Source organism: Hordeum vulgare, chromosome 5H, assembly GCF_904849725.1.
Source record: "Hordeum vulgare subsp. vulgare chromosome 5H, MorexV3_pseudomolecules_assembly, whole genome shotgun sequence".
NCBI classification, from domain to species: domain Eukaryota; kingdom Viridiplantae; phylum Streptophyta; class Magnoliopsida; order Poales; family Poaceae; genus Hordeum; species Hordeum vulgare.
The window spans coordinates 209,849,538-209,921,626 of NC_058522.1; the positions used below are offsets into that span (position 1 = coordinate 209,849,538).

At 45.1% G+C, this 72,089-nt stretch overlaps 2 protein-coding genes and 1 long non-coding RNA gene across 3 annotated transcripts; 2 read left to right on the forward strand and 1 right to left on the reverse strand.

The window, feature by feature from the left end:
* Window positions 1–18,287: 18,287 nt before the first annotated feature.
* LOC123397629 lies at window positions 18,288–18,882 on the reverse strand. The gene is made up of 3 exons (XR_006609988.1): window positions 18,739–18,882; window positions 18,590–18,645; window positions 18,288–18,497 (listed from the first exon to the last, which is right to left on the reverse strand). It is a non-coding gene; the product is annotated as an uncharacterized LOC123397629 (long non-coding RNA).
* Window positions 18,883–25,713: 6,831 nt separating this feature from the next.
* LOC123398532 lies at window positions 25,714–28,301 on the forward strand. Its single transcript, XM_045092995.1, has 3 exons — window positions 25,714–26,006; window positions 26,083–26,465; window positions 26,554–28,301. Exons 1-3 carry the CDS (start codon window positions 25,963–25,965, stop codon window positions 26,598–26,600), a joined length of 474 nt encoding a protein of 157 aa, XP_044948930.1. The 5' UTR covers window positions 25,714–25,962; the 3' UTR covers window positions 26,601–28,301.
* Window positions 28,302–33,865: 5,564 nt separating this feature from the next.
* On the forward strand, window positions 33,866–37,162 carry LOC123399762. The gene is made up of 2 exons (XM_045094146.1): window positions 33,866–34,158; window positions 34,253–37,162. The coding sequence occupies exon 2, from the start codon at window positions 36,278–36,280 to the stop codon at window positions 36,746–36,748; it is 471 nt and encodes a 156-aa protein (XP_044950081.1). The 5' UTR covers window positions 33,866–34,158; window positions 34,253–36,277; the 3' UTR covers window positions 36,749–37,162.
* Window positions 37,163–72,089: the final 34,927 nt, after the last annotated feature.

Genomic DNA, 72,089 nt, shown 5'->3' on the forward strand with positions numbered 1-72,089 from the left:
AGTCAAGAATTTGGCCAAAATCATTTGCTTCAAGTGCAAAGTTAAAGGGCACCATGTTAGATCTTGCCCTCTGAAGACGAAGTCTCAAAGTCACAAGCAACAAGGGAAGCGGCCACAAACTCAATCACATATTCAACTACAAGTTGAAGGAAGGCCTCTTCCCAATAAGACACAAGCCAACACTCCCCGAGGTGAGAAATCAACTGGGAAGAAAGCAAAGGGTAGATGTTGCGACTTATGTCGTGAGAAGGGTCACGTCGCTTCGTCTTGCACGAGAGGTAACTTATCCAACCCAATCACTATTGATGATATCTATTCCCTTGGGAAGGATAAGGGTGGCAATGTGTTTGCCAAGTTTGTTGGTACTCAAAATGGTGTCAAGAAAAGAACCATTTGGGTTGCCAAGCCTATTGTGATTAACCTCTTAGGACCCAACGTAGTTGGGGACCAACAAGCTCAAACTTGATCAATAGGTGACCTTGGAGGACATTAGAGACTTGGATACATAATGAAGAATTAAGGGGTCTTCATCATTCATATTATCTCAAGCCAAGTCATTTGGATTATCGAGTTTCTATCTTATATCCAATGTGCCTCCTTACGGTAACTTATACTTAAACTGTTTACATTGTTAGGTGCTTGCCCCCTTTTGCATGTTGTGGTTTTGTACCTTGCATGCGTTTGTATATGTTGTGTTTCCAACTTGCCTATCTTGAGTAATCAAGTATGTGTATGTTGGTTTGCACATCATGTACATGTGAGTTTTGTATTGAGCCTATTTGCATCTTGTCTATATTTTTGTTGGCTCTTGTGAGAGATTAATGGATTATCCCATTGTGGGGGAGTGATGTGCTTTGCACACCTCTCAATCCTATAAACGTGTATACATGGGGAATACCACTTAGTTTTGATATTTCAAGATTATCTAGTTTCTATGTGGTATGTCTTACTCATGAGAAATTCAAATTCTATATGGTCCATTAATTATCTCTTGTTGGTTTCAATTTGCCACTTGTTAATATTGTTGGTTATCACATTATGGGGGAGTAATATGCTATGTGCATATTACGAACCTAGAAAATGTGTACATTTGAGGTGTTGCCACTTAGTGTTGATATTGTAAATTATCCTGTTCCTAGGTGGCATGTTATCTCTACAAGTGTCATTTGCTTGCGTTTTATGGGTAAAGATGATCTTGGATATATTTGTGATCTACCAATGAGTATCATTTCAAAAATACTTCTTGTCGTTGACAATTGGTATTCCCATCATGTGATTGGAATTAATAATCATCTTTACATTGGATTTTGTGTTTTGTTTGTCTTTCTTGCCTCTTATGAATCTATTTTTAACATGTCTAGTGTGGTTATAGATATAGAGAAAATGATGATCCCATCGTGTGTGTTGTGTATTCAAATGCAAATTCTATATAATGCACGTCCCTTGGGGGAGCTATCCTATTCTCTTCAAAACACTCTCTTTATTCACCCATCATAAAATCATTTGATCCCCATCAAGTGTGTGTTGATGGGAGGCAAGTCTTGCTCTTTATGATGCTTTGTGCCATCATGAAAATTTGTAGAGGGCTTTGTTTGTTGGAACCTAGCTCTCTCTTGGAAACTAGATACCTCGTGTTTGTTTTCCTTCAATTGGTTTCTTGTTGCCTTTTAATTGGCATGTGTCAATGGATATCTCATTCCTTGAGGTATCTTTTAATTGATATCCTTCAAGTGATAGTTCTTTTTGTTTTAGGATCTTATTATCACTTGATACCTTGTCTTTTGGTGACCTATCAACTTTGTGTTGAGTTGATTCTTAAGAGTCTTGAGCATGCGTATCATATCTACTATATACAACTTCTTCTGCTTGCTTTCCTTCTTTGACCCAATATATAGGGGAAATTCCACTTTGTCATAAATTGGCTAAAGTGTGCATGAATTTCAAATTCATATCTATATGCACATATGTATGTGGAGTTTGTCCTATGTATTGCTGGTTTTCTAACTCTTTGGTCCCAATGAGTTTGGGCACCATTTTGTTTGTTTTGTTGTTCCAAGAACAACTGGAGATGCATTGGATGCTCGGCTCACCTATAAGGAAGATGTTGAGACCATGTGATTATTGGAGCCAAGTTAGGATGATCAAAGAACAACCATCTACTACATCAATCCAATGTTGTCTCGGTAACAAGTATCCACATCATGCATTCTTTTCTTGCAAAGGACCCAACCTGTCTTTTCTTTTCCAGGTTGCATCGTGGCATGAATCTCTTGATTCGGTCTTGTAGTACTTGTTTGCTTTCTCAATGCATCCGAACGATGATGTCTTACTACTAGTTGGGATGTCTTTGATGTTCGTATGTTGGAAGTTCATATTATACAATAAGAAAATATTAGGCCATGTGCTATGCTTCCAAGCAAAAGATTTCATTGATATATTTATGACTTCCTTTGGATATCTAGTTTGCTCCTTCTTGTAACCATTTTGTGTGTATATCCTTCTTGGTGGACAAATATCATCATGATTGTCTTCCACTTAGAATCTTTTACACATGAGAGAAGTTACATCTCTAATTGATATCCTCTTTGCTTTCACGTCCATCGTTGCATTTCCTCTTTTAAAGTTTTTTTTGATGGCTTCGTGAAAGGATTTGTTTTGCTGAAGTCCCATCTTCCTCCAGCAAAACCAAAGCAGCCTGAGCCCAGCTATTCTGTTAAGCTCACTGAGGAAGATGAAGAAGAATAGTTTCCTGCTGAGGAAATGCCTCAAGATAGTCGAGCTGATGAACCTATGATTGAGGAAATACGTCAAGGCACTCTAGTTGATGAATCTGCTCCAGCTGAGGAAACTACCAGGACTGATAATGCACGAGCTCCTGAAGAGAAAATACCTTCACCTCAATCCTCAACGGTGAAGAAAATGATTCCGTTTGCATCAGACGTTGTTAGAGCATATATCTCGATATGTGGTTTTGGTAATTGATGACAATTCCTATGGACTAATGATTGCCTTAAGTTATATTTATAGGATTTGTCCATAGGAGCTTCCTGAAGTCCATCTGTTGGGTTCAAGGAGTTTATATGTTGACCAAGACGTTATTCAAGTTATTATCCAAAGAATGGTCGTAGAAACACTAGGTTGATCAAGATCTCAGACAAAGAGTAAATCAAGATGATCAACACACAAGGAGTTTATATGTTGACCAAGATGTTATTCAAGTTATTATCCAAAGAATGGTCGTAGAAACACTAGGTTGATCAAGATCTCAGACAAAGAGTAAATCAAGATGATCAACACACAAAGCGTATAAGATGTACCGAGAGGGATCAAGTGATCCCATGGTAAGGTAAGCATTGTCCATTACGTGTTTGTGTACTAACCCATGGTCTTTGTGAGACTCCTATGTGGGGGTTAGGTGTGTTTCCATTGGGCTTGCGTCAAAAGGAAGATCTCATACAACCCCTGAAGGATGACGTCAAGTGGTGATCGTCATCAAGATTGTGGTGTGCAAGTTCAAGTGGATCAGCACGAATATATCATTGAAACTATTGTCAATGATCATGTGCTAACAAGGACAAGATCAAGATAATCATTCCTGAGCACTACATGCTTGATTCTTGTGGATGTTCACATGGTGGATAGGACAAGATCAAGATAAGCATTCTTCAGCAAAAGATTTCATTGATATATTTATGCTTCCAAGCAAAAGATTTCATTGATATATTTATGACTTCCTTTGGATATCTAGTTTGCTCCTTCTTGTAACCATTTTGTGTGTATATCCTTCTTTGTGGACAAATATCATCATGATTGTCTTCCACTTAGAATCTTTTACACATGAGAGAAGTTACATCTCTAATTGATATCCTCTTTTCTTTCACGTCCATCGTTGAATTTCCTCTTTAAAGTTTTTTTTGATGGCTTCGTGAAAGGATTTGTTTTGTGTGCGCATCTTATTTCTACATCTTGATGCACTCTTTGGCGGTGAAGATTATTTTTTCCTCATGCTTGTCTTGATGAGGGTTTTGCCATTTTCAATTAGTATCCCTCCTCTTTACAAGGTTCTTACTTCCTATCTTCACAATGGGTTGTCACAAGCGTTGGTTCTTATTTTGTTTATTAGTAAGCTTGTGAACCCACTTTCTAGTATGTGTGTGTGGGAATGATATGTCTTGCACTTTGTATCTCATTTCATCAAGACTATGTTGATGAGAAATGCTCATCCCTATCTTAGTCTTCTCAAGCGCTTTGCCATGACTCATACACATTACTTTGTTTGAGCCTATTCTTAAGTTGCTTCTATTACATGTTGCTCAAACATTTGTTTTGTGCAATTGATATGCTTATTGTCTCATCTATCCTCATGCACTCGTTGTGTGTTTGATAAATTCTGGGGGAGCAACGATCCTATTTTGTGCACCTGTGTCAAATACAATAATATCATATTAGTGCACAAATCATGGGGAGCTTCTCTAGTTTTTGATAAAGCACTATGTTGCCTTTACCATAATATCCTTTATTCATGTGGTTCGAAGGACCATCTGGAATCCTTTGATTGCCTGCCTCTATCTTTGTATGTCTTTGTGGCATACGATTCTTTTTGCAATTTTTGGGTCCTTAATATAGTTTGTTTTCCTCCAACTACTTATCATTGTATTTGTATATTTTTCTACACTCATTTGCTGAGAAGTACACACTTTTTGGAGGACCACCTACTATATTTGCCTTCTAAACTATTCGTCCATTTTGGCAATCGATGCCAATGGGGGAGAAGATTAGAGAGTTTACTTTGGATATGTTTACAGGGTTTTGCTTTTATTGCGTAAGCATTTACATCTTTCTCACATGCATTATTACCTTGTATGTGTGCGCTTGGTTATGCTTATTTCCTTATATAAACTCTCTTGAAGTGGTTGTCTTCAATTACCAAAATGGGGGAGATTGTTACATCATATATCTCCATATGTGGTTTTGGTAATTGATGACAATTCCTATGGACTAATGGTTTCCTTAAGTTATATTTATAGGATTTGTCCATAGGAGCTTCCTGAAGTCCATCTGTTGGGTTCAAGGAGTTTATATGTTGACCAAGACGTTATTCAAGTTATTATCCAAAAAACGGTCGTAGAAACACTAGGTTGATCAAGATCTCAGACAAAGAGTAAATCAAGATGATCAACACACAAGGAGTTTATATGTTGACCAAGATGTTATTCAAGTTATTATCCAAATAATGGTCGTAGAAACACTAGGTCGATCAAGATCTCAGACAAAGAGTAAATCAAGATGATCAACACACAAAGCGTATAAGATGTACCGAGAGGGATCAAGTGATCCCATGGTAAGGTAAGCATTGTCCATTACGTGTTTGTGTACTAACCCATGGTCTTTGTGAGACTCCTATGTGGGGGTTAGGTGTGTTTCCATTGGGCTTGCGTCAAAAGGAAGATCTCATACAACCCATGAAGGATGACGTCAAGTGGTGATCGTCATCAAGATTGTGGTGTGCAAGTTCAAGTGGATCAGCACGAATATATCATTGAAACTATTGTCAATGATCATGTGCTAACAAGGACAAGATCAAGATAAGCATTCCTGAGCACTACATGCTTGATTCTTGTGGATGTTCACATGGTGGATAGGACAAGATCAAGATAAGCATTCTTCAGCACTACATGCTTGATTCTTGTGGATGTTCACACATGGTGGACAAATGAAGATAAATACATAAGCTAGGCTTTCCGCATTGTGTATGGGAAAGCTACTTGAAGACTTCATCATGTCTTGCTTTGAACTTGAGCCAAGAAGGAACAACAACATCAAGCTCAGGTGAAAGGGCTAACTCAAAGGTATCAGTTCCTTTGACGTTAGTTGTGCGGAGTGATGATCAGCGAATAAAAGTATACACTCAAGTATGGATCATCAGTACTCCTTTATGATTCTTGAGTCCTTAGGGATCCCGCACTATTAAGAGGGGATCACAGGTTTTGCGATGAACTTGCTCAGACTACATCATCACTTTCTGCTCAGACCACATCTCCACTGTTTTGTTGTTATCTGAAAACAGAACCAGTGCCTCGGACATCCGGCTTTCTACGGACGTCCGAGGACCGGACGACTGACTAGTTCGGAAATCCGGAATCCTATACCAGAGAAATCATAGCCATATAACTCGGATGTCCGGCTACCTCCGGACGTCCGAGGTCCGGATGTCCGGCCAAGTCCCGGAAATCCGGAAGCCTGCACCAGTAGAAGTTGAGTTCTATATCTCGGAAATCCGGCTCCCTCCGGACGACCGAGCGCCGGACGTCTGACACCCGTCAGAAATCCGGAACCTACCACCAGTAGAAGTTGAGCTGTATAACTCGGATTTCCGGTCCTCTCCGGACGTCCGTATGCTGATAAATTCAAATATGTTCAGGCACATCTACAGGCCTCGGATGACCGACCCCTATCGGACGTCCGGCCGCTGATGAATTCAGAAGAATTCCAGTCATGCCTAAAGGTCTCGGACGTCCGACCCTGGTCGGACCTCCGGTCCCTCGCGGTCGCCCGGACTTCCGACAACTGTCGGACGTCCGGAACCTGTGTGACTTAAAGTGTCCGCAACGGCTCTTTTTCTCTCCACTCTATAAATACCCCCCTCCCACTTCGTGAGAGGGTTGCCTAACACAGCATTATCCTCATAAGAACACACTTCCACCTCACACACATTTGCTCACTCCAAATCTTAGATCCCAAGAGCATTTGTGAGCCCCTTTGAGAGTTGTTCCAATCAAAAGATAGATCTTCTCCCTCTCCTTCTCTCAACCCAAGCTATTTGTGATTTGAGCATTCCCCTGATCTTGTTACTCTTGGAGGTTGGAGACTCCTAGGCGGTAGGAGTTCTTCGGAGAGGAATCAATCCGTGTGATTTCCCCCGGAAAGTTTGTGAGGGTTTGGAAGCCACCTCAAAGGCTTACCACTAGTGGTTGAGAAACGCCTTCGTGGTGTTATCTCAAAGGGAGAATAGGGTGAGCCTTCGTGGCGTTGGTGTGCCTTCGTGGTAACATCCACCTCTCTAATGGTGACTAGCTTCCCTCCAAGGAAGTGAACATCGGGATACATCTTCGTCTCAGTGACCTTGGTTATCCTTAACCCTAACTCCTTACTTGTGGTTTACTTGTGTTATTTGAGCATACATGCATTGCATATTGCTTGTGCTCATTATATTGTGTTGTCCATTTCTTGTACAAGATTAATCTTTCAAGCATACCCTCTATATCCACACGTTCATACTTGCAGCCCTTGATATATCATGTTGATATAGTGTGATCTAGTATCTTGTGTTGTTCACCTACTTGTCGTGTGATATAGGTCAAGTAAGTTTGTGTAACTTACTTGTGCTTGTTAGTAACTGTATTGTGTCCATCTTGGTAGATCGTGTTGTTGATACACGTTGCAGTGCCTAGTGCATTTAGGATTTGTGCTTGACAAGTACCCTCTTAGTTTATTTCCGCATTAGGTTCAAGCCAAATCTAAAGAACCTTTTAAATAGCCTATTCACCCCCCCCTCTAGGCGTCATCGAGGTCTCAGACGTGAAGAAAACCAAGGCTGCTAAAAAAGAAGCGAAGAAAAGAAAAGCTTCTTTATCCCCACAATCATCAGAGGCCAAGCGCCTCAAAACACTTGATGAAACTGCTCCGCTGGATGATGTGCCTCTAAAGGTAGCTCCATCATATACTTTGATTCCCTTCGGAATTGACTATGTCATTGCAGAAGAAGATGAGGGAATTCCGATTGATGAGGAAATGAAACATGCCGATTCTGAAGAAACCATGGATGAGGAAATACAAATTGATGATATTCCTGAGTCCTTCATTCCTCACAAGACGCCTGATGAACCTGCTCAAGGATCAACTACAATAGCTGAAGATTTTGCCTCCTCCACCAAGCAAATTCCTCAAGCTGAGGAACATCCTCAACTCGAGGAAAATCCTCAACCTGAGGAAAATCCTCACCCCGAGGAAAATCCTCAACCAGAGGGAAACCCTCAACCTGAAGAAAATCCTCAACCTGAAGAACATGCTGAAGAAAATGCTCGTGCACCCAATACTGAAACTGCTATTGTTGTGGTCAACACTGAAACAACAATGATAGTATCTCCTCAACAAAAGCAGCATAATCTTGAGCCAATGCAAAATCAGCCTTTTTCAAAGAGGCCAAAGTTTCAGAAGGAAGCATTCTATGAAGAATGGATGTATTTCATCAGTAACAATCCATATGACAAGCTTCGCATCAGGAACAGGAAGTTTTGGACAAGGACTCAACTCTACAACTATGCCTTTGTGCTCTGTGGAAGAAACGAAATATTTCAGCACATGCATATTCCTCATGTTGAGTTGGAAGAGATTCCTTGCTTCGCCCCAGTCCTCAATGTTCTTCATGAAGCCGGACTGCTACCTCTCTACACTGATATCTGTGATTGGAATAGTGATATCATTCTTCACTTTTATGCAACTTTGCACATCTCTGGAGACCCGAAGGATATCAACACTTGGGTGCTGTACTGGATGACAGAGCACACACATTACAAAGTCCGAGCTACTGAGTTACTACGAGTGCTTCCGGTTTCAATCCCCTCAGAACAAGCTGTGATGATGTATGATGAACGGGAGTTGCCCAACAAACTGATGGAAGTCCTCATGAAGCCTTTGGCCAAGGGTCAACCACCAAGAATGACTTTTCTGGTTCAAGACTTGAAGTATGAACCTAGGACTATCTACAGGATTCTGTGCAGTGTCAACGCTCCAATCAAGGGCCATGATGATGAAGAAGATGTTGTAGGCATCATGAAGAATATCCTCTTCAACATCATTCATGCCATCCCAATAAACCTTCACGACTTCTTCCTGAGGACTCTGGCTGACAATGCTGTGTCACCCTTCGACATGAAGATTTACGCTCCATGGATCATGAGATTCATCAGACACAGGTCATGCATCAACTATCGTGCTGATTTCAACAATCACATTGCATATATGCCTCCTATCAGGGTCAACAAGAAGACTTTTGAGCCTGTTGAAGGAAAAGGAAAATCTGTCATTGATGAAGGAAGTCGGCCCCTTGATGGCCATTTTCATGAACCAGATGCATATTCTTCATGGGGTGACACTGAAACTCAGGAGCCGCCCAGCCCTGTTGCCCCAAGGGTGATGACTAACCGAGAACTAGTCCTCAGTCTTCATCAGAAGGTCGATCAAAATCACAAATGGGTAAAACGACAATTCATTCCCATTGTGAAAACCATCAACGAGACCCAGAATGCAGTGAAGAAAAATCACTACTATCTTCATGAGGTTTTTGACCGCACCTGGGCCACTCTGGCTCATCTGAAGACTCAACAAGAACTTGATGAATTGGAGTTTACTCAGGACTTCGACTGGTCGTGGCCTCCCAAGAAGAAATTCAAGCCAATTCCAGTTCCAGACCTTGAGGACAACTCTTCTTCTTGATTCCGCACTGCAGAATCTGATGTAGAACAAGAAGACACTGCCACTCGCCCAAGGAGGAAGCCCGTCGCCAAGAATCCTCAGCGTCTTCTTCATCAGCCAAGAAGTGAAAGTCTTCAAGGGGCGTTAGTCCTCAGTTTTGTCCCTTTTCGTCACTTGATGACAAAGGGGGAGAAATCTGAGAGTTAGTCTTCCGGCGGGATATATTTTGGGGCTTATGAACTTTATTAAGTTACAAACTCTTGGTTCTTCTGAAGTATTTTATGTAATGAGTTGTAACTTAAGCCCGATGGTACTCTGACGCTTTTTGAACATTTTTCTTCTCATGCTTATTCCTCAAAATATTAATGCACACATGCTGAAATTCGTCAGATACCATTTCTCATCATGCATTCTCAAATTCTTCATATTATATGTCATATGTATGCATGATTTACAAGACCTAGGGGGAGATCTCCATGATATAAATCATCAATGTGCATTTGCTGTGAAAAGCAAAACCCTCAAGATATATGCACATCTTAAGGGGGAGTCTCTCGGTATCTTGATTTCAAATTCCTCAAAATGAGTATTTACACTTCATATTTCTATCCCCGTTGAAAACTTAACCTAATTGTCATCAACCACCAAAAAGGGGGAGATTGTAAGTGCATCTAGTGCACCTTAGTGATTTTGGTGGTTTGAAGACTTATAGGTTAAGTATATAATGTGTTCATGAGTGTACACATGATCTATAAGTCACTGAGGAGTTTGAAATATACGATGAATATCGACCCCCAAAAATGTATATCTTCGGCTGAAGAAATTGGTCTTCTGCTGAAGACTTTGATCGCGAAGAAATTGCGATGAAATTGATATTCCTCATGAAGATATTGAAGATGAGGAATTTGGTGTGCCCTTAAGAAAAACGATCCGAAGACTTTGAAGCATGAAGATTTATTCTTTCTGTTTCATTTTCTTTACTCTTGAGTCATAGGAACATCGTACTATTAAAGGGGGTCGAGGTAACACTTCGGAATGAATTTCTCCATGACACTACTAGGGAAAGGGCTATAGATGATATAGACACTAAAGGCGCACCACACAAGTAGTGCGCCACTACTATATAGCAGTGGCGCACCATGTGCAGGTGTGCCATTAGTGTGATGGACACTAATGGCGCCTCACACACTCGGTGCACCACTATGGCACTATTTTTTTGCAAAACTACTAATGGCGCACCACGAGCTGGTGCGCCATTAGTAACCCTGGTTACTAATGGCGCATTTGTAGGTGGTGCGCCACTACTATAATTTTTTTTGCAAAACTACTAATGGCGCACCACCAGCTGGTGCGCCATTAGTAACCAGGGTTACTAATGGCGCATTTGTAGATGGTGCGCCACTACTATTTTTTTTTGCAAAACTACTAATGGCGCACCACCAGCTGGTGCGCCATTAGTAACCAGGGTTACTAAAGGCGCATATATAGGTGGTGCGCCATTAGTAACCTGGGACCAGCTAGATATTTTGGACAACCACCTACCACACTCACTTTCCCCACTTTCATTCTCTCCACCTCCTCCTCCAAGCTTGTCTCGGGTGCCTCCTCCTCCGCACCTCATTTGCGTCATATATTCACCCAAATTAAGTGGTTAAATTACCTTTTTTTTGATAGGTAAGTAAGGGGAAAGCTTTTATGTTGTAGATCTACTTTTTTCTCCCTCCAACAACGTGCACATGCGCTTTTTATGGCCTAGCTAGATCTACGTATGTTTGTGGTGTTGCATATATGTTTGTGTTTGCAGGTACCGGTATTTGAAATGCGATAGTTGCCAATATTTTGCCGAAATGTTGATTCATTTCCGTTTCGGCGAGAATTTGGCACTATGCATTCTTTTTTGTCCTATTTTTAGGCAAAGTCATGCCAATTTTGTTTTTGGTTCTAAAATATTGTTTTGCTCTACCCCGCATGCGACGATGGTCCGCACGATGACCGAAGTCATCGTGAATAGGTTTTTGAGCTCCGCGAAGGCCGAGATGCTTCAAAAGAACGAGACGAAGATAAGATGTCCGTGTCGAAGATGCAAGCTGAAGAGCCTTATGGACCCGAATTCCGTAAAGGTGCGGGACCACATGCTCTTGCGTGGTTTCATGGATGGCTATCGGTGGCAAGGTGATGAAGATGATTATGAAGTCGTCCATGGGGGGCGGGCAAGAAATGAGGAAGGGCATGAGCAAGACAACCGCGGCGAGGGCGGGCGAGAAGACGAAGAATCTCGAGGACACAGTCATCATGTAGAAGATGCCGGACATGATGATGAGGAAGATGCCGGAGCAGACGAAGGGCATGATCATGAAGATGAAGATGCCGGAGCAGACGATGATGGACCATCGATGGCCTGGGTGCAGGACCCTCATATTCAAGAGCTGCTTCTCAAGCAGATGGGTAACACAAGAGCTGCCGCCCGAGAGAAAGCCAAGCTGGATCAGCTGGAGATAGACGCGGTTACTCCATTGTATGAAGGATGCAGGCCCGAGGATACCCGTCTGAAAGTAACGCTCATGGCTCTGGAGATGAAGGTAAAACACAAAATGACCGACGCATGCTTCGACGAGAACATGTCATTCTGGCACGAACGTCTTCCCAAGGGTAACAAGTGCCCGACCAGTTTCGAGGAGGCAAAGAAAATCGTGTGTCCTCTGGATTTACCGCACGTGAAATACCATGTGTGCATGAACAATTGCATCATTTATCGGGACGAGCATGCGGAGTCTACCATATGTCCGATGTGCGGCGTTAGTCGATACAAGAAGAGGAAGAAAGCTCCTCGAAAAGTGGTGTGGTACTTTCCGATCACTCCTCGTCTGCAACGGTATTTCGCGGACCCTAAGGTAGCAAAGCTCCTGCGTTGGCACGTGGATAGGGAGGAGAAAAAGCGAGAAGATGACGGAAATGATCCGGTGATAAATAAAAAAGACAAGATGTTGAGTCACCCTAAGGATGCGAGCCAGTGGCAAGCGTTGAACTTCGAATACCCAGAATTTGGGGACGATCCAAGGAACATCGTGCTGGGCGCGAGCACCGATGTAGTCAATCCATTTGGCAGCCAGAGAAGCACACATAGCACCTGGCCTGTGTTTGTGTGGATGTACAACCTTCCCCCCTGGTTGTGCATGAAGAGGAAGTACATTCACATGAGTATGCTAATTGAAGGGCCGAAACAACCAGGGAACGACATCAATTTGTATCTGGGGCTGCTGAAAGAGGAGCTAGACACGCTGTGGAAAACGCCAGCCAATACGTGGGACGCCGTAGAGAAAGAATATTTCCCTATGAGAGCCGCACTGCTCACGACTGTGCACGACTATCTCGGTTACGGATATGTCGCGGGGCAGGTGGTCCACGGATTTTCTGGATGCGTCAGGTGCATGGATGACACAATGTATCGCCAACTAGATAGAGATCCCGGGTCTTCGAAAACCGTGTTCATGGGACATCGAAGGTGGCTTCACGATGATGACTCATGGAGAAAACACAAGGATCTGTTCGATGGTGAAACCGAACCCCGAAGACGCCCCCTTATGAGGAGCGGCGAGGAAATAGACGAGCTGTTGAAAAATTGGAAAGAGTGCCCAACGCCGGGAAAGGCGCCAGAGCCGGGAAAGAAGCGAAAGGCGCCAGAGCCGCTGGTGAAGGTATGGAAAACAAGGTTTGTTTTCTGGGACTTGCCGTACTGGAAGATCCTCCGTGTGCCTGACAGCCTTGATGTCATGCATATCACGAAGAACGTGTGCGAGAGTCTGCTTGCTACCTTGCTCAACATGCCAGAGAGGACCAACGATGGGCCGAAAGCAAGGGCAGACCTGAAATCAATGGGAATCAGGGAGGAGCTTCACGCTAATAATGATGATGATGAGGCGAAGCAAGACACGGAAAGTCGTCGCAAAGCCAAAAAGGCCAAGAAGACCAGAAATGACTTCCCTCCCGCGTGCTTCACTCTAAGTCAGGAGGAGATCGATCAGTTTTTCACCTGCCTTGTAGGAGTAAAACTTCCTTACGGTTACGCGGGGAAGATAAGGAGATACCTAGACTCAGCGAAGCAGAAGTTCAGCGGGATGAAGTCTCACGACTGTCACGTGCTGATGACGCAGATACTTCCAGTTGCAATCCATGGGATCATGGACGCGCACGTCCGTGAAACGCTATTTGGCCTATGCAAATTTTTCGACGTCATCTCTCTGAAGTCGGTTGGCGTGAGGCAACTCAGAAGGCTACAGGAAGAGATCGTGGTGATACTATGCGAGCTTGAGATGTACTTCCCCCCCGCATTCTTCAACGTTATGGTGCATCTGCTGGTCCATTTCGTGGAGGATATCATCCAACTCGTGCCGACGTTCCTGCACAGCATGATGCCGTTCGAAAGGATGAATGGTGTCATATAAGGATACGTTCGCAACATGTCACGTCCAGAGGGAAGCATAGCCAGGGGCTTTCTGACCGAAGAGTGCATCTCCTATTGCATGAATTATCTAGGCATCGAGAATCCCGTTGGTCTGCCCGTCAACACGCACCTCGGCAGGCTCGCTGGATGGGGTCACCGTGAGGGTCGCCGCGAAATGCATGTCGACTTCGAGGGTCGACTCGCCGACTTTGAAAGAGCAAACCTAGTCGCGCTACAACACATAGACGTGGTCGATCCTTGGGTGGTAGAGCACAAAACCTTTATTGAGAAGACGTACAATGACCGAGGCCAACAGAGGACGGACGGAGATATAATGAAAGAGCACAACTCATGTTTCACGCGTTAGTTCAGGCAGAAGCTTCTGTCGTACCCTTTACATGAGGATTCTTCCGCGGAAGAACAACTCATATTCGCCTTGTCACAGGGCGCCGAGCACAACCTGATGACGTATGAGGCATACAATATCAACGGCTACACATTCTACACCGAGGGAAAGGACATGAAGAGCGATGGTTATCAGAACCTTGGGGTAACGATGGAATCCTACACTGCTAACGAGAAGGACATATACTACGGAAGGATCGAGGAGATCTGGGAGCTGAGCTACGCTGGAGAGAAGGTCCCGATGTTCCATGTCAGATGGGCCAAGAGCGTCATAAAAGAAGACCGGTATTTCACCACCATGGTTATACCCGAAGCCAAATCCAAGACCGCGGGCGCAAACGTCACCGCGAAAAATGAGCCATGGGTACTGGCTTCCCAAGTGGACCAATGCTTCTTCATTACCGACCCGCTAAAGCCCAGTCGTGTTGTCGTGAGGAGAGGCAAAAGGAAGATCATCGGAATGGATGGAGTCGCCAATGAGCAAGACTTCGACAAGTACGGCGACCCGAAGATGGAACATGACGACGACGATGTAGTACCAGCATACGCCACAAGAAGAAGCAGGACCACCCTACCTAAAGGACGTCCGTTCAAGAGAAGAACTCCATTTACGAAAAATAAGGGCAAGAAGATTGTGAACAGATAGCTAGCTAAGATCGATTGTATTTAAATTGTAGCCTTCATTTCTCGATTGTATTTCGACATTTTCAAATTTGATGATATTTTTTCATATTCAATATGAAAAAATATTGAATATTCATGAGGACACTCGATCACGATCCCCCTCCATCTCGATCGCTATCCCCCTCGCCAGATCCCCCTCGCCGCCGAGCACCCCCAGCACCCTCCCTCGCTCCACCACCGCCGACGACCCCCCGCACCCTCGCCCGCTCCACCACCGCCGAGCACCCATCGCACCCTCCCCCGCTCCACCGCTGCCGACGACCCCCCGCACCCTCCTCGGCCCGCTCCATCGCCGCCGCCGACCCCCCGCACCCTCCCCCGCTCCACCGCCACCGACGACCCCCCGCACCCTCCCCCGCTCCACCGCCGCCGCGGACCCCCCGCACCCTACCCGGCCAACTCCACCACCGCTGATGACCCCCCGCACCCTCCCCCGCTCCACCAACGCCGACGACCCCCGCACCCTCCCCCGCTCCACCGCCTCCGACGACCCCCCGCACCCCCCCACTCCATCGCCGCCGCCGACCCCCCGCACCGTCCCCCGCTCCACCACCGCCGACGACCCCCCGCACCCTCCCCTGTCTCCTCGCTCGGTTCCCCCAAACGGAATCGGCTGAACGCACCACTCACCCCCTCCCCCCCCCCCCCGAGCGCCATTGCTATCCAATTTATTTTTTACTAATGGCGCACCTCTCTGGGTGCGCCATTGCTATCCAAAAAAAAGATTACTAATGGCCCACCTCTATGGGATGCGCCATTGCTATATAATTTTTTTACTAATGGCGCACTCCATGGGGATGCACCATTGCTATAAAAAACATTCTAATGGCGCACCGCTCGGGGTGCGCCATTCCTAACCCCTCTGCCCTCGCCTCTCCTTTGCCCTCGCCCTCGTCCACGGAGACCACGCCCACCCCCTCCCCACCCTCGTCCACGGAGACGCCGCCGCCGCCGTCGCCCTCCCCCTCCCCCACCCTCGTCCACGGAGACGCCGCGCACCCCTCCCCCATCCTCGCGCTCCTCTGCCCTCGCCCTCGTCCACGGAGAGGCCGCGCACCCCCTCCCCCACCCTCGCGCTCCCCCACCCTCGTCCACGGAGACGCCTCTCCTCTGCCCTCGCCCTCGTCCACAGAGATGCCGCTCCTCCTCGTCGCCGCCTACGCCGCCGCCTCCGCGCTCGACGCCTTCCACGTCCCCTCCGTCGAGGCCCAAGCCCACGTACGTATGTCGTCCACCCCTCCCCTCTCCGGGCCTCTCTCTAGAGCGGTCTTCTGCAGTTGAGCCCTCTGAACCGCGAGCGCTCGCCTGAATCCGTCACGCGATTCGCTGAGGTGGTGTCGCCAGTAGTAACGCGGGAATCTCGTGATCCTGTGAGGAGCTCAGTACTAGGGTTCGGGAATCGGCGACGCCGGTGGGGGTGAGCTTTTGGGGATCTGGCCGGTTCTCTGTCCGTGAATTCGCCGATCTGCCCGGATGCATCTTGGCAGGGCAGGTTCATTGTACCAGGATATTCGTTTACCTAGTGTTCTATACGAGTACAAGTGTTTAGGCTCTTACGAATTGTATGAAAGTTGGGTTCAGATCCATGGCTTGTTCCTTGCGGTAACCGGAAAGTCTGTTGCTTTATCAGACATGATTTTCTCATTGTTGTGGAACGCACACCTTCAAGCCCCCTGCTTGTTCCTGTTATATACATGTAGTAAATCCTGATTATTGATTCTCTTGTGCTCCCGTAGGTAACGAAGATAAATCGATTCCACAAACAGATCAATGGGAACGACAAGGTTTGTGCTTTTACGCCGCCCTGTTTCAAAACGAACGGAGGGAGTACTTCTATTGTAGCACCACTGACAAATTTCTAAAAACAAATGTGACAGGTGACCTTGACCTTCAGTCTATCTGCAAATTTGGAATTACTTTTTACGTGGAACACAAAGCAGGTGATATTTTCATTCTAGTAGGATGTGCAATGCTAAACTATTCTCTAAATGTGTAGATGCCCAGTAAACACAGCCCATATATATTGTGGCCTCACAAATAATATAACAAGTCTGTATCACAAGTAATATTTCTCAACTGTTATATACAAAAACTGAGTCAATATTCAATGAAGACTTACCTTGGTTTGCCAATTTCTACTGCAGTATCTTCATCAGAAAAAAACATGTAATATTTCTTATGAGGCTTTACGGTGTTAAGTTCAATGCCGATTGCTTGCGGAAAGCATCACAAGGAGCAACCTTTTCATCTACTCCTTGGTGTACTGTACCAAAAGCTGTCATTTTCTCGATCCTTTTTTCTTTTCAATTTTGTCAGCCCGTAGAATGCTGCCAAAATGTACAATATATCACAAAAAATTGCACACTTCGTACATGCAGGCAGGGCCGGCCCTGGGCAGGGGCAAGAAGTGCGATGCCCTAGGGCCCAGCCTGCTAGGGGGCCCTAAACCTCTGCATGTCTATTACACAGCTGAACCAAAAGGGCAATTAACTACTTGCTTATTAGTACATTATAGTATGTGTTTTCATGAAAAAAAGCTACTGCTTCATCTAGTAGTACTAGTAGGTTATGTGAATTGCGAAAGGCACTAATCCAGTTTTGATTCAACCGACCCATCTCATAAAACACCAGCCACCGTCGTTTCTTCTTCCTTTGTCTTCTCGTTCCCCGTTTCGCTCCTACTCCTAAAGCAAGAAGCATGTCTAGCAAATTAATGGATATTGCTGTTGTAGCTGATTTCTTTCATCAACTTTCAGTTTCTCCATCTTACTCCCCTATGTATATGCATATAAGTATTCCAATCTAGCGGATGATAGTAGTTAGAGGCAACGCTTCACCAGCTCAGCCGCTTTGCAAGTTGCAACATGATAGTTTCTCAGTTCAAAGGCTTAAAAATTTCTTGTAATTTCGGAGTCTTTTTCCACTTGATCTTTGTACTTTTTTGTTTCCTAGTGATTCTGTGGCCGATCTCCTATTTTTTGTGCAGGTTGCTCATTTGAGGATACAAGGACCTTATCTGCCTAGCAAGATCCGATATGCTTGGAATTGTATAGCTGGATTTAATCTATTTTTCCTTCGACAAATTCAGGTATTTGCACCCATTTCTTGTTAAAATGTCACCTAAAAACATTTGTCTGGTTTTGAGAAAAGAAGAAAGAAAATGCTAGTAGATATTTTAGATCTGATATATTTTATTTGATAATGAAACAAAAAGATGCTTTTAAGAAAGAAAAAGAAACATTGTGCTTTGCATAGATGTAAAAAAATTTACTACTGGGCCCACTTTTTAAGTTCGCCCCGGGCCTCTATAAAGTCAGGAACGGCCCTGCATGCAGGTGTAATGTTTGAAAATACAAGAATTTGTTTTAAAACTCTTGGCAGCACAAAATCCATTCCTACATGCATAGTACATTGTTAACTATGAGTTAAGTAACTTGCCCGTGTCTTATAGTTCCATATATGAACGTGGTAATCTCCTTGAGTCATCATTATCCTGTGATGTCAGTGAAGAAATTTCTTACAAATACTGTCATATGCGAGTAACAAGCTCATACTGTGAAATTTCTTCGGAAAATATGCACTCACCATGGCTCTGTTGGATGTACATCTAAGGTCCATGGTAGCCTTACTTTTGACATGATCTGATCACAAACACCCAACAGTCCTTGGTTAAAAATATATCAAAATCGTGCATAGGTTGATACATATGAAAATTGGGCAAAGGTTGAACACACCTCTGAGGCTATAGAAACAACATCCAGCTCCACCTCATGCACAATTCGACCTGTCTTAGGTTTGAACATGTCATAAGTGACATCTGTGGCATCTAAACCCTCCACCACGACGATGGTCTGTTTGTGGATAAGATATGTAGGAATTAATTTCTTAGCTTTGACTGAAATTGATGGTCCTCTACTTGCACATGTAGAGAAAGTTTGCTTCTGATGTCTGATGCTCGCTTCATGCTTCTTGTACTTTCCAAGTGCAGGTTTACATATAAATTTTAGTGCCTTGTGTCATATACTCCTGTATGGACATTTTGCCAGTAGTTTGTGAATATTGTAACTAAAAAATGTATTCTACAACCATATGGTCTGTGTCCTTTTCATCCATACGAAAGTAGAGGCACATTGTGGTGCTAGTTTGCTGGGTTTTGTCTCCGACCATCGTGTCGTGATGATTTTGCACGTACCCCGAGAGGCCCTTGAGTTTTCCGGAATGTCGATTAACTTTCGCTCCGGCAAATTCGGGTACTCCATATGTCCTATTGTCAGCAAAGGTCATGCTGAAATTTTCCGTGAATTTTAGCATGACTTTGCTAAAAATAGGACATATGGGGTACTTGCGACTAATGCATGGCCCGGGGTATCTTAGTACTTAATTAAGTAGGATCAACTGCCCCTTTATTCTTGCTGCATTAAACCATAGGTGGCAATAGAGCCAAGTGATTAGGCCCAACTTAGAATTCTCCTTCCCTTTTCTTGATAGGGTATATTGTTAGAAGATACCCATATATATCAGTCAACGTAGGGTGCCTCGGCATTGATAAACCCTAAATGATGAAAACTTAACTTAGCATTTAGGGTGCGTGAGCGTCGACAAACCCTAAATTATAAAACCTTGGCTTTTAGGGTGCCTCGGTGTCGATAAAAAACCTAAATGATGAAAGCTTAGGCTTTTAGGGTGCCTCGGCGTCGACAAACCCTAAATGATAAAAACTTAGCTTTTAGGATGCCTCAGTGTCGACAAACCCTAAATGATGAGACCATGATCTTGTTCCTTGACAATTCACCCACAATACGATGTTCCCCTGCGTCAAGAAGCCGCCTGGCGGTCAGAAGGATGCCTATTACGCCCTCCATCACATGCGGGCGATCATACGGGACATTAATCACCTTCGGCTACCAAATAATCTCAAAGATTGGGCCGCACGCTTGTCGACAATCCAGGATGCGGACATCAGACAAGAATTCTTTAGCATCCAGTCAGAGTTTGCGGAAATCATCCATCAAGATGTCCTTCGTACCTCGGGGTAGTTCTACCTCAGATTTTAATTGTCCAATACAGAGATAGAAACAACGCTACAAATGTAGGCTGACAACGACCGCGATTTTATGACCATTACGAAAGACGACGGCTTCATCCACGTTCCGTGAATTGCTACTAATTCATGTTGTAATATTAAACTTTAATGAACTTGTATGTCCCTTTGGTTTGGACAGTCGTTCAACTTATATGTAATCGATGCTATTTATTAGTAGGACCATGAATCGTGCTGTTATAGTTGTAATATTAAACTTTAATGAACTTGTATGTCTCTGTGAATTGCTACTAACGTTTTGTTTGGCTAGTGCATAGAGATTCCGTCGTATGTCGTGTACAAGGGTAAGGTTCCCGGAGTCTACAACGACTGGGAGGAGTGTCGGAGACAGGTTCACCGTTTCAGCGGTAACAGTTACAAAGGGTACACCACAAGGGCGGATGCGGAAGTTAGATACGCGCTCTATCTAGCGGGAGAGAGGAGGGAGCGTTGGAGGAACCGGTTGAAGACCAGTTTCATTGCGATTATGCTCATCGTGATGACCGCAACTCTCTTCTATGTGATGGTAGTTTAGATGATCTATATCGACTTGTAATGTGAAGACAAACTCGCTACTCGCGGTATCGAGACTTGTAATGTTCTAACTTTGTTCGGTATTTTAAATTCGGAGACTAATACGATGAATTGTATTCGGAGACTAATCTTCTATTGTATTCAATAAATCTGTTGTTTATATGTTGTGCTCTCTATATTCTGTGCAATAATATGTTTTGTAATCTGTGCAAATATCAGAAAAAAATAATACCTAATATTCATACTAGTGACGCACCACTCAGTACTTTAGTGGCGCACTGCAAAAGCACACTAGTGGCATATCGTCAACTAGTGCGCCATTAGTAAGCCAGAGCACATGGGTAAATATGGCCCCTGGGAGGCATACTAATGACGCACCATGAGCTATACTAATGGAGCACTTCCTGGTGCGCCATTACTATACGAGATACTAATGACGCACCATGAGCTATACTAATGGTGCACTCCCTGGTGCGCCATTAGTATACCAGATACTAATGGCGCAGCATGAGCTATACTAATGGCGCACTGCCTGGTGCGCCATTAGTAAAAAATTCTATTGGCATGATGCTAGTGGCGCACCTATAGTGCGCCATTAGTAGCCAAAACAGGTGCGCCACTAGCATGCCTTTTCCTAGTAGTGTGATGCTCAACTCAAGCCTAATCCTACCAAAAGCCTCAAGTGAGGAATATGAGAGACATGAGGACTCTCAAAGTTGAGGGTCCCGACCATTGCCGCAATTCACCCCACATCACCGATCTTAACCACACCAACGGTCATAATATTTAAGGGCATTAATGTCAAATCATGTCGGGATGCCCCCATGCTATAAATAGCAGCCCCACAACCATTAGCTGGTTGGTTGCTCCGAGAGAAACTGACACTTGTCATTTAGAGCAACCCAAATTCCTCAGAGTCTTTGAGAGTAAATCATTAGTGAGGACATACCCCAAACACCAAACCACAAACCCAAAACCAAGTGATTGAGCATCACTGAAGAATTTGTTCCTGTGTGGAACTGAAGCCTTTTACCTTCGAGGATTGTGCATCTTCCAGACGGTTAGGCGTCATGGTCTAGAGCAATCCAGCAGTCAATTGTGGATCGCCGGGTGACCAAGTTTGTGAGGGTTTGGAAGTCTGCCCTAAAGACTTACCACGAGTGTTGGGTGAGGACTGTGTCTCCTTTGCTCAAGGAGAATACGGTAGGGACTGTGTGTCTCGGGACCGTTAGTCTTTTGGTTTCAATATCAAGCCGCTCCAAACCAGATGTACAACTATCACAACAGTCGGAACTGTGTCATCAACCACTGTCTTCACTGTGATACGGGTTCTATTTCTTCAACTCTTTCAATTCCTCAATATTGTATGGTGAAGATTTTCATTGTGTGTGTTTGAAGAATCTGCTGAAGACTTTCTCTGAATTTACTCAACCTCAAATTCTTCACGCAAGTTAATCATCACATGCTTACTCTATGCCTGCGTACTGTGCAAACTGTTTTTCATATTCCTCACCTTGAAAACTGATGTAGTGATACTTTGCACCCCTGATCCGTTGCTGTTCTGCTGCAAGTTATTCATCAGTGAAGAATTTCCTCAAAAGGAATTTCCTTAGTGATGAAATTCTAAAAATCTCCTATTCACCCCTCTCTAGTCGATATAACGCACTTTCACTATGACCATGAGGTCATGCAACTCCCGGACACCGGAGGAATACCTTGTGGGTTATCAAACGTCGCAACGTAGCTGAGTGACTATAAAGGTGCTCTACATGTATCTCCAAAGGTGTCTGTTGGGTTGGCATGGATCAAGACTGGGATTTGTCACTCCGTGTGACGGAGAGGTATCTCGGGGCCCAGTCGGTAATACAACATCACAAGAAGCCTTGCAAGCAATGTGACTAAAGAGTTAGTTATAGGATCTTGTATTACAGAACGAGTAAAGAGACTTGTCGGTAACGATATTGAACTAGGTATAGAGATACCGACGATCGAATCTCGGACAAGTAACATACCGAAGGACAAAGGGAATAGTATACGGGATTGACTGAATCCTTGACATAGAGGTTCAACCGATAGAGATCTTCGTAGAATATGTAGGATATAATATGGACATCCAGGTCCCGCGATTGAATATTGACCGGGTAGTGTCTCAGGTCATGTATGCATAGTTCTCGAACCCGCAGGGTCTGCACACTTAAGGTTCGGTGACATTTCGGTATAGTTGAATTATAGGTGTTGGTGATCAAAGGTTGTTCGAAGTCCCGGAAGAGATCACGGACATCACGAGGGTTTCCGGAATGGTCCGGAATTGAAGATTGATATATAGGATGGTTTCATATGGTCTTCGAAAAGATTTTGGGCATTACCGACAATGTACCGGGAGTGACACATGGGTTCCGGGTTTTCACCGGGAGGGTCCCACCCACCCGGGAGTGAGCCCAATAGTCCAAGGGTGGCGCACCAGCCCTTACTGGGCTGGTGAGGCCAGCCCAAGTGGGCTATGGCACTAGGAGAAGAAAACCAAAAAGAAAAGAAAAAAAGGAGGGAGGTGGGAAGGAAGAGGAGGACTCCTCCTTCTCCAAACCGAATTGGAGTTGGAGTACCCCTCTCCTCTCTCGGCCGGCGCCCTTGGGGCTCTCTTGAGCCCCAAGTCTAGCCCCTGCCCTCCTCCTATACATACTAGGGGTTTTAGGATTTTTGAGACACAACTTTGCGACGTGCAACTCAAACCTATACCTCATAGTTCTTCCTCTAGATCGGTTTTCTCCGGAGCTCGAGCGGATCCCTGCAGGAATAGATCATCACCATCACCGGCGCGCCGTCACGCTGCCGGTGAACTCACCTACTTCCCCATCTCTCTTGCTGGATCAAGAAGACGGCGATCGTCATCGAGCTGTACGTGTGTTGAACGCGGAGGTGCCGTCCGTTCGGGGCTTGATCGGGACGGATCGTGAAACGGTTCGTGGGACGGTTCATGAGACGGTTCGTACGACGGATCGTGGAGACGTACCACTACATCAACCGCGTTTATTAATGCTTTCGCTTAGCGATCTACAAGGGTATGTGGATCCAATCTCCCTCTCGTAGATGAACATCACCATGATAGGTCTTCGTGTGCGTAGGATAATTTTTGTATTCCATGCAACGTTCCCCAACATCGACACCTCGCTGATATTGACAATCAGCCTGATAAGGTGGAGCGGCGGAGATGTGGAGGAGTCCTGCCGGGCGATGGCTGTCGTGTCTTCCCCTACCCCCGATTAGGTGGCTTGCCGGGGCTTGGTATTGTTGCATGTGGTTGAGCTGTCTTCTAGTAGAGTGCTGCCAGGCGAGGAAGCCGCTGTCGTTAGTGGACAAATCAGGGTACTAGGGACCTGTTCTCTAGTACAGCGACAGTAGCCCCGGGCTGGGCCAGATTGGAGTCCGCGACGCTTATTGGGCTAGGTCGAGAAGCAGTGAACAGATACATGGCGGATTGTTGCTGCGGTTGTGATGATGGTTTCTTCAATCTTTTCCCACGACGTGCGTTGAATGCGGGTCGTGGGAGTGGTGGAGCTTACCGGCTTCCACAGTGCGCGTCTCGGGAAGGTGCGGTTGCATCAGGTGGTGAGAGGCGGCCTGTGCGAATTTTGCCTTTATAAACAGGGGGATTTGCGGGTTCACTGCTCATCCACTGCCATTGCTTGTTCCACCGCTTCCCCTGTTTTTCTCCCCGAGCGACGCAGAGGCCCCGAGCTAGTCCACTGTCTTTGTCGTCATCCACCTCCGAGCCTGCAATGGCGCCCAAGCGGGCGTTGTTCGCCGCCGCCTGTCGTCTGGCAAAGAAGGCCGAGAGGTCAGCCGAGGCGGAGGCGTTGGCGGAGGTGGGGAGGAAGAACGTTGTCTTCTTCCCCTCGGTGCTGTCGGGGAACGACCTCATCGAGCGGTACAAGATTATGTGGGGAAAGGAGACCAAGGCGCACCCGGTGTCGCAGGTGATCCTAGGTGAGTGCCCGCCCAAAACAGGGAAGTACCCGTTCTTCACAGCATACTTCTATTGTGGGCTGATTATATCCTTTTCCGCCTTCTTCACGGATTTGATGCTCACCTACAACATTAGGTTGTTAGATTTCATGCCAAATGGGATGACCACACTGTTGGTCTTCGCGCATTTCTGCGAAAAATTCGTGTGGGTAGTTCCCAATGTCTCCCTCTTGCGCCATTTCTTCATTCCTCGCATAGAGGGCGATGCTCGCTCTGGTAGCATCACGTGGATCTCTGTGCCCCCCATAGGAGGCGTAACCTCCCGGCAACCTGCATAAGAAGTGGGAAGAGTGGCGGGCAGAGTGGTGTTACATCCTGGACAAGGAGCCCCCAGTCTTCTGCCAGACGTGGAAGTCCAGGCCCGTCCATGCTGACAATTGGACCGACCTCGCCAAAGACGACAATAATTTGGAGATTACTATCACGCATATCGCCCGACTGAGGACGGCCGGGCTCACCATAGAGATGGTGGGCGAGGATTTTCTCGCTAGGCGTATCGCCTCCCTCCAGGATCGGGGGCGCTCCATCTGATAGTATGACAGCCCTATCGATGTCATGCGGCTGCGCCCAAGGCTTGACAACAATTTGATGATGGTGTAGCTCACCTTCCTGAAGCACCAACTCTTCCGTCCCGACGGGAAGTTCAAGCTCCCAACAGCCGTCGTCCCACTCTGCAACAACTTTGCCAAGGACTCGATCTTGGCGATGATGCCGACGGGCAACACTCATGGGGTCGATCCCGCATGGAAGCCGCCGGCACCGAAGCGGGTGCATGAGTGGTGCGGCAATTTGACGGAGGTGCGTATCAGGGACGAGGGGGATCTGGTCCATGACACCACCGAGGAAGAGGTTGAGTTCATCGCCCGGAGAGTGGCAGAGGCACGGCTTGTCGCGGGCGGTAGCAGTTCCGGCGCCGTCGTGCGTAGGGATGATGATGAGGGCTCCGTCGACGAAGAGGTTGAGGGCGAAGAAGCACTGGTGTCCGACTTGCCGGAGGAACCTGCCGGGGTCGACGAGGCTGGGGGAGATGTGGAACCGGGAGCCGAGGAGTCCCAAATTCACGCAGCCCCATGAAAAGGCCTCACGTTCTTCGCACGGCAGCCACCGGGGAACCGGTCCGGCCTTCCCCTCCACCGGAGGTTGAGGAGGAGGAAGAAGATCCCATCGCCGACATCGCCCGCCCGCGGCGAACGAGTCGGACCATTGCGACGCGCGTGACGGGCGCTTTTGCGCATGTGTCGAGGCCTTGTACCTCTGTCATGCCAGCATCGCGATCCAGGACAGCCACACCATATCCCTCTCCTTGTGCTCGCGAAGGGGGATGTGGGATTTGTCCGCTCTCCGCTCGTCGGAGGAGGAAGACGAGTAAGCGTCCATCCTAGGACTTCATTTCCATTCTTGTGACATTCTTGATGAACTTTGTTGCCACTATTTTTGCAAGGATGAGGACACCTTGGCACAACGGATGGCCAAGAGAGCGAACCTGTGCCCATCGTGGGGGGTACGACGACCTCCGCGCCGGAGCGGGAGGTCATAGACCTCAACCCTTCGGTCAGTCCGAGCGCGAGGCTACGCCTCCGCACCCGACGACGAATGTGGACGCGGATGCTGACGACGCCACCTCCATTTCGCTGCACGCGGGGTCGGAGCACTCGGAGGCAGCCCACGAACGCTCGACTCTAGAGGGGAGCTCCCCGGCAAGGGCCTCTATCGATGAGCCTGTCCGCATCGAGGACACGCCGAAAGGTGATGCTTCCGGTACTCACGCGACGCCAACAGATGTTGGCGGAGGAGAGGGCGCCCCTCCTCAACAAAAGCCCATGGGTAAGTCCCTTATTGTTGAAATCTTGATCTTGTATCCTTCTTTTTGTCTTCTTGAACTTCTTCGAGTTGAATTTTCTTGGTGTTGTAGATCTGGCTCCGCCTGATGGCGCAGACGTAGATGCTAACGTGGAGTAAAGCACCAAGGAGGCCGTCGCAGAAGCAAGCCGAATTGAGCGGAGGAAGAAGCTGCCCATAAAGCTGCCAAACAGGCCGACAAGAGGCCTATCGAGGAGCTGTCCGTGGAGGTGGTAACAGACTGCGAGAGCACTTCAGTTCCAGGAGCGCCAGGAGCCGGCATGCTCGTTTCGACGGGGGCGACTAACGGGGCTGCCGTCGGCCTGTCTTCATCAGAAGAGCCACCTCCGTGCTGGTACCTCAGGGTTGGCGAATTGCAGTTTGTCAGTTTCCTCGGCAGCGCAATTCTCGAGGCTTTCTCCAAAGGGATGCCGTGAATGGCGTTGTTGCCACTGCCGGAGGGGGAGTGTTAGCCGACCCCTTGGATAGGAAAGACGAGGCTAAGGAGCATGCCATCTTGTCTTCCATGAGTAAGGGCTCCAAGCAGTTGTGGGCGCATTACGTCGACCTCTGGGAGAGGTTGGATTGCTGGGAGGCCCTCCTTGCCGCGGCGGAAAGCAGTTTCTAGGAATGCCTCGCCGATTCGCGGGCCTGGTTTGCCGGAAGGCGCAAGGAGTTTACCGAGCAGCAGGAAGACCTCCTCAAGGCCGAAGTCGCATTCATCAGCCAGAAGGCCGAGGAGGTGAAGACCTGGCGGGAGGCTGATGAATCCATCGCCAAGACTGAAGGCGAGCAGACTGCGCGCAAAATCCAGCTTGATGCCCATGAAGAAGAGCTCACCTCCCGACAGGCGACCCTCAAGGTTGGTCCCGAGAACCATATCCGAGAACTAGAGCTGAAGAACAAGGATGCCCTTGAGAAGCAAGCGGTGGAGCACATCGACAAGCTCAGAAAGGCCGTTGTGGCTACCGAGGCTGCCAGATCCAACAAGGACGCGCTCAAGGGCAAGGTGCAACAACTGGAGTCAGACCTCGTCTCATCCCGCCAAGAGGTCTTGAAGCTGAAAGACGGCATCCAGAAGGCGGTCGTCACCTTGGCGGATCTGTAGGTCGGGCTCTCTGACAAGACCAAGGCGTTGAGTGTTGGTACGGACGCCAATGCCGATCTGCGTGTGAAGGGGAGCACCTACGAGGACAACCTCGAGGTGGCAAAAACCAAGGAGCATGAGCTAGTCGAGGAACTTTAGAAGGAGAAAGCACTGCTCTCCTCCGTCGCCCACGCCTCCAATGAGCTGTAGAAGAACACCAGGTTCCAGATGGAGCAGCTTGTCGACACCGTCGGCAAGCTTTCCGCCTAGCTCACGGAGATGGGCTTGGAGGAGTGTGCCTTTTCCAACAACCTCAGGGAGACGACAAGCGTCAGGCTATCCATATTCTTTGGGAAGCTCGTTGACTCGTTGGCGAGGTACGAGGTCGGACGGGCCGATAAATTCCTTCATGGTTGCGGTGAGATATGCCGCAGGGTCCTTCACAAGGTCTTGGTGAAGGTTCCCTATCATAATCCAAAGGTGGATCCGAGCAAGGCATTCTTCAAGCTGCCAAAGGGCCTCGACACCAGCTCACTCGACGCCCTCGTCGCCCTATCTTGGACAGGGCTAGCTCCGTCACCCTCAAAGGGTGAACTCCTTGATGTTGCCGGGGTGCATGTATCGAAAATATTTGTTTTTAATTAGTACCGCTAATTGTTTTGGGATGTATTATATTTTTTCGTCGAAATGAACGACTAGGTTCCCCTGCTTGATTCACATTTGTATGTTTCTAACTCCTACACTTGTTGGGGATGCCTTTCGGTGCGCGCACCCTGTCCATGAGTTCTTGAGGAACGGGTCCTTAGCAGTTCGTCGAGGATGTTGCTGCCGGCAAGGCCACCTTGTCATTTTTATCGTGACCGTCTAAGCTGTTGAGCGGACTCAAATCGACAAGTAGCACAGACAATCTCGACAAAGGCCCTTCGCGTGCAGGTTTTTTCATATAGATGGAATCATTTAAGAGGAATAGCATGTAACAAAGGAAATCTCGGAGTTTTTAGTAACTTACCTTTCTCATCGCTTTCCTTGCCGCTTTATTGAACAAAGGAGGCTAGGAACCTTGGCGGTCCAAAGGCGACGGCCTTCGCGTGGCTTTTGCACAATGGATTATAGGCCTTGTCGGGCCAACTTGTACAAAGTGGGATGTGGGGTGGCTCGGCAGCCGTGCCTCACAGGTAGAACTCGCGGAGATGCTTGGTATTTTTATGAGTCTTGCACGTGGGTGCTATCTCCTTCCTCTAGGCGGACTAAGCCGTCCTAGCAACTCGTATTACCCGGCAAGGGCCCGACGGTCCTGTGCTTTTTGCTTCCTGCGACAGAGGTCTTTAGTGGGTCGTCGACGGACATGCATCACTCTGGGTGCGTTTCCCGGAGTCCTCGCCAAAGTCTTTACCTGGTTTATTGTTCTTCTTCTCCTCTTGGGAGCTTTGTCGGCAGGAGCAAGGGCCTTGTTCGCATATGATGCTACCGCCTCCCGGAAGATTTTGTCTACGCCGATGACTGCATCTTTGTTGTGAGCGTGGATGGTGATGACGCTCATCAGCCATGGCATCTTCAGCGTGTTGTAGGCATGGTGGGACGCCGTCATGAATTTTGCCAGCGTCGGTCCGCCCAGGATTCCATTGTATGGCAACGACATCTTGACAACGTCAAAGACAACTCTCTTTGTCCTAAAGTTGAGCTTGCTGCCGAACATCTTCCATTGTAATTGTAATTTTGCCAGCGTCGGTCCGCCCAGGATTCCATTGTAACAAGTCCGCCCAAGAGGAGATGGATCTCTCCGGCAGGTTCATCAGCCAACTACGCACGTTAGGCTTCAGTGCCAGCGAGAAGTAATTGGCAAACACCTTCTCATCTTGTCCCTCGGTAGCCTACATGGCGATCGTGTAGATGCCAAGGAACTCAGATGGGATGATTGTGCCGTCATATTTGTCCGCCAGCTCATGCTTGAAGGGACGACTGGAGGGCCAGTGGACTTGCCGCAGCTTGTGGGTGAATGCCGGTCACACTAACTCGTAAGCTAGGCTACCGGGCACCCCAGGTACACGCTCATCGACGACTGGGTCTGCACGTCTGTTCAATTGGCGTCACATCTCACGTCGTCGCTCGATAGTGGTGCGTGCATCCTCCTTGAGTTTGTCCTTTAAAACCTCACGTTGATCTTGTTTCTGCCGCGAGTGTGTGAAGGCATAGGACACCATGTCCTGTGTGTGCCCTGCCAGCATCGCGTCTGACGGCGGGCCCTATTGGAGCCACGTACCGCGCTTGTGAGGAACCCGCTACCTCCGTCTTGTCGCGGTTCGTGAAGCTCAACATGCATTGTATGGTCGCCCTCCAATCTTCTATCTTCTCCGGCGTCGGCGGGAGGTTCAGCAAAAGCTAGGCCCGCGCTAGGGCTTTTTCCATGGTCTTGGATATGGAACGACGCGCGACATGGGTGGCGCTTCTACTCCCGATTGTGCCAGGAGGAATGCTCCCCCGTCCTGTCGTACGCTGCACGCCCTCTTCTGGAGGTTCACATTGATCTTGGCCATGTGCACACTAAGAATGACACGCAGGGGTCTTGTCCGCACGTCGCCCGGGTTGTTGCTCCGCGGGAGCTGGTCGCGGTTATCTTGTGAAGGGTGTGGTGGAGGTCCCGTTGCCACCGCTGCTGCAGCATCGGTGTTGTCCCTGGTCGTCGCAGGCGCGCCTTGCGCCGCCATAACGACGGGGTCTGGGTTGCGGCTCGCGGAACTCCGCGCGGTGTTTTGGCCGCACTCACTAGCACGGTGAGCGTGACGATCGCCCTTGCTAACGTCACCCGTGGCCGCCCGCGATTGCGGCTTAGACGGAGATGGGACGGTCGTAGACGCGCGCTTGGCCTTCTTGGGAGCTATGAAGGCACGCATAATTTGACAAAGATTCACGCAAGCGATCCCCCCCATGGCACGCCAAAGATGTCGGGGTACGAACGACGATCTATGGGATCAATGTGGTCCCTTGTGGTTCAGGTGGGTTCACACATGCACTAAGAGCACCAACAAACACATGCGCACTCACAGTGTTTTAGACAGGTACAGGCCGCTCGAAAGCGTAAAAACCTATGTCCTGAGTTCTAGGATTATATATCTGTGTGTCCAAGTACAAGAGCGCGACAACCCGACAAGGATGCGCGAGGAGCACAACTACGCGTGCAAATGGACAAAGAGCCGACCTTTCTAAAGGTTGCCATGGACCTCCTTTTATAATGCAAGGGGCTACCGCAGTGGCTAAAATGGCCTTTTGTTAGAGTGAACAATGGCTACTATAGTTGCCAAAACGGCTGACAAGAGCTACAGTTGTGCGTACCTAACCCTAACAGATTAGGAGATGTGCATTAAATTCCCCGCAAGGTGTCACGCTCATGATGTCTTTCGGCAAGGATTGCATCTCCTTCTGAGTCGTTGGCCCAACTACCTTTTATTCTCTTGCCACGGCGCGAGACGAGTGTCATTAAAGCGTCTGCATGCCCTTGGTTGTTGTCAGGGGTCTCTGACAAGCTCCCACCTACCTGCTTGACCGTTCGACGCCTTGATGATGTTGACAATGAGCCTCATGAGGTGGAGCGGCAGGGTTGTGGAGTAGTCTTGCTGGGCGCGATGGCTGTCGGGTCTCCGCCCGGCAAGGTGGCTTGCTAGGGGCTTGGTCTTGTTGCTTGTGGTCGAGTTGTCTTCCGGTAGAGTGATGTCGGGTGAGGAGGCTGCCATCGTCTATGCACAAGTCAGGGTACTAGGGGACCCGTTCTCTAGTACACCGACACGTCTGGAGGAGCCGGACGGGGAGCGTGATAGGTCTCCAACATATCGATAATTTATGAAGTATTCATGCCATATTTACCTATGTTAACAAAATTTTGTATGGACTTAATGCTCTATATGATTTAACTAGAAGTAACCTGGAATGACACTGTTTTCAGCAGAATTACCGTGGTGTTTTTTTATGCAGAAAATAAAAGTTTTTAGTGATGATTGTTTTGGATAGTATGAGAAATACCGGAGCGAAGAACCGCCGGAGGGCAGCCATTTGTTGGTGCCAAGTCAACAGGACGCGCCCACCACCCCGGGCGTGCCTCGATGGCTTGGGACCACCTCGTGCTCCGGTTGATGTGATTCCAACGCTGAATAAATCTATAAATCCAGAAACCCAAGAAGTTAACCTAGAACTTCTGCTCCGCCGTCGCAAGCGTGTGTACTGAAGGAAACTCATCCAAAGCTCTGTTCTGGAACCCTGCGAGATGGGGCAATCATCACCGGAGGCCATCTTCATCATCCCGTCGGTGACTATGACGAGGAGGGAGTACTTCACCCTTGGGGCTGAAGGTATGTATCAGCATCTATGTGTTTGATCTCTCTCTCTTTCTCTCTCTCTCTCTCTCTCTCTCTCTCTCGTGTTCTTGAGATGTCATGATCTAAACTTTGTTAATATAGTTAGATCATATGGTGTTCGTCGCTTGCATTCTTGATGTGATGAATTGAATTTTTTCCTTTGATATTTTATTATGTCGGATTGAATATTGGATTTGAGATCACTTGATGTATATCTTGGTGACAATGGGATGTTCTGTTGATTCACTTGATATATGTTTTGATACCGAGCTCGCGGATTCCCGAGGTGGCATTGTGGTAATCTATGCATATGGGTTGATACACGTTCTTGTCCTACTTTCTTCAATAGAAATCTTGGGTACTCTTTGAAGTTTTTTGTGTTGGATTGAATATGATGAATCCGAAATTGTTTGATGCATGTTAAATAATTAATCCACGGATACTTGAGGTGACGTTGAAGTATTTAATTGAAATTAGTGTTGATTGATATTTATTATAGGTGTTATTCTAGTACGAACTGTAGGGCTATTTGTGACACTTATAGGAATAGCTCAATGGATTGATCGGAAAGGGCAACTTTGAGGTGGTTCGCAACCTACGACAATTTATTCTTATGTTCTGCTTTAATAGGGACTTTGGAGTGATTCTTCGTTGCACGTGGAGGGATGATGATATGATTCTATTATGTTAGCATTGTTGAGAGATTGCACTACTCGACGTATGAACCCTAGGCTTTATTTTAAAGCATTTATATAACGTTTTGCTTGCTATTTATTACTTGTTATCTTGTTGTTCTTATTTATTTATATTATAAAAATCTATTTCTACTATCTGTAGTACACTTGTATCACCATCTCTTTGTCGAACTAGTGCACATATATAATTTTTCATTGTATTGGTTGTGTTGAGATCACAAGAGATTTCTTGTATTGATTGCACGGTTGTTTGAGAGAGACCATATTCGTCCCACACCTTCCACGGATTGATAAACTTTAAGTCATCCACTTGAGAAAAATTTGTTGTCGTCCTACAAAACTCTGCACTTGAAGGCCCAACAACTTCTATAAGAATAAAGTTGCATAGTAGACATGAGAGGCGGACAAAGAACCAACCAAGGGAGCCGGACAGGTGAGCCTGACCGGGAGATAGTTGGAGGAGCCGGACCGGGGAGCCAGCCGGAGCAGTCGGACCTAGGAGCCGGCCGACCGGGGAGCGAGCTGGAGCAGCCGGACCGGGGAGCCAGTCGGAGCAGCTGAATCGAGGGGCGTTGGTTGCCCCAATGATTTGAAATGTTGTCTTGTCTTCTTGGGCCTACCCGGGGGTCATTCCCCCGCTAGTAGGATGTGAGCCTCCAGGTGACTTGAAGAGTCAGGCGGACGGTTTTCACTTTTGTCATAGCAGAGGTTGCATATGGTGGCCGGCTGCGGGCCGCAGTCGGTGTGGCTTTATTTTAGTGGGGGCGCGCGAGTGCATCCACTGGGTTTAGCCAACGAGCCTCCGGGCGACTAGAAATACGGAAATGATTGTGCATTGCGAGTTTTATGCGGAGGGAATGTCGACTCGGTTTTGTCCGAGCCCATCGGGTCGCGTTCGTGTCCCCTCTGCTCTTTGCCTTTTTCCTCGCCAGGTGGACTACCGTGTTGCGGTCTGTGGCTGGGATGAAGAGTGTGCGTGGAGTGGAGTGCACAGTACTCGGACTCTGAGGAGCGTATTAGATCGAGCAAAAAATTGTAAAGAAAATGACCGGGTCGTCCAATCGATTCTCCCACCAGACGTCTTTCGCGTGGGGTGACTTCCAGCTTTTGCTCTCGCTAGCCGCGTAGCCGGGATGCACTCTAGAGCTTGAACGAAGAATGGGCCTTTGGTACCGTACACAGTACCAAGCCATCCATGAAAACGAACGTATTTGGCAACCGACCAGCCCGGGCCGATATTAGCTGGACCCAGGCCGAACAACAAAACAGTTGGAAAAATGCAGAGATAGCCTCCGAGGGTTGCTCAGGGTTATCCATTTTTACACGCTATGAAAAGATATGTGGACAGAACCTCACATGGCTTTCGTGCAGACGAGGCAGAGGTGTACTTCGGCACCGGCCCCGAGCCTCCGAGCGGTCGAGGGGTGCCCCAGCCGACCGGGCCCGACTGGCCACGCAACAAAGCGGGAGGAGCTAGGCCACCCCCTACCCGGTGGCACGGGCGGGCAGGCCAGCCGGTCTGGCGGCGACGCGGCCGGGCGAGCCAACTTGTATTATTTCTATTTTATTTCTTTTTTGCAGCCTACCACTCTTTTTGCTTTTTCTGTATGGGCACCCGACCACAGTTTACGTCTTCGTGGGCAGCCGACCACTTGACCAGCCGGGGCTGACCTAGGCGCGCGTGGCGGGAGCGCAACCATCGCGGGGCAGCGATCGATAAGCCGATGCATGCAAGGCAAGCGGGGCCGGTGAGGGCAAGCCGACGGACACGCGGAAACTGTAACACAGGAGCCGGCCAGGCGCGAGGAGTCGGGGCAGGCAAGATGGTGGTGTATTTGGTGCGGAGGTTGGTCAGAGCCGCGCGGGCGTCGGTGAGGGCAAGGCGATGCAGACTAGGGCCGAGCTTGGCTAGGTTGCGTGGGGCCGAACGCAGGCACAAACGCACGAGGGCATGCGGGTGGCGGAGCACGGCTTGGCGCGACCAAGCGGCGCACGGACAATGGCGGGTGGGAGCGGGGCGCGGCGCAACGGCCCGCACGTGGGGCTGGAGCCAGCCGCGACCAATCAATGTGGGGACGACGGGGTAAGGGGCTAGATGCGAGAGGCCATGAAAGGGGAGCTTGGAGGTCGCTGAAACGACGCGAAGCGGTAGCCAACCCAGGACGAGCATGCGCGCGCGCGAATCAGCAACATACGCCACCCGCGAGGCACGGCCGGACAAGCACGCATGTGCACACGAGCCGGGGCAGAACGGAGCTGGCCTGGCCGAAGGGCGCACACATGCACATCAGATGGGGCGTGGGAGGCGCGGCAGCCGCGGCACACAGCGAAACAGACACATGCAGATGGATGTGCAGCAGGGAGCGGTATGTAGGCCGGGTCGTGCGGTCGTGATGGCCAACGGAGGCAGAAGAGCTGCTGGCAAGAAGACGCGTAGCTGCAGGCCGGAGCGGCGTGTTTGTGTAGCGGTGCGGGTGCACATTGGGACGACGTGAGTGCGCGGCCTTCGAGAGGGGCACATAGACGACGGGGAGCTAGAACGAGGTGGCGCCGCCCGCGCGCATCATAGTCGATGCCTGACCGGGAGCACGGTCGACCATCGTCCTTGGTCCAACAGGTGAGGCGACCCGGCGAGTCGGCCGGGCCAGTCTTGAAGACAACTAGTGCGAGCATGGGCGAGGAGAAAGGGGTCGGTCGTGGCCGGGTTGGTGGCAATGGCACTGGGCTTGGGTCCGGACGAGCCGGATTCGTGGCTTGAGGGTGAGGTTGACCGAAACAAGGGAGTGGTGGGGAAAGTCGTTGTGGTAGTGGGCAGCGTGGCCCCCATGCCCGCACGAGGATGACTATCATGTGTAGCGTCGGCCTGCGGGGAAGATGTGGGTAGGAGCAGCAAGCATACGGCGGAACCAGCGGTCATGCGCGACGACCGAGCATGGCGGCACACAGGAATGACGTCTACCATGGGCATGGAGAGAGCGTGCACGCCACAATGAGCGTGGGTGCGTAACAGACGCAACCATGGCTCGGTGCCAAAGCCGACGACCAGGACGCACCATCCCGCGCAATCGCCCTAGGGGCACGTTGACGTTGAACCCTCGAGCACTGCTCGAGAGACGGCGACGACATCGTGGTGGTGGTGATATAGAGGGCCCACGCGGCCCGCGGTTCCAGCAGTAGTTTGTCCAACAATGGACGCGAACTGTCGTGGTTTTCTCACGGCAGATGCCATGGGATGGCTAAGATAGGTGAGAGAAAGGCTGCGGTGGAGATCCGGGACGGGACTAGGTAACAACACACATTGATTTACCTAGATTTGGGCCCTCGGGTGAAGGTAACACCTCTACTTCTGCATGTCTGATGTATATATGAGGTGTGTATGGTTGTACATGGTTGCTCCTAGAGTTGTCTCGAGGAGGAAGAAGGAGGCTCTGGGAACTCCTCTTCTCCTAAAATGTGTGTGTATGAGAGGGAGTGGAGAGCATGCCATGGGAGGGGTGTCACCTTATAAAGAGGTGTCCACGGGATAAGGGGTGGCCTACATGGCCTACTTTGCACTATTGGAGGTGACGGGTCACACGACATGTGCATAGTTGGGCACTATTTGCCAATAGTGATGGACTATTGAAGCGCAGTGACCCTGAAGTGCCGTGGCTACAGTGCCTTCTTGTCATGTCCAACGGGAGACTGCAGTTTAATTCGCGTAGGGGCCAACTGGTGGAGCCGGACGGAGGGCCGACTGAAGAAGTCGGATGGAGGAGCCAGCTAGAGGAGCCTGATGCGGGAGCCGAGCGGGGGAGCCATCCGGGGAGCCAGCTGGAGGAGCCGGACCGGGGAGCCGGCCGATGTGGGAGCCAGACGACCGGGAGGCAGCTAGAGCAGCCGAACCGGGGAGCTAACCCGACGAGGGAACTAGCCTGCCTCGGATCCGGCCAACCTAGGAGCCATCTAACCGTGGAGCAAACAGGAGCAGCCGGACCAGGAGCCAGCCGGAGCATCTGGACCGAGGGGCATTGGCCGCCTCCATGTTTTGAAATGTTGTCTCGTCTCCTTGAGCTTACACGGGGGTCATCCCCCCGTCACTCTTCATTACACTATGAGTGTCGTGTGGGTCCTCGATGGCACTCGAAGTGTCCTATTTAGTCTTCGAGCCTCTTTTTCGGAACCATTAGCCATTAGTGCTCATCGCCCCTCGTCCTCCTCTCCCTTTCCGCCCCTCGTCCTCCTCTTCCGCATCACCAGCGCTGCTACCTAAATGCGCCTCCTGCATACATGATTGGATCTCGATGGTTGATAATCCGACCCCGTCAAGGATGGGGTTGATTGAGAAGCACATGGAAGTTCTGGAGTGGCAAGTTCGGTCAAAGTCGCCAAAAAGTTGGATGTTGGTGCCACCCCATGGAGGAGGATCCAGTAATCCTTGTGACATGTAAGTAATCCTGACCGTCGGAGCATGATTTCAAATCGGTAGGATCTATCTATTTTTGGTGGTTACCATTTTTATTATACATGTATATGATTCAAGGACAATCTAGATTTCAAATGTGGGATTTTGAGAAATACGTATGAATCTAGTAAATTATTGGGTGCATACATATTTAACTTAATATTCGGGTTTTTGAGCATAACATGCATTCAGGTGGTATTCGATATATTTCCACACACAGATAGCATGGTCATGAGTTCATATGCATTACATATATGCCTTATCCACGCCGTGTACATATCGTCTTGTATTTAGATTCCTCATTCACCAATTGTATGTCACATGCATTTTTGAATTGTATTAGTTCATCCTAAATGATAACACCCACATGTGTGGCATGAGGCAACATGGTGCACACGCCTTCATAACCACCCATCTTGTCAGATCAAACATATGATTTTTGATTTTTTGGACTTCAAATTATTTTATCTCTTAAATAAAAATCTACTTAAAAATCCGTTTTGTAGGATCAAAAGTTATGTCTAGAGAGGGGGGGTGATTAGACTACTTGACAAGATAATTTAATGCCTTTTCCCAATTTTAGTTGAGGGGCAGTTTTGGTAATTATGGCAAGTCAAGTACACCCTACACATGCAGTTATAAGTGTATAGCAGCGGAATGTAAAACATGCAAGTGTAAAGTAAAGGAGTAAGGTAGGGAGATCAAACGCATGAGGTTGACACGGTGATTTTTGGCATGGTTTCGATAGGTGTCACTATCGTACGTCCATGTTAGTGGAGACTTCAACCCACACAGGGTAACGAATGTGAGAGTCCACAGAGGGCTCCACCCGCAAGGGGTCCACGAAGAAGCGGCCTTGTCTATTCCATCACGGCTTCCGCGCACGAAGGACTAGCCTTACTCACGGTATATCTTCATGAAGAAGGTGATCTCCTTGCCCTTACAAACATCTTGGTTCAACTCCACAACACGAAGTTGGAGGCTCCCAAGCGACACCTAACCAATCTAGGAGGCATCACCCTCCAAAAGGTAATAGATGTGGTAGATCAATGAACTCCTTCTCTTGTGCTTCTAAAGATAGTCTCCTCAACACAAAATCACTCTCTCAGAGAATAGGCATGGGTAGAAAAGATTGATATAGTGGAAAGTAGTTTGGGGAGGCTAGAGATCAAGTTTCAAATGGTTGGATTAGAATATCTTGGTCTCAACACATGAGTAGGTGGTTCTCTCTCAGAAAATAGATCTGGCAATGAAGTGTGTGTTCTGAGTGCTTCTCCCACGAATGAGAGGTGGTTGAAGGGGTATATATAGGCAACACACAAAATCCAACCGTTACATCTAAAGTCGCAAACTCGGTGACATCGAAGTCATAAACTCGGTGGTACCGATTCACACAAAAGGCAACAACTTTTGAATCCCAGTGGGATCGATATAAACAACTCGGTGGCACCGAAAAGGTGGCTAACGGTCAGATGACCAAACTTGGTGGCACCAATACTCAAATTCGGAAATTCTAATTTTATGTACCAAGGCAACAGAAAGTTGGTCACCGTAAACTCGGTAGCACCGATATGGATTTGGTTGCACCGATTTGGTGAGAATGGCTAGGGTTTCTGTGTGAGGTGAAACTCGATGGGTCCAAAAATATGAAAGTTGGTGACACCGAATTTGAGTATGTGGAATTGGGCAGAATGGTTATGTGGGAAAAATGTCTGAGTATTTTGGTGGCTAACTTTGAGGACTTGAGCAACCAGTTCTTTTTAATACCTCACCCCTTTTAATAGTATTGGCTTTCCTATGGACATAAAAGCGATTTCTCACAAATATAAAATGAAGAGTCTTCTAGCTTGAAGCTTGAGCCAATCTTATTCCTTTCTTGCATCAAAGGGCATCTCCACATAAGCCTTTAGCCTAAGCATCTTTTAAAATTTTCTGAAATATACTTGGAAAAACATATTAACCCAATGATGCATATGTTGTGATCAGTTGACAAAACTACTCTAGGGAGCAATTATGTTTTCAATCTCCCCCTTTTTGGTAATTGATGACAACATATAGATCAAAGCTTCAACAAAAGTTATAATCAATGATTAGCATCAACTCTTTGAGATGTATGTGAAAAGCAAGAGCTCCCCCTAAATTTGTGCATTATTTTAAAATTTTGCGTTTGAAGGCAAATGCATAATCCATTAGGATCATGGGTCACTCTTCCATGTCATATACATCTTGGTGATGCGTATACACGAAAAGAATGAATAATAATTCACATGACACCAACAAGATAAGTGAAAGATCATCACATAGATAGCTAAAAAGATAATAATGTAGCATCAACCAAGTAAAGCGTATGATCAAACACAGATAATGGGATAAAGTCATCCCAAAACCAAAGTTCTGAAACCAAATGAGAGCAAATAAAGTCAAAAGATCTCTCTCTCTCTCTCTCTGTCTCTCTTAGTCTATGATCTATACATTTCTCCCCCTTTGGCAACAAGTTACCAAAAAGTTCAAAAAGTATAGAGCTACTCGTCTCTCTGGGCAGCTGATGATGGAGTCAACAGAAGAGCATCCATGAAGGCATCTGTTGAGTGTCCTAGAGGTGGAGGAGTGGATACTAGAGGTGCTTGAGCTGGAGCTGGTCCTGAAGGTGCAGATGCTTGAGCCGATGAAGTTTGTCTTGTCTCCTGAGCAGGTACAACAACTGATCTAGGCTGGGTGCTAAACCATGTGGTAGTGAGATGAGGTGACTCTTCATCATCGTCATCATCATCATCATTATCATCATCATCATCCTCATCCTCATCATCATCATCATCATCATCATCATCATCTGAGTGTGGTATCTACATTGAGTCAACTTCATGTTGAAGCTGTTTGATTATAGTTGTCAACTCTGTTACCTTCACATCCATGCCATGAAACTTTCTTTCCACTACTCTCTCAAGTCTTTTATGATCTTGCAGCATCTTCTAGATGTTCTTCTCCATACCTTGGACAGAGCTAACTAGAAATGCCATTTGCTCAGCTTGAGTTCTGAGCTGTGGAACCGGTGGTGGCTCATTTCTAGCAGCCTCACCTTCTGCTGCCTCTGCTGCCATTCTTGTTGTAGCTGAGGTGGGATCATTTTCATCCATGAGCACTACATTGTCTGCAAATTCTGGCTGAAGGGGTAGATGGGGACGATCAAGGAGATATGCACGCTTGCCTAGTTTGGCATTGATAATCATCTGAATGTATGGGGCATATGCACATGATCTTTTCTGATCAGCAGCGGTCCTCCGGATAGTCTCTACTATCAACTCCATCACTCTGAATCTTGTGTGAGAGTCCAAATGGTGCAACATATTGATGGAGTGTTCTCGAATCATCCTATCATCACCTGATTTAGGCATCAAGGTGTGTCTTAGAATGGTGTTAGTTGTGGGTATCCCTGCTTGCAAGAAGTATGCTGAGCTCATCTTGTGACTTGCCAAATATTTGTGAGGAATTGGCTTGTACATATTTGCCATGGTGTTGTGGCTCATGTTTGTTTGAGAATACACATCCATATCACTCTCTTTCTGCTTGGGGGCACCAATGATACTGGCCCACTCATCAATCGTAGACTCGTACTTGTGACCATCAGTCATCGAGACAATAGAACCATCTCCATAGAAATGAACAGTTGAGTAAAATTGCATGATCAGCTCATCATTCCATGGGGTCATCTCTTTTCCAACAAAATCTTCAATGTACACTAGCCTAAAGTTTTCTTGCACATGGGGAAAGAAATTTTCATTGGCTTTGATGTCAGCTGAGTCAACATATCTCATATCACTAACAGCTGGACTCTTGTCATACATGACAGTCTCATAGAAATCTTGTTGTTCCTTGTTGTGAAACCTTGTATCAATAACAATTCTTCTCCTTATGGCATATGGATCTGTAGCTCTCCATTTCCTCAAACCTGCATCTTTCCTCTTCCTCATATCTTCAGCTACTGGGTGAGCAGCATTGCGCACTGGCAGATTTGGTCGGATCTTTTTGAGAATTGGTGCATTCTCATCTTCTTCCTCTGCAGCAAATGCACTGGAAGCAGTGCCTTTCACCTTGGCAGCTGCAGGAATATCCTTTGTAGTCTTCCTATGAGCTACAACCTTTTTAGCCTTGGATGGAGGCTTAGGTTTAAATTTCCTTGGTATGGCATCAACCATGAGCTTCTTCTTCTTAGGAGGAACTGGGGTCTCATCTTCTCCAATCTCATCTTCACGATTCTCATACATAGAAGTCTGTCTCCCCACAACATGAACTACCCTCTTCCTGGCACTCTTCACACCAGCCTTCTTGGGAGGTTTATTAGTGGAGAGTGTCGTGCTCTGTTTTGCAAATTCAGGAGCTCTAACATCTGCAGATCTAGCGTACTCTTTCCTGAGAGTCTTCTTAGGAGCCTTTGGAGGAGCTGAAGTTTCCTCTCGCACAAAGTCCGAGTCTTCTTCATCTGAGTTCAGTTTCTTCCTCTACCTGGTGGCTGCCTTGGGCAAGCCATGGGAGCTGTAAGATCTAGGGTCAGAGTCAGTCTTCTCAGGACTAGTGCATGAGTCCATCTCAACACTTTTCTCTCTGAAATCATTTTAGCTATCTTCAGATCCGAACATCTTGGCAGACAAGCAACAATCAGTAGCAAACAGCAAAGCAATGAAGTACATATAGGAAAGGTAGAAGGGTTGAGCATCACAAAACATAGAAGGATTTTTCAAAATTTGATGTCTCAAAACTTAGGGTATGATCTTCTGTAGGATGTAAATCAGTGGCACCGACTTTGCAATTTTGGAGTCACCGAGAAGGCTTAGTCGAGTAACAGAAACTTGACAGTCTTTTCGGTGAGACCGAAAAGATCTGCTCGGTCTCACCGAGTTGCTTCCGAGGAACGCTAAAATGGAAGTCGGTAGAACCTATTCTACAAACCCGGTCTCACCGAGTTGCATGCTACGACAAATTAGATCCAAAATTCCATCTTTCCCTATGATACGAGATACTCTGGTGGAAGGGAAGGGTTTGCACATGGTGGCTTGTAGATAAAATTTCCAAATGCGCATGAGTTGGATAGTGGAACGCAGAAGGAGATCAGATTTGTACCCTAACTTGGTGGTGGTCCGGCTACGATGGTGATGGCGGCCAGGATTTCGTCAACGACGGCGATTCCCAACGGCGGAGGCGCTCGGGGAGGCAAAGGCGATGACCAGGGGTCCTCGGGGCAGCTTAGGGTTTTGAGGCAAAAGGTTCTTGACAATCTGAATTCAAAGACGTGTCAACTGAAATATATACCCATTCGCTGTTGGTGTCATCGAGATTACGAAATCAGTGTCACTGAGTTCCTCTACTGTCAGCTGTCAGGGAAACTCGGTGTAACCCAGTTTGTGATTTCTGTGGTACCGAGATTGAAAACCAGATCAGCTTTGGAAATTAGGTGGAACTGAGTTTGTGGAGTTGGTCTCACCGAGATTTTCAAAGAGGTTTTGGAAGGCAGCCTTTGACGATACGAAACTCCGAGTGCACCTTCACACATATGGATCGACTAGTGCTTGTTCAAGTTTTGTGATGAAGCATGAATAGATCTTGAGATGAGATAGCATAGATAGCTATATAATGGTCCTAGGCATTCTTGTGCATCCAATTGGCAAAAGATAAATCAAGAGCCGAATAACAACAATTGGATGCCGTCAAATGAGCAAACACATTCAGACCAACATGCTCACACAACAAGACGATAGATAAAATATGGTGAACATGCACAAACATGCTAGGAGATATCAAGCACTTGGGCGATGACAAAGTCATCTATATATGAGTATATTGACTTAGGATCCAAGTAAGAGTACTTCATCATAGGTCATAATCATCGTTAAGCACAAGTGGGGTTACCACTTTTACATAAGCATCAAGGTGTTCATATCCTTAGGAGATGCTTATACTCAAGATTTAGAGTAAAAAAACCCCTTGATATGACATCCCCCCTAAGAGGGATAAACTAACCTTGGGTTTTGTCGTAGAAGACTTCAAGTAGTGAAGTAGCGGTGCATGCTCAATGTTGATCAAGATCATCTTGAGTTGGGAGCAATCCTTGTTGTTTCTTACTCTTCTCACCTACATGGGTTAGCCCAAAGCAAAACGAACATATGCAAGAATATCTATGGACATGGAATGTAATACACATGGGATGATGTCCAAAGATGCATTAATTACCTTGTTCCTTGCTTATCTTTGAGGCAATGTGTGACTCCTTGAGCTAATGCATATGGTTGAGGTTGTTTGCATATAGTTCTTGCCAATATGAATAAGAGTAAATTTCTTTGGCGGAGTCACCCCTCAAGAACTTTCTAGTTCTTCCTCTTGGGGTGTAACACCCAAGATGCGGTCCTATCCTTATTTTGGCGCGAGGGCCTCGACAGGGATATAAATAATCTCATCGTTTCACAATAATGGATATTGTTACAAGTACATGTACTGAAAAAATGAGTATAAAGAGTTGGCTTACACTCGCCACAAGCTACATTAGAGTCACATGAGGACAATACATACAATCATCATGAAGAAGTGCAGGGTCCGACTACGGACGAAAACAAACGATAAAAGAACGACGTCCATCCTTGCTATCCCACGCTGCCGGCATGTAATTCATCCTAGATCGATGAAGAAGAAGAATAAATTTGCAAATAGCACAATCAGCGCGCTCACGTCAAAGTAACTCTTTACCTGTACCTGCAATTGGTGTTGTAGTAATCTGGAGCCACAGGGACTCAGCAATCTCATTTCCAAAGGTATCAAGACTAGCAAAGCTTAATGGGTGAGGTATGGTTAAGTGGGGAGGTTGCAGCAAGCGGCTAAGCATTTATTTGAGGTGGCTAATTTACGAGTACAAGAATGAGAGGGGGTTGATCTACGCATAGCGGACGTGAACCACTGATGATCAAATGAATGATCCTGAACACCTACTTACGTCAGACATAACCCCACCGTGTCCTCGATCGGATAAGGAGCTCACGAAAAAGATAGTCACGGTTACGCACTCAGTTGGCAAGATTTTAGTTAAGCTTAGTTCAAGTTATCTAGAACTGCATGTCAAACAAAGTTTCCACGTTGCCACATAACCGCGAGCATGGCTTTCCGAAAGATTTAACCCTTCACGGGTGCTCCACTAGTGCATCACAAACTACCACACGCTGCGACGGAATGACCTTGATCATGAAAACTCGTGATCTCCTTGGGTTCCTATTGGAAAACCTCAACCTCGAGATAACCCAAAGCATCCTCAGAATCCCTCGCACAAGACGCTCGAAAAAGGTAAAACAAGTCCAGCAAGGCCACCCAGCGTGTCGACAATCCCGGTAGGAGCCGCGTATCTCGTTCTGAGGATACGGCGGATGAGCTATGGTTACCACGCCAAACGCCGAATTGCCCCGGGTAGCGTTAATAAGCTGCTCTATTTGGGACCAACACCATCAGCACTGCCCCCCTGTATTATGTTGAATTACTCCGTGGGTTCAAGACACCCTATGTTTTAAGTATTAACAGAACTGTTATGTTGGGCAAATTAGTACCAATGTTGGGCCTTGCCAGACGAGCTTTATCCAAAAAACGAGAATCGAGGGGGTCCCCATAACAACCCCAAGCATGTTAGGAGCGCTCATTTGTGGAACATAACACCGGTAGCCGAAATTAAGACGGCAAAGGTGAAAAAAACACCAGGCTAGAAAGGCCGAGCCTTCCACCTCTTACCAACTATATAGGCGCATTAAATTAATTAGCAATAATATGGTGATATAATAAGGAACCCATGTTTTCACGTGGAAGCAGTTGCACCTGCATCTAGCAACACTAACACATGGTTAAGCAAGCGGCAACATAGCCAACTAGTGGTTTGCTAGGTTGAGGGTTTCCATGACAATTTTGAGAGGCTGGCATTTAACAGGTGGTAGGCAGCAAGACATAACGAAAGAAACGAGACAACTAGCATGGTGATAGGTCTCCAACATATCTATAATTTTTGATGGTTCCATGCTATTATCTTGTCAACTTTGGATGTTTTGTATGCATGAATATGCTATTTTATATCTTTTTTCGGACTAACCTATTAACTCAGTGCCAAGTGCCAGTTTCTGTTTTTCCGTGTTTTTGCCCTTTTTCATAGAAGAATACTTAACGGAGTTCAAATGGAATAAAACCTGTGGGATGAGTTTTTTCATAACATAAGATACGCAGGGAACTTGAGAACTAAGGCAAAGGACCTAAGGGGAGGTCACAAGCCCCCTAGCCGCGGCCTGGGGGGGTACGCCTAGCAGGCTTGTGGGCCCCCCGTGGCTCCTTTGCCCTACTTCTTCCGCCTATAAATTCTCTAAAAATCCAAAACCACTAGAGAGAGCCACGAAAGTACTTTTCCGCCGCCGCAAGCTTCTGTCTCCGCAAGATCCCATTTGGGGACTGTTCTGGTGCCCTGCTGGAGGGGGGATTCGGATACGGAGGCCTTCTTCATCAACACCATTGCCTCTCCGATGATGCGTGAGTAGTTCACCATAGACCTTCGGGTCCATAGCTAGTAGCTAGATGGCTTCTTCTCTCTATTGGATCTTCACTACAAAGTTCTCCATGGTCTTCATGGAGATCTATCCAATGTAACTTTCTTTTGCGGTGTGTTTGTCAAGATCTGATGAATTGTGGATTTATGATCAGATTATCTATGAATATTATTTGAGTCTCCTCTGATCTCTTATATGCATGATTTCGTATCCTTGTAATTCTCTTCGTGCTGTGGGTTTCGTTTGGCCACCTTGATCTATAATTCTTGCAATCGGAGAAGTGCTTGGTTTTGGGTTCATACTCTGCGGTGTCCTCACCTAGTGACAGAAGGGGTAGCTAGGCACGCATCGTGTTGTTGCCATCAAGGGTAAAAAGATGGGGTTTATATCATATTGCATGAATTTATCCCTCTACATCCTGTCATCTTGCTTAAGGCGTTACTCTGTTTGTTATGAACTCAATACACTAGATGCATGCTGGATAGCGGTCGATGTGTGGAGTAATAGTAGTAGATGCAGAAAGTATCGGTCTACTTGTCTCGGACGTGATGCCTATATATAGGATCATTGCCTTAGATATCATCATGACTTTGCGCGATTCTATCAATTGCTCGACAGTAATTCGTTCACCCACCGTAATACTTGCTATCATGAGAGAAGCCTCTAGTGAACACTATGGCCCCCGGGTCTACTTCACATCATATTTTCAGATCTACACAATTACTTTGTTGCACTTTTCACCTTCAGATCTCACCTTGCAAATAATCGTGAAGGGATTGACAACCCCTTTATAGCGTTGGGTGCAAGTTTGTTTGTTTTTGTGCAGGTACATTGGTGCCTCATCTTGATACTCCTACTGGATTGATACTTTGGTTCTCAAACCGAGGGAAATACTTATCGCTACTGTGCTGCATCACCCTTTCCTCTTCAAGGGAAAAACCAACGCAATCTCAAGAGGTAGCAAGAAGAATTTCTGGCGCCGTTGCCGGGGAGGATCAAGTCAAGAATAGTCTTCCGTCAACATGCCAATTTCTGGCGCCGTTGCTGGGGAGTATTCAAAGTGAAGCATATCCAAATAACTATCGCAAGCTCATCTCTCATATTTACATTATTTGCCTTTTGCCTCTTGTTTTCCTTTCTCCCACTTCTGAAAAAAAACAAAATTTACAAAAATATTTGCCTTTTTCGTTCGCCCTTTCTTTCGCTTGCTTTATGTTCGCTTGTGTGCTTGTCTGCTTGCTAAGTCACCATGACTAAAAACACCAAATTGTGTGACTTCTCGAATACTAATAATAATTATTTTATTAGTACTCCGATTTCTCCCGCCACTAGTGCGGAATAATATGAAATCAATGCTGCCTTGCTGAATCTTGTTATGAAAGAGCAATTTTTCAGCCTTCCCAGTGAACATGTCGCATCCCATCTTAATACCTTCATTGAGTTATGCGATATGCAAAATAAGAAAGATGTGGATAATGATATGATTAAATTGAAGCTATTTCTGTTCTCATTACGAGATCGAGCAAAACTTGGTTTTCATCTTTACCCAAAAATAGTATTGATTCTTGGAACAAGTGTAAAGATGCTTATATTTTCAAGTATTTTCCACCGGCTAAGATTATCTCTCTCCGTAATGATATCATGAATTTTAAGCAACTAGATCATGAACATGTTGCATAATCTTGGAAGAGAATGAAATTGATGATTAGAAATTGTCCAGCTCATGGCCCGAGTCTTTGGATGATTATACAAATCTACTATGCTGGTTTGAATTTTGCTTCTAGAAATATCTTGGATTCCGCCTCCGGTGGAAATTTCATGGAAATCACACTAGGAGAAGCCACAAAACTCCTAGATAATATCATGACAAACTATTCTCAATGGCACATGTCACCTACTAGTAAAAAAGTGCATGCTGTAGCAGAAATTAACTCTTTGAGTGCTAAGATGGATGAGTTAATGAAATTGTTTGCCAGTAAAAGTGCTCCTTTAGATCCAAATTATATGCCTTTGTCTTCCTTGGTTGATAATAGCAATGAAAGCTTGGATGTTAATTTTGTTGGTAGGAATAATTTTGGCAACAATAATGCTTATAGAGGTAACTTTATTCCTAGGCCTTTTCCTAGTAATCCCTCTAATAACTTTGGCAATTCCTACAAAAATGCTCATGGACATTACAATAAATTACCCTATGTTCTTGAGAGTAATATTAAAGAGTTTATCAAATCGCAAAAGATTTTCAATGCATCCATAGAAGAAAAACTGCTCAAAATTGATGACTTGGCTAGGACCGTTGATAGAATGTCTCTTGATATTGATGCTTTTGAAATTGAGATGTTCTCCTCCCAAGATTAATATGTATGAAACCTTGAAAGCTATGCGTGTTTCCATGAATGAGAGTAAAGAAAGAACCGCCCAAATTCGTGCTAGACATGAATGGCTTAAAAAGGCGTGTTCTCGTGATGAGAATCACGAAGATCTTAAAGTGCTTGGTGTGACTCCTATTGAATCCTTGTTTTCTAATGTCAATCCTAATGATGATGGGGCTGGATATGAATCCACTTTGGTTGAGAAATGCCCCAATGATTCGGAGTCTATTTATCTTGATGCTAAAAGCACTGAAAGTGGAGTAGAGGATATCAAAACTTTGAGTAGTGATGAAATTACTACTTTGGATTTCAAGGAATTCAATTATGATAGTTGCTCTTTGATTGAATGTATTTCCTTGATGCAATCCATGCTAAACTCTTCACATGCTTATAGCCAAAATAAGGTTTTTATCGATCATATCGTTGATGCTATGATGAAATCTCTTGAAGAGAAACTTGAGTTGGAGATATCTATTCCTAGAAAACTTCATGATGAGTGGGAACGTACTATCAAAATGAAGATTAAAAACTATGAATGAAATGCTTTGTGTGATTTGGGTGCTAGTGTTTCCGCTATTCCAAAGTCTTTATGTGATGTTCTCAGCTTCAATGAGATTGATGAGTGCTCTCTTAATTTGCATCTTGCGGATTCTACTATTAAGAAACCTATGGGAAGGATCAATGATGTTCTTATTATTGCAAATAGGAACTATGTACCCGTAGATTTCATTGTGCTTGATATTGATTGCAATCCGACATGTCCCATCATTCTTGGTAGACCTTTCCTTAGTACTATTGGTGCTGTCATCGATATAAAGGAAGGGAATATTATATTTCAATTTCCATTAAAAAAGGGCATGGAACACTTTCCTAGAAATAAAATAAGATTGCCTTATGAATCCATGATGAGGGCTACTTATGGTTTGAGCACCAAAGACGACGATACTTGATTCTATCACCTTATGCCTAGCTAAGGGCGCTAAACAATAGCGCTTGTTGGGAGGCAACCCAATCAATTTATCTTTGCTTTTTTGCTTTCTGTTTTGTTGTGTACACACCATCATAATTCTGTTATGATTGTGTTTTTTATGTTTATTTTTGTGTTTGTGCCAAGTAGAACCTTTATGACTAGTTTTGGTGATGGTTGTTTGATCATGCTGAAAAAGACAGAAACTTTGTGCTCATGAAATTATTTTTAATTCCTATTCAGAAAGAGAATTTGAGTTGATTCTTTTTGCTTCTGGTTAGTATGAGAATTGCCCTAATTGTCATAGTTTGTCAGAATTTTTGAGATACCAGAGGTATACGAAGTATACATATTGCTACAGACTGGTCTGTTTTTGACAGTTTTTTTGGTTGTGTTGATTGCTTATTTTGATGAAACTATGGATAGTATCGGGGGGGTACTAGCCATGGAAAAGTGAGAATACAGTAGTCTAACATTAATATAAATATAAATCAAGTTTATTACAGTACCTAAAGAGTTCGTGGTTTGTTTTCTTATGCTAATGATATCACGAGTTTCTGTTTCAGTTTTGTGTTATGAAGTTTTCAAGTTTTGGGTGATGTTCTCATGGACAATGGAATAAAGAGTGGAAAGAGCTTAAACTTGGGGATGCCCAAGGCATCCCAAGACAAATTCAAGGACATCAAAAAGCCTAAGCTTTGGGATGCCCCGGGAAGGCATCCCCTCTTTCGTCTTCAATCCATCGGTAACGTTACTTGGAGATATATTTTTATTCATCACATGATATGTGTTTTGCTTGGAGCGTCGTGTATTATAGGAGTATTTTCTTTTTGTTTTGTCACAATCATCCTTGCTTCACACCTTTTTGAGAGAGACATGCACTCATCGTGAATTTGCTAGAATACTCATTGAGCTTCGCTTATATCTTTTGAGTTAGGCAATTTAGCTCGCATGTGCTTCACTTATATCTTTTGAGCTAGATAACTTTGCTCTAGTGCTTCACTTAGATCTTTTTAGAGCACGGCGGTGTCATATTTTGAAGAAATAAAAACTCTCAATCTTCACTTATATATTTTTGAGAGTGCTCTCTCTAAGTAACTTGGTAATTGATGTGTGCTATGAAAGTAGTCCTAAAGATGATAGGCATCCAAAGAGGATATAATAAAAACTTCCATATTCAAGTGCATCGATTAGTAAGAGAAGTTTGATTCCTCACAATTAGTTTCGAGATATGGATATGGTAATAATAGAGTTATGTTAGTAGGGTGTTGTGAATCTAGAAATACTTCTGTTGAAGTTAGTGATTCCCATAGCATGCACGTATGGTGAACCGCTATGTTAGGAAGTCAGAGCATAATCGATTTATTGATCATCATCCTTTGTGTGGCGGTCGGGATCGCGCGATGGTTAACACCTACCAACCCTTCCCCTAGGAGTATGCGTTTAGCACTTTGCTTCGATTACTAATAAAACTTTCTCAATAAGTATATGAGTTCTTCATGACTAATCTGAGTCCATGGTATAGATGCACTTTCACCTTCCACCATTGGTAGCCTCTCTAGTGCCGCGCAACTTTCGCCGGTGCACAAACCCACCATATACCTTCCTCAAAACAGCCACCATACCTACCTATTATGGCATTTTCATAGTCATTCCGAGATATATTTCCATGCAACTCCCACTGTTCCGTCTCATGACTTGTGCCGTCACTTTCATATTGGCATTGCATGATCATAAGATAGCTAGCGAGATGTTTCAACGTCATACGCTAAGCTAGATCGTTGCACATCCCGGTACACTACCGGAGGCATTTCCTATAGACTCATCATTGTTCTAAGTATTGAGTTGTGAGTAAATAAAAGTGTAATGATCATCATTATTAGAGCATTGTCCCATGTGAGGAAATAAAAAAAAGAGAGGCCAAAGATGCCCACCAAAAAAATGAGAAAAAGAGGCCAAAGAGCCCAAACAAAAAAAATGAGAGAAAAAGAGAGAAGGGACAATGCTACTATCTTTTTCCACACTTGTTCTTCAAAATAGCACCATGTTCTTCATGATAGAGAGTCTCTTGTTTTGACACTCCTTATACTAGTAGGAATTTTCATTATATAACTTGGCTTGTATATTCCAATGATGGGCTTCCTCAAAATTGCCCTATGTCTTCGTGAGCAAGCAAGTCGGGTGCACACCCACTAGTTTTCCTTTTAAGCTTTCACACACTTATAGCTCTAGTGCATCCGTTGCATGGCAATTCCTACTCATTCACATTGATATCTATTGGTGGGCATCTCCATAGCCCATTGATACACCGAGTCGATGTGACCATCTCCTCCTTTTTGCCTCACAACCTCCACCACACTCTATTCCACCTATAGTGCTATATCCATGGCTCACGCTCATGTATTGCGGGAGAGTCGAAAAAGTTTGAGAAATTAAGAGTGCGAAAACATTTACTTGGCCAATACCGGGGTTGTGCATGATTTAAAATAATTGTGCAGGGATGATGGAGCATAGCGAGACTATATGATTTTTTAGGGATAACTTTCTTTGGCCTTGTTACTTCAAAAGTTCATGATCACTTTGCTAGTATGCTTGAAGTACTATTGTTTTCATGTCAATAGTAAACTATTGTTTTGAATCTTATGGATCTGAATATTCATGCCACAAGAAAGAAGTTACAAAGGACAAATATGTTAGGTAGCATTCCACATTAAATATTCAGTCTTTATCACTTCCCTACTCGAGGACGAGCAGGAGTTAAGCTTGGGGATGCTTGATACGTCTCCAACATATCTATAATTTTTGATGGTTCCATGCTATTATCTTGTCAACTTTGGATGCTTTGTATGCATGAATATGCTATTTTATATGTTTTTTCGGCCTAACCTATTAACTCAGTGCCAAGTGCCAGTTTCAGTTTTTCTGTGTTTTTGCCCTTTTTCAGAGAAGAATATTTAACGGAGTCCAAACGGAATAAAACCTGTGAGATGATTTTTTCCATAACAGAACATACGCATGGGACTTGAGAACCAAGGCAAAGGACCTCGGGGGAGGTCACAAGCCCCCTAGACGCGGCCTAGGGGGTACGCCTAGCAGGCTTGTGGGCCCCCCGTGGCTCCTTTGCCCTACCTGTTCCGCCTATAAATTCTCTAAAAATCCAAAACCACTAGAGAGAGCCACGAAAGTACTTTTCCGCCGCCGCAAGCTTCTGTCTCCGCAAGATCCCATTTGGGGACTGTTCTGGTGCCCTGCTGGAGGGGGGATTCGGATACGGAGGCCTTCTTCATCAACACCATTGCCTCTCCGATGATGCGTGAGTAGTTCACCATAGACCTTCGGGTCCATAGCTAGTAGCTAGATGGCTTCTTCTCTCTATTGGATCTTCACTACAAAGTTCTCCATGGTCTTCATGGAGATCTATCCGATGTAACTTTCTTTTGCGGTGTGTTTGTCAAGATCCGATGAATTGTGGATTTATGATCAGATTATCTATGAATATTATTTGAGTCTCCTCTGATCTCTTATATGCATGATTTCGTATCCTTGTAATTCTCTTCGTGCTGTGGGTTTCGTTTGGCCACCTTGATCTATAATTCTTGCAATCGGAGAAGTGCTTGGTTTTGGGTTCATACTCTGCGGTGTCCTCACCTAGTGACAGAAGGGGTAGCTAGGCACGCATCGTGTTGTTGCCATCAAGGGTAAAAAGATGGGGTTTATATCATATTGCATGAATTTATCCCTCTACATCCTGTCATCTTGCTTAAGGCGTTACTCTGTTTGTTATGAACTCAATACACTAGATGCATGCTGGATAGCGGTCGATGTGTGGAGTAATAGTAGTAGATGCAGAAAGTATCGGTCTACTTGTCTCGGACGTGATGCCTATATGTATGATCATTGCCTTAGATATCATCATGACTTTGCGCGATTCTATCAATTGCTCGACAGTAATTCGTTCAGCCACCATAATACTTGCTATCATGAGAGAAGCCTCTAGTGAACACTATGGCCCCCGGGTCTACTTCACATCATATTTTCAGATCTACACAATTACTTTGTTGCACTTTTCACCTTCAGATCTCACCTTGCAAATAATCGTGAAGGGATTGACAACCCCTTTATAGCGTTGGGTGCAAGTTTGTTTGTTTTTGTGCAGGTACATTGGTGCCTCATCTTGATACTCCTACTGGATTGATACCTTGGTTCTCAAACTGAGGGAAATACTTATCGCTACTGTGCTGCATCACCCTTTCATCTTCAAGGGAAAAACCAATGCAAGCTCAAGAGGTAGCACATGGCAATGATATTAATGGTATCTAGGGAAATGATCATCTTGCCTGAGATCCCGCTTGGAAGAAGAACGACTCTGTGAAGCAGACGAACTGATGTAGTCGAACGGATCCTCACATTCCAAAGCGTATCAAAACTCTATCAAGACGAAGCAAACCAGAAACCAGAGTCAACACATGATATTCACAACGGGACATGCACGATATGATACCCAACACATATGATGCATGATCAGCTTCAATTATGCAAGGCATGGCATGGCAATTCACAACAATTAAACACTACACGTTAAGTGAAGCTGAATAGTTGCATATTGACGAAACTCCACATTTCATTATTTATTTCACTCATGTTAATTAACACGACAATATTAAAATGTTGTTAACATGGCAAGGGGTGAAGCACAAATTAATCTACCTATCTAGGCATTTAAATGAGGCCGTAAACGACATATAACATCTCCGAAATGACCCCATGTGTTTAATTCTAAATCTGTCTAGATTTGTCCTAATTACCTTTTATGTTTGTTAAATGGCAAAACAAATTGGTTCACGTGACTCCACTCGTCGTTCTAGTCCATTTACATATATGACTCATCTCCAACGAAGCTACGGTTAAATAACTACTAGCTAAACTGTTTCTAACATGGCATCATGCAAAACGAGACAAACAACAAGGCTAACAGCTTTAAAAATGCATGAGAGTTGGAAAATTATAATTTACGTGAAATTCTAGCCAAGTTACATATATAAGTTGTTGCAATACGACGCACGGATTAAAAGTTACACGAGTTTTAAAATCAATGCATTTTTGTGAAATTCTGAAATTCGAGGCTAATTAGATAAATCCCCACAAGAAAAAAAACACTCGGGCCGAATCTAATCGGCTGGGCCAATAGTGCAGTGAGCGACATTTAATTAATACACGCTCGGGCGGGGCTTAGCGGGGCGCTCACCTTGTGGCCTTGGGCCGACTCGGAGGAGATGGGCAGCGGGAGGCTCCACTGGTTTGCGCGAGGCTCCTAGGCCGCGGCTGGAGGCTCGGCCAGCTCGGCCACGAGGCCTGGGTCCGGGCCAGCCAACGCGGGAGGCTTGGTCCTCCTCCTCCTCGCTCCCGACCGAGAGAAGGGGAGGCTGATGACCCACAAGTATAGGGGATCTATCGTAGTCTTTTCGATAAGTAAGAGTGTCGAACCCAACAAGGAGCAGAAGGATCTGACAAGTGGTTATCACCAAGGTAATATCTGCGAGCACTGAAATTATAGGTAACAAGTAGTTGTGTGGTGAGATGATTCGTAGCAAGTAGCAAGTAAAAAAAGTAACAACAGTGCAGCAAAGTGGCCCAATCCCTTTTGTAGTAAGGGTCAAGCCTGGAGAAAGTCTTATAGGAGGTAAAACGCTCCCGAGGACACACGGGAATTTCTGTCATGCTAGTTTTCAGCATGTTCATATGATTCGCGTTTGTTACTTTGATAGTTTTATATGTGGGTGGACCGGCGCTTGGGTACTGCCCTTACTTCGATAAGCATCCCACTTATGATTAACTCCTCTCGCAAGTATCCACAACTACGAAAGAAGAATTAAGACAAAGTCTAACCATAACATTAAACTAGTGGATCCAAATCAACCCCTTACGAAGCAACGCATAAACTAGGGTTTAAGCTTCTGTCACTCTAGCAACCCATCATCTACTTTCTACTTCCCAATGCCTTCCTCTAGGCCCAAATAATGGTGAAGTGTTATGTAGTCGACGTTCACATAACACCACTAGAGGAAAAACAACATACAACACATCAAATTACCGAACGAATACCAAATTCACATGACTATTTATAGCATCACTTATCCCATGTCCTCAAGAACAAAAGCAACTACTCACAAAGCATAATAATATTCATGACCAGAGAGCTAATGAGTAGCATCAAAGATCTGAACATAAACTCTTCCACCAAGTAATCCAACTAGCATCAACTACAAAGAGTAATTAACACTACTAGCAACCTTACAAGTACCAATCGGAGTCGCGAGACGAAGATTGGTTACAAGTGATGAAGTAGGGTTTGGAGATGAGATGGTGCTAATAAAGATGTTGATGGTGATGAGTCCCCTCTGATGAGAGGAGTGTTGGTGATGATGATGGCGATGATTTCCCCCTTCGGGAGGGAAGTTTCCCCGGCAGGATCGTCCTGCCGGAGCTCTAGATTGGTTCTGCTCAAGTTCCACCTCGTGGCGGCGGCAAATCCTCCGAAAAGCCTCCTCCTGATTTTTTCGAGACCTAAACCCTTCTTGTAGCAAAAGAGGGGGTCGAGTGGGCCAGCAGGGAGCTCACAAGCCCCCTAGGCGTGACCTGGGGGGTGGCCGCGCCTAGCAGGCTTGTGGCCACCTGCTGGCGCCCCTCTAGCACTTCTTTGGCCCAGTATTTTTATAAATCCCCAAAAAAATCCACGTTGATTTTCACGGCTTTTGGAGTTGCGCAGAATAGGCATCTCAAACTTGCTCCCTTTTTAGGCCAGAATTCCAGCTGCAGGCATTCTCCCTCTTCATGTAAACCTTGTAACGTAAGAGAGAAAAGGCATAAGTATTGTACCGTGAAGTGAAATAACAACCCAAGAAGCAATAAATATCAACATGAAAGCATGATGCAAAATGGACATATGAACTCCCCCAAGCTTAGACCTCGCTTGTCCTCAAGCGAAAGCCTAGATCAATAAACATGCCCACATGTTTAGGGAGAGAGGTGTCGACAAAACAAGATACGAACATGCAGGCATCATGATCATGATCAGAACAACAATACCAACATATAATCTCTCATGCTAAAGTGATAAGTCCTTCACAAAGTAAAGCATGGATCAAGAACCTTACCGAGAATTAACAACCGATAGCCTTTAGTCATTGAAACAATTGCAATTTATCACAACATTAGAAAGAGTCAAATAAGAGCTTGTAAAGCAAATCCACATACTCAATCATCCTCTCGTTCTCTACAATTTCTACAACTCACGTGGTACTCATGAGATCAAAGTTTCAGTTGGACACGGAGAAAGATAGGGGCTTATAGTTCTGCCTCCCAACCATTTACGTCAAGGGTAATGTCAACAATAATAATTCATTAATACTTACTTCCAAGTTGACATATGAATATAGATCTTTCCCAAGCATATGACATTAGCCAAGATAAAAGCGAAATAAGGAATTGGTGGAGATCACCATGACTCTTGCAAGGGAAAAAGTAAAGGTACAAGAAAGGCCCTTCGCAGAGGGAAGCAGAGGTTGTCATGCGCTTTTGAGGTTTGGATGCGTGTCCTCTTAGTGTGGAGGAACGTCACTTTATATTGCCTCATGTGCTAAAGAACTTTATTATGCAGTCTGTCGCTTTTATGTCTTCCTCATCACAGGTTCGTACAAAGCTTATTTTCCACACACTAATAGATCATACATATTTAGGGAGCAATTTTTATTTCTTGCACCAATGAAAACTTACTTGAGGGATCTTATTCAATCCATAGGTAGGTATGGTGGACTCTCATGGCAAAACTGGGTTGAAGGTTTATGGATGCACAAGTAGTATCTCTACTTGGTGCGGGAGTTTTGGCTAGTAAGAGGTGGAAGAAATCGTCACATGCTAAGGGATATCTAATCATATAACATTGTTTGGAACCAAGCAAACACAATTCATTATGTTGTCTTCCTTGTCCAACATCTACTTCTAAGCATGCAATAGTTTAGTGAGTGTTCACAATCATAGATGGTGTCAAAGATGATATATTTATATGTGAGCCTCTCCTTCTTTATCACTTCCTATTAATTGCAACAATGACCAAGGTCTACGTTTGTCTACCCTCAACAAGTTTCCATCATCATTCTTTTTATATGTGAAGCCATCACTTCCCATAAGATAATTACATGATCTTTCATGCTTTTGTTGTTTCCTCAATCTTTTGATCATGACATGAGGCAAAGCCCTTAACTAAGACGCTCTTTATTATATGGCTCACGAGCTCGAATTCATCGGGGGTGACACAAAGCAAAACTCAAGCCGAAAACACTAAGACCTTTATTCTACTAGAGAAAGATAAAACTGAAAAGGAACAAACTAAAACAAAGGTAAAGGCAAAAGATGTGATGGTGATATGATACCGGGGCAACTCCCCCAAGCTTGGAACAAGCCAAGGGGATTTCCCATACCCATGCTCAGTTGTCTTCCTTTGGAGGTGATGGTGGTGGAGTTGTTTTGTCCTTTGATTCCAAGAGGGCCATCAATATTTGATTTATACCTTGGAGATCTGTGATATGTTTCTCCAGCAAAACAACTTCACGAGTGAGATAAGTATTGCGAGCACGAGTTGTTTCACAAATACTCAAGAGTTCAATCAAGTATGGAGACAGTAGGTGGAGGTAGGGTTGGAGGAAATCCACTTCTTCAACTTCTTCCTTGTTGAGAACATATTGCACTTCATCCCACTCGTGATTCTTCTCCTTAGTTTTGCCCTTGGCTTCCGTGACTTCCACTCTTTTCAAATCAGCATCTACTTCTTCATAGACTTGAGGGAAATTGTTCTCCCCGACAGATTCCTGAGATGGCATCCTTGCTCTAAATCTGCGGCAGAAAACAGGCTCGAAACGAAAACAGAGGAAATTTGCGTGATACGAGGATTAGACCTTTCGGGAGAATATATAATGATTTTTTCCAGACTAGAAGGAGTACTCCGCACGAAAATGGAGTCCGGGAGGCACACGAGGAGGCCACAAGCCCCCCAGGCACGGCTAGGCGGGTTGGCCCGCGACTGGCAGGCTTGTCGCCTCCTCGTGCGCTTTCCGGACTACTTCAAATTTTTCTATTTTTCTAAATATTCCAAAACGGAGAAAAATTCCAACTTGAAAAGTTTTGGAGTCTGTGTTCTTACCGAATCACATACCTCTTCGTTTTCGGTGTCTGAAACAGGCTGATAAATGTCCCTTAGGTATTCTTCCGGAGTTATGGTATTGATAATATTGCTTTCAACATTTATGGGAGTACCTGAGATATAATGCTTTATTCTCTTCCCATTTACCACTCTCGGACAATTACCTTCCGTGTTGTTGATCTTGATAGCACTGGAACGATATACTTCCTCAACAATATAGGGACCTTCCCATTTAGAGAGAAGCTTTCCTGCAAAAAATCTTAAACGAGAATTATATAGCAAGACATAATCACCTACATTGAACTCACGCTTTTGTATCCTTTTATCGTGCCACCTCTTAACCTTTTCTTTGAACAACTTGGCATTCTCATGTGCCTGAGTTCTCCATTCATCAAGAGAGCTAATATCAAATAACCTCTTCTCACCAGCAAGTTTGAAATCAAAGTTGAGCTCTTTGATTGCCCAATAAGCTTTATGCTCTAGCTCAAGAGGTAAATGACATGCTTTACCGTACACCATTTTGTACGGGGACATGCCCATGGGATTCTTATATGCAGTTCTATAAGCCCACAATGCATCATCGAGATTCTTAGACCAATTATTTCTAGACTTGTTGACAGTCTGTTGCAGAATTAGTTTAATCTCTCTATTGCTTAGCTCAACTTGACCACTAGACTGATGGTGATAGGGGGACGCAATTCTATGGTTGACATCGTACTTAGCAAGCGTTTTACGGAAAGCACCATGAATGAAATGTGAACCACTGTCGGTCATTAGATATCTTGGGACTCCAAATCTAGGGAAAATGACTTCTTTAAGCATCCTGATAGAGGTGTTGTGATCAACACTACTAGTGGGGATAGCTTCTACCCACTTAGTGACGTAATCAACAGCAACTAGGATATGAGTATACCCGTTGGATTTTGGAAAAGGTCCTATATAATCAAAGCCCCAAACATCAAATGGTTCAATGACAAGTGAATAATTCATAGGCATTTCCTGACATTTACCAATATTACCTATTCTTTGACATTCGTCACAAGACAAGACAAACTTACGGGCATCCTTGAAGAGAGTGGGCCAATAGAAACCTGATTGCAATACCTTGTGTGCAGTTCTATCTCCCGCATGGTGTCCTCCGTAGGCCTCGGAGTCACACTTCTGTAGGATCTGTCCTTGTTCGTGTTCAGGCACACAACGTCTAATAACACCATCTACTCCTTCCTTATAAAGGTGAGGGTCATCCCAGAAGTAATGTCTTAAATCAAAGAAGAATTTCTTATTTTGCTGGTATGTGAAACTAGGTGGTATATATTTGGCAATGATATAGTTTGCATAATCAGCATACCACGGTGCACTATGTGAAGTATTGATGACATTCAATTGCTCATCAGGAAAGCTATCATCAATAGGTTGTGGGTCATCAAGAACGTTCTCCAACCTAGACAAGTTATCTGCTACGGGGTTATCAGCACCCTTCCTGTCAACAACATGCAAATCCAATTCTTGTAGCAAGAGAACCCATCTGATAAGTCTAGGTTTAGCGTCTTTCTTCTCCATGAGGTACTTAATAGCAGCATGATCAGTGTGAATAGTGACTATGGAATCAACTATGTAAGACCTGAACTTTTCACATGCAAACACGACTACTAAAAATTCCTTTTCCGTAGTAGCATAGTTTCTTTGGGCACTGACTAGAGTTTTACTAGCGTAGTGAATGACATTCAACTTTTTATCAACTCTTTGCCCTAGGACAACACCAACAACATAATCACTAGCATCACACATGATTTCAAAAGGTAAGTTCCAATCAGGTGGTTGAAAAATAGGTGCAGTTATCAAGGCCTTCTTAAGTATCTCGAAGGCTTCCTCACAATCATCGTCAAAGACAAAAGGAATATCCTTTTGCAAGAGATTGGTAAGAGGCGTAGAAATCATAAGAAGTCTTTAATGAACCTTCTATAGAAACCAGCATGACCAAGGAAACTTCTTATACCTTTGATATCTGTGGGTTATGGCATTTTCTCGATTGCATCAACCTTAGCCTTATGGACTTCGATACCTCTTTCAGAAATTTTATGTCCTAAAACGATGCCTTCATTAACCATAAAGTGGCACTTCTCCCAATTCAAGACAAGATTGATGTCTTTACATCTCTGCAAGACCCGATCAAGGTTGCTGAGGCAATCATCAAAAGAAGTCCCGTAAAAGGAGAAGTCATCCATGAAAACCTCAACAATCTTTTCACAAAAGTCAGAGAATATAGCCATCATACATCTTTGAAAGATGGCAAGTGCATTACATAAGCCAAAAGGCATACATCTATAAGCAAAGGTACCGAAAGGGCAGGTGAAAGTGGTTTTCTCCTGATCAGCTTGTGCAACTAGTATTTGGGAGAAACCAGAATAACCGTCTAGAAAGCAGAAGTGTGTATGTTTAGACAGTCTTTCTAGCATTTGGTCGATAAAACGCAAAGGGTAATGATCTTTCCTAGTGGCTTTATTCAATTTCCTAAAATCAATCACCATCCTATAGCCAGTAATAATCCTCTATGGGATCAATTCATCCTTATCATTAGGGACAATGCTAATGCCTCCCTTCTTAGGGACACAATGCACCGGACTCACCCAATCACTATGAGCAACATGATAGATAATACCTGCTTCCAGGAGCTTTAGTATTTCTTTTCTTACTACCTCTTTCATCTTAGGATTTAATCTCTGTTGATGATCATCAACTGGTTTGGAATCAGGATCAGTTTCAATCTTGTGCTGGCGTAGAGTGGGACTAATGCCCTTAAGATCATCAAGAGTATACCCAATAGCAGCACGGTGCTTCCTCAGAGTTTTTAGTAACTTCTTTTCTTCATGCTCTCAGAGGCTAGCACTAATAATGACAAGATATATCTCTTTTTCATCAAGATAAGCATACTTAAGAGTATCAGGCAACTGTTTAAGTTCGAACACAGGATCATCCTTTGGTGGGGGTGGATCCCCAAGCAGTTCAACAGGCAAATTATTCTTAAGGATAGGATATTGTTCTAAGGCAACTCTATCTATCTCATCCCTTTCATACATATGCATATCATTTTTGCGCTCAAGCAAGTATTGCTCTAAGGGATCAGTAGGAGGCACGACAATAGAAGCTAAGGCAATAGTTTCATCCTTACTAGGCAACTCTTTTTCATGTGGTTGTCTACCAAACTTGGAGAAATTGAACTCGTGTGACACACCTTCAAAGCCAACAGTGAAAGTTTGCTTCTCACAGTCAATATGAGCATTGACGGTATTAAGGAAGGGTCTGCCAAAGATGATGGGACAAAAGCTATCTTGGGTGGTAGCAAGAATGAGGAAATCAGCGGGATACTTCGTTTTACCACACAAGACTTCAACATCCCTAACAATTCCCACAGGGCAGATAGTGTCTCTATTGGTAAGCTGAATAGTGACATCAATAGGTTCTATCTCAATAGGTGCAATCTCATCTTTAATTTCATCATATAAGTATTGAGGTATTGCACTAACACTAGCACCCACGTCACATAAACCATGATAACGATGATCTCCTATCTTAACAGAAACAATAGGCGTGCCAACAACAGGCCTATGTTTGTCTCTAGCGCGTGGTTTAGCAATTGTAGCAGCATCTTCATAGAAGTCAATATCATGGCCATCAACATTGTCGGACAGGAGATCTTTGACAATAGCAATGCTAGGTTCAACTCTAATTTTCTCAGGGGGTGTAGGTGTTCTAATGTAGCCTCTACGTATCACAGTTGAAGCTTTAGAATGATCCTTTATCCTAACAGGGAAAGGTGGTTTCTCAATGTAAGCACTCGGAACAATAGGATCATTATAGGCAATGACTTTCTCTTCAACTGGATTGGGTTTAACTACATTGACTTCTAAGGGAGGATGATATTTAAACCACTTCTCTTTGGGGAGATCAATATGAGCAGCAAATGATTCACACAATGAAGCTACTATCTCAGAGTCAAGTCCATACTTAGCGATAAAATTACAAAAAGTATTCGTTTCAACAAAGGATTTAACGCAATCAAACTTGAAATTCATACCTGACTCCTTACCTTCTTCAACCTCCCAATGTTCAGAGTTGCGTTTAATTCTTTCCAATAAATTCCATTTGAAGTCAATATCTCTCTTCATAAAAGAACCGGTACAAGAAGTGTCAAGCATGGTGCGATCATCATGAGAAAGCCGAGCATAGAAGTTCTGAATGATAACTTGTCTCGAGAGCTCATGATTGGGGCATGAATATAACATTGATTTAAGCCTCCCCAAGCTTGAGATATGCTTTCTCTATCAGGAGGCCAAAAAATACAAATATAATTCTGATCACGATGTACTAAATGCATAGGATAAACCTTTTGATGAAATTCCAATTTCAACCGATTGTAGTTCCATGATCCAGTATCATCACATAGCCTATACCATGTCAACGCCTTATCCCTTAAAGATAAGGGAAAGACCTTCTTCTTGACCTCATCCTCGGGCAAACCTGCAAGCTTAAATAAACCACAAACTTCATCTACATAGATTAGATGCAAGTCTGGATGTGATGTTCCATCTCGTGTAAAAGGATTAGCCAGCAGTTTCTCAAGCATACCCGAAGAAAATTCATAGCAAATATTTTTAGTAGGTGCAGCAGGTTGAGGAGCAACTCTTTGTGCTTCCGTTCGAGGTGAAGATACCCCGAACAAGCCCCTCAAAGGATTAGTTTCCATAGTGACAACTGACAATAAATTTCAGCACACTATATGAATGTTTCCTTACCAAGTTCCACTTACCAAAGGCGCTTCACTCCCCGGCAACAGCTATATAAAAGAGTCTTGATGACCCACAAGTATAGGGGGTCTATCGTAGTCCTTTCGATAAGTAAGAGCGTCGAACCCAACGAGTAGCAGAAGGATCTGACAAGTGGTTTTCAGCAAGGTAATATCTACGAGCACTGAAATTATCGGTAACAAGTAGTTGTGTGGTGAGATGATTTATAGCAAGTAGCAAGTAACAAAAGTAACAACGGTGCAGCAAAGTGGCCCAATCACTTTTCTAGCAAGGGACAAGCCTGGAAAAAGTCTTATAGGAGGTAAAACTCTCCCGAGGACACATGGGAATTCCTGTCATGCAAGTTTTCATCATGTTCATATGATTCATGTTTGTTACTTTGATAGTTTGATATGTGGGTGGACCGACGCTTGGGTTCTGCCCTTACTTGGACAAGCATCCCACTTATGATTAACCCCTCTCGCAAGCATCCGCAACTACGAAAGAAGAATTAAGACAAAGTCTAACCATATTATTAAACTAGTGGATCCAAATCAGCCCCTTACGAAGCAACACATAAACTAGGGTTTAAGCTTCTGTCACTCTAGCAACCCATCATCTACTTACTACTTCCCAATGCCTTCCTCTAGGCCCAAATAATGGTGAAGTGTTATGTAGTCGACGTTCACATAACACCACTAGAGGAAAAACAATATACAACACATCAAATTACCGAACGAATGCCAAATTCACATGACTATTTATAGCATGACTTATCCCATGTCCTCAGGAACAAAAGAAACTACTCACAAAGCATAATCATATTCATGACCAGAGAGGTAATGAGTAGCATCAAAGGTCTGAACATAAACTCTTCCACCAAGTAATCCAACTAGCATCAACTACAAAGAGTAATTAACACTACTAGCGACCTTACAAGTACCAATCGGAGTCGCGAGACGAAGATTGGTTACAAGTGATGAACTAGGATTTGGAGATGAGATGGTGCTGATGAAGATGTTGATGGTGATGAGTCCCCTCCGATGAGAGGAGTGTTGGTGATGACGATGGCAACGATTTCCCCCTCCGGGGGGGAAGTTTCCCCGACAGGATCGTCCTGCCGGAGCTCTAGATTAGTTCTGCTCAAGTTCTGCCTCGTGGCGGCGGCGAATCATCCGAAAAGCCTCCTCCAGATTTTTTCCAGACTGAAACCCTTCTTGTAGCAAAAGAGGGGGCCAGTGGGCCAGCAGGGAGCTCACAAGCCCCCTAGGCGCGGCCTGGGGGGTGGCCGCGCCTAGCAGGCTTGTGGCCACCTGCTCGCGCCCCTGTGGCACTTCTTCGGCTCAGTATTTTTTATAAATCCCAAAAAAATCCACGTTGATTTTCACGTCTTTTGGAGTTGCGCAGAATAGGCATCTCAAACTTGCTCCTTTTTCAGGCCAGAATTCCAGCTGCCGGCATTCTCCCTCTTCATGTAAACCTTGCAAAATAAGAGAGAAAAGGCATAAGTATTGTACCGTGAAGTGAAATAACATCCCAAGAAGCGATAAATATCAACATGAAAGCATGATGCAAAATGGACATATCAGAGGCCGCAACGAGGCGGCGGTTGGCTGCGGGTTTGCAGGGCTCCGGAGGTCCGTGGAGGTGCGGCGAGGCGGCGGGGCAAAGATCTGGTGAGGGCGGCGCTGCCGAAGGCGGGGACGGCGTGCTTGGGGCAAGCTGCGTAGAAGCTGCATTGGTGCAGCCATGGTGGCACGGACGGCTCTTGCCGGCTGCAAAAATTGCTAGGGGGAAACCCTAGTGGAGTGAGAGAGCTCCACCATGGGGTGGTTCTTATATAGGGTTGGGCTATGGCGGGGTGGACCTCGTCCGTCCGATCGCGATCCGATGACCACAAACGGAGGAAGTGGCTAGTTGGCTCTAATGGACTGTGTAAATGGGCTATATAGGGATGAGAGGGCATGGCGTGGCCCGTGACAGAGTTTTTAAAATGCCGAACGTCCAACAATTAAACCGACTATAGTGCCGATATATAATAAACGGTACGAGTATCAAACGGGCTACGATTGCCACGAAATTTGGCAGGCGGCCTACCTACACTATAACATGACCGCACACCAAGTTTCAACCCAACCCGAGAAATTTTCATACACACTTTTAAAAGCAAGATTAAACGATGTCGCGGTCGCGTGCGTGTGTGGTTGGTCTCAAAAAGGGTCAACTTAAAAAACGGAGAGAACCGATAACTAATAACGAATGCAAGTTTTGAAAACTGGCAGCAACAGAGTGCCGATGCAATGTAGATGATGCGCATGATGCGATGATGAATGCGGCAGACAGTCTAGCAACAGGCGACAACGAAATAAGAGGGGAATCTTCTGAGCGTCGGTCTCGGGCTGTCACATGGGGATCCACATCAACTTGATGGCTATCCTTGTAGTTGTGGTAGCACTAGATGAGGTAGTGCTAGTAGTGTCCTTGGGAATCCACTTGACCTTGACATGGGGTTCTTCTTCATATAAGTCAATGTCATCTTAAAGTTTTCCCTTGCCCTTGTGGTCTTGTGGTAGAAGGCCATCTTGTGAGCTTGTTCCTTCGGGGGGGGGGGGGGTAGGATCATACTTCTCCTCTTGGGGAACAAACTTAGGAATGGATATGGACCTTCTTCCTAATAATCTCCATTGACGTTGAAGTAGCCAACACCTTGTTTCTTCCAATGTCCTCCTAGCTTGCGCACAATTTCCTCAAATTGCTTACTTATGGCAAGACTCTTGAAGACACCTTTCTCTATAATACCTTTCAATAAATCATTTTCTTGCTCAAGCGTAACTTGGCTAACATAATCATTAGTGGAATCAAGAGAGCTAATATCAACAACATTATTGGATTTAGTTTTAGCATTGTTGTTACTAGATGAAGAAACTTTCTTGCCTTTGTTACTAGTGTTCTTAGGTTTAACTTGTGGAACAAAATTAGACAAGAGTAATCGTTTGGCTAGATAAGAAGAACTCTTATTTCGAAGATCATCATTGATTGCTTTTAGGAATTAATGCTCTTTCTCCAAATTGAGCTTCTTGAAACGTAACTTCTCATGAGTTCTTGCAAGCTCTCTATGATCTTCTAGAGTAGTCTCATGAGCTAACTTAAGAGTTTTTAATTATTGAGTTAGTCGTTCAATTTCTTTCTTATCATCATCATTTGATTTCTGTTGATTAGCATGATAATTAGCAAGTTCATTTTCATTGCAATCAGTTTATCAAAGAGCAAGTCATCTTCTCCTAACAAGTCACCCTCACCACTATTAAAATCAAGATACTCGAGGTGTGATACCTTGGGGCCTTTAGCCATGATGCAGTTTCTGAACCCGTCATTTGGTGAATCAAATATGTCGTAGGAGTTGGAGGAAACAAGTGCAATGCCGGCAACACCTTCATCTTGACTATAGTCGGAGTTGGAGTGATAGCTTCTCTTGGAGGGGTGGTCAGACTCGGAGCCAGAAACACATTCACCAACATGAGTTTGATGTCTTATTCTTGAGCTGCTCTTGGTGTATTTGTCCTTCTTCTCCGATTATTCGCCTCTTTGTGAGTGTCTTCGTTCATAACGATCTTCTCTACTCCTTCTCTCTCTGCGAGGTGACTATCTATTGAGCTTTGTCTTCGAGCTAACTCTTCTCTTTGTTTGTAGGGGGGCGAGCACTCATTGGAGTACTGTACGGGCTAGTCACAACTGTAGCAGTTTCGGTCATGACTGGACGAACGCTTCTCATCATGTCTTGAGCTTGAGCTTCTCTCTTTGCCTCTACGCCTATGGAACTTGTTGAATTTTCTGACCATGAGGCTTATCTCTTCATCGGTGAGAAGATACTCTTTTGAAGTTGCTGGAGCATCACATGAAGCTTTGTAAGCACCGCTTGACTTGTTGTGCAGCTCATCTTTGTCCTTGAGTGACATCTCATGAGCGACAATCCTATGAGTGACTTCAGTTGGCTTGAGATCTTTGTAGTTTGGCATAATTTGGATTAATGTGCATGCAGTGCCATACTTTCCATCAAGAGCTCTAAGTATCTTCTTGATGATGAATTTGTCGGTCATCTCTTTGCTTCCTATCCCGACAGTCAAATTGGTGATAAGAGCTAGCCTAGAGTACATTTTGGCGACACCTTCACCATCCTTCATCTTGAACTTGTCAAGCTAACCTTGAAACACATCCAACTTACATTCTTTGACAGAATCAGTACCTTCATGCATATCGAGCAAAGTATCCCAAATTTATTTTGCATTCTCAAGGCGGTTGATTTTGTTGATTTCTTCGGGGCATAGAGAGTTGAATATGATGTCGCAGGCTTGAGCATTGAGTTGCAATATCTTCAATTCGTCAGCTATCGCATCACGATCCGGTTCATGCCCTTCTCCAAAGAAGTTACCTTGCACACCAACACAAATAACAAGCCAAACATGAGGATTAAAGACAAGAATATGCATTTTCATCTTATGCTTCCAACTAGCAAAATGAGTGCCATCGAAATATGGACCTCTACGGTGATAATTCACTCACTAGACGTCATACTCTCCTAGGTTGTGAAACCAATGCAATGGAGACCAAAGCTCTAATACCACTTGTAGGATCGAAAGTATGTCTATAGGGGGGGATTGATTAGACTACTTGACAAGATATTTTTTCCCTTTTCCCAATTTTAGTTGAGGAGCAGTTTAGGCAGTTATGGCAAGTCAAGTACGCCCTAAAAATACAGTTCAAAGAGTGTAGAAGCGAAATGTAAAACATGCAAGTGTAAAGTAAAGTAGTAAGGTAGGGAGATCAAACGCATGAGGTTGACACGACGATTTTTGGCATGGTTCCGATAGGTGGCACTATCGTACGTCCATGTTAGTGGAGAGTTCAACCCACGGAGGGTAATGGCTGCGAGAGTCCATGGAGGGCTCCACCCACAAGGGGTCAACGAAGAAGCGATCTTGTCTATTCCATCACGGCTTCCGCCCATGAAGGACTAGCCTTACTCATGGTAGATCTTCACGAAGTAGGGATCTCCTTACCCTTACAAACTTCTTGGTTCAACTCCACAACACGAAGTAGGAGGCTCCCAAGCAACAGCTAACCAATCTAGGACGCACCACTCTCCGAAAGGTAATATATGTGGTAGATCAATGAACTCCTTGCTCTTGTGCATCTAAAGATAGTCTCCTCAACACAAAATCACTCTCTCACAGAATAGGCATGGGTAGGAGAGATTGATTTGGTGGAAAGCAGTTTGCGGAGGCTAGAGGTCAAGTTTCAAATGGTTGGATTGGAATAACTTGGTCCCAACACATGAGTAGGTGGATCTCTCTCAGAAAATGGATTTGGCAATGAAGTGTGTGTTCCGAGTGCTTCTCCCACGAATGAGAGGTGGGTGAAGGGGTATATATAGGCAACACACAAAATCCAACTGTTACACCTAAAGTGGCAAACTCGGTGACACCGAAGTCATAAACTCGGTGGTACCGATTCACACAAAAGGCATCAACTTTTGAATCTCGGTGGGACCGATATACACAACTCGGTGGCACCAAAAAGGTGTCTAATGGTCAGATGACCAAACTCGGTGGCGCCGATACTCAAACTCGGAAATTCCGATTTTGTGTAGCCAGGCAACAGAAAGTTGGTCATGCTGAACTCGGTAGCACCATTATGGATTCGGTTGCACCGATTTGGTGGGAATGGCTAGAGTTTGTGTCTCAGGTCAAACTCGGTGGGTCCAAAATATGAAAGTTGGTGACACCGAATTTGAGTATGTGGAATTGGACAGAATGGTTATGTGGGGAAAATGACTGAGTATTTTGGTGGTTAACTTTGAGCACTTGAGAAACCAGTTCATTTTAATACCTCACCCCTTTTAATAGTATTGGCTTTCCTATGGACTAAAAAGTTATTTCTCACAAATATAAAATGAAGAGTCTTCTAGGTTGAAGAGCCAATCTTATTACTTTCTTGCATCAAGGGGCATCTCCACATAAGCCTTTAGCCAAAGCATCTTTTAAACTTTTCTGAAATATACTTGGAAAAACATATTAGTCCAATGATGCATATGCTCTGATCAATTATCAAAACCACCCTAGGGAGAAATTGTTCTTTCACGTTTTCACCATTAAATCCGTCCATGGTAAAAATTCACGACTTATTTAAAGCTAGATCCCATACTGATACGTTTCAACGACCTTTTTTGGGACCAAAAGTTGGCATGATATTTACACTGAAGTTGCCATAGTGTTTACAATAAAGTTGCCACAACAGGTTTCATCTACCTTTTTCTTCTATATTTAAAGCTATCGTTGTATTTCTACTACTTTTTACTAGATTTTTTATTAATTGACCATGGAAATTTTTAGTAATTAACCACGACAAATTTAATTCATGGATCATGGCAATTTTTGGTAATTCATCATGGCAAATTGAGTTTATAGATCATGGTAATTTTAGGATTTTGATCTTAACAATTCTACTATTTTGAACATGGAAATTATTTTTTGTATGAACCATGACAAATTTTAGTGCATGTATCATGGCAAACCTTAGTAATTAACCGTGGAAACTTTAGTTTATGGTTCATGGAAAATTTGAGCCATTGACCATGCATTTTTAAAATAATTCACGACATATTTCTTTTTTACTTACGAACCATGTCAAAATTATTATATGGATCATGGCAAATTTTAGTAATTCATCATGGCAAGTTTAGTTTCTTAATTCCTTTTCATAACATGTCAAAATTTACTTTAAACGTAGAACAAAAAGTAGTTGAAATATATCATGGCAACTTCGGTGTAATCAGGATCTCAATTTATGTGCAATAGACATGTCAACTTTTAAACAGAAATAAGTCTTCGAAACCTATCAATATAAGATCTAGTTCAAAGATTTCGTTGTGACGGATTTAATGGGGAAAACATTATTTCAATCGGATTTTTTACTTATAATATAACACATTTTAAAAACTGAAAAGATGAAAGATTTCTGCTCACATCATGAATTTCGTGACTTGTGCATGCATGCGGTGATATGGCCCAATTTGTGGTCATGGGGCATGTGGTCGGGTGGTGCCCCAGCATACTTGTGGTTTTTGTCGTAGTCCTAGTTCTTTCATCCTTAGATTACTCATTCACGAAACGTGAGCGGGTGCTATGGCGATGCTGGGCGGCGCTGCTGTCGACATGGTCCGAGATGTTTACACTGAGTATGACCTTGTTAGGGAACGTTGCATGGGAAACAATTTTTTTCTACGCACACACATGATCTACCATGGAGATGAGCATCCACGAGAGGAGAGATCGGATCCACATACCCTTGTAGATCGCTAAGCGGGAAGTGTTAAGAAACACGATTGATGTAGTCGAACGTCTCCGTGATCCAAATCGCAAACCGTCTCACGATCCAATCACGATCTAGTGCCAAACGGACGACACCTCTGCGTTCAGCACACGTAAAACTCGATGACGATCTCCACCTCCTTGATCCTGCAAGCAAGGGCGGAGAGTTAGATGAGTTCTTTGGCAGCACGATGACATGGTGGCGGTGGTTGTGAACTAATCCGACACGACTTCACCGAGCTCTAATGAACTAATCTAGAGGAGAAAGACGATCTAGATAGGAGAGAGCATCACGTGGCCTTTACGGTGTTGGGGTGCCCTCAAACCTCCACTATATATAAGAGGAAGGGGTGGGAGGAGGCGCCCTGGGGTTTCCCCTAGGGCCTTGGCTGTCGGCCAAGAGGTGGTATCCACCTCCAACAAGGAGGTGGGGCGCGGGGAGGACTCCTCCCACCCTCCACCTTTTTCCTCTTGGGGCGCATGGGTTCTCATGGGGTCGGTTGACCAGCCCAATAGGGGATGGTGCACCACCTCTTGGGCCCATATGACCCCAGGGTGGGTGCCCCTCCGATGGACCCCCGGAACCCATTCGTCACTCCTCGTACACTACCAGAAATACCCGAACTTTTTCGAAACCCAAATACCACTTTCCTATATAAAAGTCTTTACCTTCCGACCAATCCGGAGCTCCTCATGACGTTCGAGATCTCATCCGGGACTCCGAACAACCTATGGTCGCCAACATACATAACTCAATAATACGAAAACATCACCAAACGTTTAGTGTGTAGACCCTGTGGGTTCGAGAACTATATAGACATGACCGAGACATCTCTACGACCAAAAACCAATAGCAGTACATGGATTCCCATATTGGTTCCTACATATTCTATGAATTTTTTTATCGGTTGAACCTCTATGTCAAGGATTCAGTTAATCCCATACAATGTTCCCTTTGTTTATCGGTATGTTCTTGCTCGAAATTTGATCGTCGATATGTGTATACCTAGTTCATTCTCGTTATCGGCAAGTCTCTTTACTCGTTCTGTAATGCAAGATCCCGTGGCTAACTCTTTATTCACATTGCCTGCAAGCTTGTGATGATGTTGTATTACCGAGTGGGCCCTGAGATACCTCTCCATCACACGAAGTAAAAAATCCCAGTCTAGATCCATGCCAACCCAACAGACACCTTTGGAGATACTTGTAGAACACCTTTATAGTCACCCAGTAAGGTTGCCACGTTTGATACACACAAGGTATTCTTTCGGTGTCCGGGAGTTGCATGATCTCATGGTTATATGAATAGATACATTGACATGCAAAAAAAAACAGTAGCAATAAAGTGACACGATCATATGCTATGCTTATAGTTCGGGTCTTGTCCATCACATCATTCTCCTAATGACGTGATCCCGTTATCAAGTGACAACACTTGCCTATGGCCAGGAAACCTTGACCATCTTTGATCAATGAGCTAGTCAACTAGAGGCTCACTAGGGACAGTGTGTTGTCTATGTATCCACACATGTATTTGAGTTGCCAATCAATACAATTCTAGCATGGATAATAAACGATTATCATGAACAAGGAAATATAATAATAACTACTTAATTATTGCCTCTTGGGAATATTTCCAAAAGTCTTCCACTTGCACTAGAGTCAATAATCTAGCTCACATTACTATGTGATTTACATTGTAATGAATCTAACACCCATACAGTTCTGGTGTTGACTTTGCTTCGCTCGTGGAAGAGGCTTAGTCGAAGGGTCTGCAACATTCAGATCCATGTGCACTTTGC

What these genes read in the sequence shown, in the direction of transcription:
- LOC123398532 (XM_045092995.1), top strand. Translation starts at nt 25,963, where the DNA reads ATGTGGGATTTGTCCGCTCTCCGCTCGTCGGAGGAGGAAGACGA. An exon ending in TCGTCGGAGGAGGAAGACGA is followed by an intron (nt 26,007 to 26,082) that starts GTAAGCGTCCAT and finishes TATTTTTGCAAG; the next exon opens with GATGAGGACACCTTGGCACA. An exon ending in TCCTCAACAAAAGCCCATGG is followed by an intron (nt 26,466 to 26,553) that starts GTAAGTCCCTTA and finishes TTGGTGTTGTAG; the next exon opens with ATCTGGCTCCGCCTGATGGC.
- LOC123399762 (XM_045094146.1), top strand. Translation starts at nt 36,278, where the DNA reads ATGTCCAACGGGAGACTGCAGTTTAATTCGCGTAGGGGCCAACTGGTG.